Below are 71,943 nucleotides of genomic sequence, written 5' to 3'. Positions count from 1 at the left end.
TAGATATATGATTCTTTTTCACTTGGAATTTTTTTAACTTTTATTTTAGATTCAGGGGTACATGTGCAGGTTTGTTACCTGGGTATATTGTGTGATGCTGAGGTTTGGAATCTAAGTGATCCCATCACCCAGAGACTGAGCATTGTATACCCAATAGGTAGTTTTTCAGCCCTTGCCCTCTGCCTCCCCCACCATCTAGTTGTCCCAGTGTCTATTGTTTCCATCTTTATGTCCATGAGTATCCCATGTTTAGCTGTCACTAATAAGTGAGAACATGTGGTATTTGGTTTTCTATTCTTGCATTAATTCACTTAGGATGAGGGCCTCCAGTCGCATCCCTATTGTGAAAAACGACATGATTTTATTCTTTTGTATGGCTGCATAGTTTTCCATGGTGTGTATGTGCCATATTTTCTTTATACAGTCAGTCCACTGTTGATGGGCACATAGGCTGATTCCATGTCTTTGCTAATGTGAATAGTGCTGCAATCAACATGCAAATACACGTGTCTTTTTGGTAGAATGACTTTTTTTTCTTTTAGATACATCCCCAGTAATGTGATTGCTGGGTCAAATGATAGTAGTTCAGTTTTAAGTTCTTTGATAAATCTTGAAACTGCTTTCCACAGTGGCCGAACTAATCTACATTCCCACCAATAGTGTTACAAAAAATCCTCAACAAAACACTAGCAAACTGAATCCAACAGCAAATCAAAAAGTCACCACAATCAAATAGGTGTCATTCCTAGGATGCAAGGTTTGTTCAACATATGCAAATCAACAAATGTAATTTACTACATAAACAGGATTAAAAACTACATGATTATCTCAACAGACATGGGAAAGCTTTCAATAAAATCCAACATCCCTTGTGATAAAAACCCTCAAGAAACTAGGCATCAAAGGAGCATAATTCAAAATAATAAGAGCCACAGTCAACATCACACTGAACAGGCAAAACTGCAAGTATTCCCCTTGAGAACTGGAACAAGATGAGGATGCCCACTCTCACCACTCCGATTCAACAGTATTGGAAGTACTAGTCAGAGAAACCAGGCAAGATAAAGAAATAAAAGCCATCCAAATAGGAAAAGAAGAAGTCAAACTACCTTTCTTCGTGGATGGTATAATTCTATACCTAGAAAACCCTAAAGATCCTGCCAAAAGGCTCCTGGAACTGATAAATGACTTTAGTAAAGTTTTGGTGTACAAAAATAAATGTACAAAAGCCAGTAGCATTTCTATATACCAATAATATTTAAGCTGAGAACTAAATCAAGAATGCAATTCTATTTACAATGGTCACAAAACATAAAATACTTAGGAATACATTTAACCAACAAGTAAACTATCTCTACAAGGGAAACTACAAAACACTGCTAAAAGGAATCACGGGTGACAAAAACAAATGAAAAAAACATTTCATGCTCACGGATTTGGAAGAATCAATACTGTTAAAATGGCCATACTACCCAAAACAATCTACAGATTCAAGGCTATTCCTATCAAACTACCAATGTTATTTTTTACAGAACTAGAAAAAACTATTCAAAAATTTATATGAAACCAAAAGAGAGTCCAAATAGCCAAAGCAATTGTAAGCAAAAAGAACAAAGCTGAAGGCATCACGCTCCCTGACTTCAAGATATCTATAAAGGTACAGTAACCAAAACAGCATTTTACTGGTACAAAAACAAACCACATAGAGCAACGGATAGTGTAGAGCAATGGAACAACACAGAGAACTCAGAAATAAAGCTGTACACCTACAGCCATCTGATCTTTTAAAAAGCTGACAAAAATAAGCAATGGAAAATGACTCTTCAATAAATGGTGTGGGACAGCTGGCCAGCCATAAGCAGAAAAATAAAACTGGACCCATACCCTTCACCATACACAAAAATTAACTCAACATGAGATGGAAAGGCATAAGAATGATATAATGGACTCTGGGGACTTGGGCGAAGGAGTGGGAGGTGTCAGGGATAAAAGACTACATATTGAGAACAGTGTATACTCTTCACTTTATGTTATGGGTGCATAAAAATCTCAGACATCACCCACTAACGAACTTATTCATGTAACCAAAACCCACCTATACTCTAAAAACTATTGAAATAAAAAAAGTAACTCAAGATGGATTAAAGATTTAGATGTAAGACCCCAAACTCTAACAATACTAGAAGAAAAAGTAGGAAACATCATTCTAGACATGGGCTTTGGGAAAGAATGACTAAGTCCTCAAAAGCAATTGTAACAAAAACAAAAATTAACAAGTGAGACCGAATTAAACTAAAGAGCTTCTGTGCAGCAAAAGAAACTATCAACACAGCAAACAGGCAATCTATGGAATGGGAGAAAATGTTTGCAAAGTATGCATCTGACAAAGGTCCAACATCCAGAATTTAAACAACTGAACACACACACACACACACACACACACACACACACACATCATTAAAAATGGGCAAAAGACATGAACAGACACTCCTCAAAAGAAGAAATACAAGCAGTTAACAAACATAAAAAATGCTTCATATCGCTAATCATTAGAGAAATATAATGAGATACCATGTCACCTAAGTCGGAATGTCTATTATTAAAAAGTCAGCAGGGTATGGCGGTTCATGCCTGTAATCCCAGCACTTTGGTAAGCTGAGGTGGGAGGATCACTTGAGCCCAGGTTTGAGACCATCCTGGGCAAGATGGCAGGACTTCATTTCTACACAAAATAATTTTTAAATTAACTGTGTGCAGGGGCATGCAACTGTAGTCTCAGCTACTTGGGAGGCTAAGGTGGAAGAATCCTTTGAGCCCAGGAAGTCAAGGTAGCAGTGAGCTATGATTGCACCACTGCACTCTAGCTTGGGTTGTGTGGCAAAGCAAGAAAAAAAAAAAGTCAAAAACCAACTGATGCTGGCAAGGCTGCAGAGAAAATGGAAATTTCATGAACTGCAAATACAGATAAAGTATTTTTGATGAAAATACAGTGTTATAAGTATAAGCTATTATAAGTGAGAAATGGACCACTATATATTATACTATATGCATAAAATTCACCATTGTATTTCAAAGTCTTAGTAAAAACAAAAGTGAATTGTCTAAATAATTTTTATACCAATTACATGATAAAATTTGAAATATCTTGGTGTTTGGGTTGAATTGTGTCCTAACCCCCAGTACATCAAAATATGACTGTATTTGAAAATAGAGTCTTTGCAGACGTAATTCATTAAGATAAAGTCATACTGCAGTAGGATGGGTTCTCAATAGAATAGGACTGGTGTGCTTTTTAAAGAATGCCGAAGAGAAAGACACATACAGACAGAGACCATGCGGAGACACCAGGAGAACACCATTTACAAGCCAAAGAATGCTGAAGGCTGCCAGCAAGCCACCAAAAGCTAGGGAGAGGCATGGAGCAGATTCTCCCTCATAGCCCTCAGAAGGAAATACCACCACTTGCATCTTCATCTTGGACTTCCAGCCTCCAGAACTGCAGAACGATACTTTTTTTTGGTTTAAGTCACTCAGTTGGTGGTACTTTGTTATGGTAGCCCTCGCAAACCAATGTGCTTGGGATAAATAAAATGTATTACTAAAGTGAATTTCACCTTTTCTTTTTTTACTTTTAAAAAATGTGGTTAATAGGTTTAAATCGTATATGTAGCATGCACTTTATTTCTATAGAATAGCACTTTTCTAGGGGAAGAGTACAGATGCTATAAGCACCTAAGACAAGGATACCTGGCCTACTTTGGGAATTCAGGAAAATCTTCCCCAAAGACGTGAGGTTTAGATGGAGACTTTGAGATTCGTTGGGGTTTAAGTGATGGAATAAGGTGAGTGAGATGTGGAAGGGCAGAATGCTCCAGACAGACGAAAGGGTTTGTGTGAACACTCAGGCAGGAGGAAGTACGGCCCTTGCTGGAAACCCTCCTTGCCCGAACTCCTCCTTGCCCACAACAACTGGCCAAAAGCTGTCATTCAACTGCTAGGAGGGTAACTACTCCCTGCAATCCTACCCCTGACCGCTGAGGGGCGCGGTAGCACAAAACCGCGGCACGCAGTTGTACAGAAGACTCAAAGACAATCAACAGCTTCTGTGCAACGTCGTGCATAATTGAAAGCTTAGAGTAAATAATCTGTAAATAATTCACTTACACTTGGAAGATAAGATGAGCCTATTACCAAATTGAACAATTTCAAGTTACTAAAGCACTCCCTAGTCATCACTCAAATAACGCATCTCCAGTTTACCCCTTTCGTCGGTGTTGGGTGTGACTTTCAGGGTGTCCTTTTCATGCCAGGCAATAGGACCAGTTTTTACTGGGTTATCAGAGACGACAACTCCAGCAACCCTGCAAGAATTTACCATAGGACCCAGAGGATTCTAATCTTTGTGCCCAGAAGAGGAATCCCCTCTCCACTCTAACACAGGGTGTGAACCCAGCGCTCTCAGCTGATAGCATGGATGAGGCTGTGCTCAAGAAGACGACAGAATGAAAGCAAGGGCAGAGAGAAGGAGATTCGTGTATTCATTTCCAAGCTAAGCCCTGCTGCCTTAAATATATCTGGTTTCTTAACTGGGAAGGAAATTTCCTCTACACTTTGAAAAATGGAAATGTAGTTGGTTAGCACTAGAAGAACATCTTTGAGGCAATCTATTTTTGAATGTAATCTAATTCTTCTCTAGCCCTATGCTCCATTGAAAATTTGAATCATTGGAAGTGTCTATAGCATGAGATTTTCATTCATTCATTCATTCATTCATTCACTTATTAATCCATTTATAGAGCCCAGAGATGTTAGTGATGAATGTTACAGAGGCAATTAGTGGCTGAGCCTATCTTTTTTGGCTGAAGCCTCATTCCCTATGATGAAAGCAGAATTTTTGTGTGTGTGTAACAGACAGGGTCTTGCTATGTGGCCAGTCTGGTCTTGAACTCCTAGGCTCAAGCAATGTTCTCACCTCAGCCTCCCAGCTGGCTGGGACTACATGCATGCTCCACCATGCTCAGCTAAGGAAGCAGAATTTAAGAAGCCAACCTTCAAACTATGACAGGAATAACCTTGGCCTAGACCAGAGATCAGAATGACCTCAGGGGCCTAGAGACCTTTTGATCCTCCCTGGTTTCTCCTTGTACGGCTTGTCCTTCTCATTAATGCTTATCCCAGATGCTCCAGACTCAACGCTGTCTAGGAAACGTCCTCAGTCCCACTATGGGGATGCTGGGATGAACGTGGGTCCTTTCTTTATTCTTTCATTTATTCATCTATTGAATATTTGAGAGATTATGCTCCATCAGGGACTGGGCTGAGCCAGGAAACCATAACGGTAAACCAGGCATCATGAGCTCTGCCCTTGGGCTTCTTCAGGAACATGCCATTTCAATGCCATCCACTCATCATTCTGCAGTAAGAGCTTTTCTAGGCCTTTGGGACTGAGCAGAGAACAAGACAGGCAAGGACTCTGCCTCTGTAGAGGTCACATTCTAATAAGGCAAACAAACATTAAACAAATGTGTGAGCAAGCAATATATACTACACTGAGTAGTGGGAACTGTTTACAAAGAAAAAGCTGTGTGCACAGATGGAAGGTGATGGAGGTACCATTTTGGATGAGGTGGACAGGGAAGCCTTTGCTAAAAATGGGACCTTTAAGGAAAGATACGAATAAACCTAGGGTAAGCTGTTGCTGAGTGAAGATGAGTAATGGGCTCTTATTCCTCCCAAGGGCGAAACTGACAACGGAAGAATCTTGCGGGGTCTCGGTTCCTGCAGCACCTGAGTGGGGGTCTTCCTGGCATCCCCCGTCTGCTCCCGCCAGCCTAATGATGTCGTGTCTGAAGTTGCTCAGTGTCCTCTTCTGCTGACGGCAGTGCAGCCAGGGGACTGTAGAGAGCCAGGTGGAATAGTCAAAGTCAGAGTGACAGGAAGGAGGCTCGCCACACGAGATCACATCCCTCCTACCTCCTGGGAGCTCCTCATCCGTTGAGGAGAGAGGAGTGTCATTTCCCAGAACTGCATGATCAGAATCTAATTATCCTTGGAGCCAGGAGTTTGAGCAGTGGGATTCCTGTCACCTGGCACTGGGAAATGGGTCAGCTGCCAGGACAGAATGTGCTGCTCTCTCGAAGTGGGCAGCCTTGCCAGGCATGTGCCGCAGGGCTGGTCCACTCAACTTTGGTACAGGAACACTTGTAAACAACTCAACACACCTATGCTCAGCACCTTATTATAAAAGAAATCATGGACACCAAATTTCCTACACAGAGAGCAATGACCTGGTTCTATTACTTACTCTCCCAGAGGCACCTGCCCTCACCAAACCCAGCGGGCCCCTCTAAGTCCCCAACCTTCTCAGAGCCAGCGCATGCCAGAACCAGAGGCTGCTTCCATGTCACTCCCCTCTTTGCATCAGGACAATGTCCATCTTCTTTCAACTTCTACCTTCTTGTCCCTCCTGCCCCAAAGCCCACAAGCATTGTGACATGCAAAGCTCTGGGCTCGTGAGGTCTGGAGCTCCCACATGGAGACATGAGACCCAGAGACGTTCAGTTGATTTATCCAAAGCCCGGCACTTGTTTCAGGGCAGAGTCAGGCCCCAGGCTCTTCCTTCTGGTCAAAGGCACCTCCATCCTCTCTCCATTCTGCCCTTTGCTTTCTCTTTCACAGGGTTTGGGCTTTTCTGCAGCTTCTTAAGCGGTGCAGAGTAAGGGAAGTTCCATCTCGGCCTGTTCTTTCTCAGCCAGGGTGCCCTTGCTCCATGAAAACTCAACAGATTTGATTTAAATCACGAGCCTGTGAAAAGCCAGAGCCCTGCCCATAGTTTCTGCAAATTCTGCATGCTTGGGTTTTCAGGGTCCCTCTGCCTGGGCCCCTGTTCCAGGTACACAGTCTGTTTCGCCCAGTGTGGGCCCTAACGTGAAGGCTGCTATGTAGATTTTAACACACACACACACACACACACACACACACACACACACACACACACACTCACATCATTCGTTCAGATCATGTGTGCTTTTGGTAGATTTTCCGAAGGTTGGGGAGTCATGAGAAAGAACTTAAAGCGAGCAGAGCCTTCTTTGTCTCTCTCCACCTCTGCTCTGCCCTCTCTCTTCCTATTTCTCCAGCCCATTTGCACCCAGCAAAACAGATTCTGCTCTTCTGCTACAAGACAGCCTAGACATCTCATGCTCATGGTGTTTTTCCAAATAGACCCACTGCTCTCCCTGAGTGAATAAACAGGTCTCCACCTTTAAAACTAGCAACAATCTCTCCCCTTCTCTCTCCAACACTCCGTTCTAACCCCAGCCTCTTGTCTGCATTTGAATCTCAAATTTCCAACTGGCTTCTGAGCATGTCCACTGAATGTTCGACAGTGCACCCCGGGGTGACCCACCACTCTTCTTCTCCACTCCAGAATGTCTCCCGCTCTTCATCCTCGTCCTGCCGTGTGCCCTCCCTGGCCAGCCGTGTTGTTAGCCTCACATTTACCCATGTCAGCTGACCCTGTAGGGCTGGGAATTGGCTTTCAAGTCAGATTGTCTCCCTTTGAAAACTGAATCTGCCACTGCTTGTGCATCCTTAGGCAAATTACTTCATTTCTTTGAGTCTCAGACCCTTTACTATATATTGGGAATAATAATACCGATATATGGTTTGACTGTGTCCCCACCCAAATCTTATCTCTAAGTGTAGCTCCCATAATTCCCTCATGTTGTGGGAGGGACCCAGTGGGAGACAATTGAATCATGGAGACAGTTTCCCCCATACTGTTCTCGAGGTAGTGAATAAGTCTCACGAGATCCCATGGTTTTATAAGGGGAAACCCCTTTCACTTGGCTCTCATTCTCTTCTCTTGTCTGCCGCCACGTGAGATGTGCCTTTCATCTTCTGCTATGATTGTGAGGCCTCCCCAGCCATGTCAAATCGTGAGTCCATTAAACCTCTTTCTTTTGTAAATTGCCCAGTCTCAGGTATGTCTTTATCAGCAGCATGAAAATGGACTAATACAAATACCTCCTGGGCAGAACTGTTTCAAATCTTAGGTAGGATAAACTTACATAAAGTGTGTGGCACATGATGGGAATTAGAAAAGTGTTAGTGATTATTCCTGCTGTCATTAATCAGTGGCTTTACTCATTCCATTTCATGCAAAATGTCTCTCTCCTGGTATCTGTCTGCTGAAGTCCTAACCATCCTTCATGGCCCAGCTCCAATGCTAACAGTCCCAGAAAGTCAGTCTGACCTTGCAAATTAGAGGCAATCACTACCTCTTCTGCACATTTATAGTCCTCTGTGTTATCAACCCCTGTGAGGCAGCAAACTTATAAGGAAAATGGGTGGACATAGTGGCTTACCCCTGTGATCCCAGCACTTTGGGAGGCTGAGGCAGGAAGATTGCTGAGGCCAGGTGGTCGAGGCTGCAGTGAGCTGTGATTGTGCCGCTGCAGTCCAGCCTGGGCAACAGAGCAAGACCCTATCTCACAAAAAGGAAGAAAAAGAAAGAGAAGGAAAGGAAGAAAGAAAGATGAAAGAAAAAAGGAAGATAGAAAGGGAGAGAATCTCACAAGAAAAGGAAAAAAGAAAAGAAAGAAAGAAGGAAAGAAAGAAAGAAAGAAAGACAAATTAGTGCTACTAGTCTCTTGGGTTCAGCCAGAAAGACCTGAAGAGTTTCTGTGACAACTTTTACTGAGTTTCTCTGTTTTTGTCAACTGATCAAGCCCAAATGTCTTTCTTTTCAGTATCAATTGTCCCAAGCTTTCTTTGCATTTCTTCAGCTATTTGCACACTGTATTTATCTGTTGCAGAAGTGCAAGCCCTCGGAGAGGAGCTCAGAAGCCTCAGGAATCTTTGTAGCTTCAACCCTTTACCCAGGATTTGCCATTTCCAAGGAGCTCAATAGATATAGATTGAAAATGCTCAATAGACGTTTATTGAATTAGCTAGTGAAGTAGGAAAGAGCAAAATTCAATAAGAGGCAGTTATGAACTCCTGTTAAACAGTGAATTTCTAGGGAGAAATCACTGTAAATACTCTTTTGGGTCCAGAAAGCCTGGGATCTGTAACAGCTTTGACTGAGATCCTCTGAGCTCATGTCCCCTGACCAAGCCCAAATGTCCTTCTCACCATTTGTAGCAGACCTGGAGAATCGCAGCTCAGAACTGGCTGCCAGTGCCTGGGAGTGTGCTTAGCTCACCGCCTCGAGCTGTTAGCCCCTCTGGATTCTCCTCAGCTTGCAGGGAGCAAGGGAACCCTGGCCCTGTATGTAACTAAGTGAGGTCACGGTCCAAGGACCCAGCCTCTTCCCCTGGATGTGGGATTCCTCCCACATGCAGTCTGCTTCAGAGTTCCCTGCTGGCTGGTAGGGACTTTATCCAGTCTGTGGTGCTTCTCCTTTTTTTCTTTTATCGGTGTTACTTCCCAATAAGGCTTTTGCATTCTCAATACCAGCTCAACCTCTACTTCCCAAAGATCCCAAAGAGCACACCTCTACAGACTAGTGTCTCCGGGGAGCTTGAAGAGAGCCCGGAGGAAGGCTGACCTCATTTTCCAGGAGCAGTGCTCATTTCCAGCAGGTGAAGAAACATGCAATACTGAGCTGATCTGACAGTGCCAGTCGTGTGGCCATCAGAAGCCTTGTCCAGTGGCCTGGCCTGCCCATATACCAGAAGGACACCAAAAGTCCTTTGGTTTTGCTGGGGGAATCCAGCTCTAATTACATTGTCCAAAATATGATACTGTAGTAAAATCGATCAAAGAAAATGGTGCTCTCGTGGTAAACTTCCTGATTTCCCAAATAAGCTTAAATGCAAGACGTTATTGATGAATCCTATTATTTTTCTCAGAGGATAAAAGACAAAAATAAATAGGGCTGTCTTGGATTGTAGTCCCCAGGGAGCTGCCGCGGCTCATACTAGAATGTGGAGAAATGTACAGAGAGGCTGGGGAGTTTTTCCAGCTGCCACTTTGCTGGTCTGGAGGCTCTAGGCTTCTCCCTGATGTCCAAGGGTGACTATGTCTTTTCCACTCTCTGCCCCTGTCAACTTCAGGGATTCTCTCTTGGATCTTGGGAAGGCTTGTCTCTTGCCAGGTCTCATTTGGATCAAGGAGGAGTTTGCAGAGGGCTTCCATTCTCCACTCCCCCTTTTACACTCAGCTCGTGCCAGAAGGGATATTTGGACAGCTTCATTGTGAAATTTATGTGTGTCTGAAAGTTATCAAGACCCACCCTCAGAAGACCTGAAGAATGGTCATATTTAATATTGCTTGTGAATGATGTTCCAACATCAAAGAGATGTCTTCAAATGATTTGGGGTTCTGCCTTCTAGAACTTTGTGGAAAGCATTGATGCTCTTTTTCCCTCTTTGATATTCTCCAGCAGCTTTGTTGATAGAATAGGACAACTCCATCCAATTCTGCTGTTGACATGTTGACATTGGCTGCCTGATCACATAACCTAGCCAAGCTTCAGTTTCTTCCTCTGAAAACTTCTGTTCTAGGGTTATGTGAGCTGCAAAGGAGATAATGGAGATGAAAAGACACTGTAAGCTACAAAACCTCTATATGAACATCAGATAGTATTATTGTAACCTTAAGAGCTACTTTACTCCTCCTTCCAGGGAAGGTAAGTATCCCAACATAGGGATGCTGGAAATAGGAACTCTCCCAGAAGTTTATGTATAGCAGAGGGCAAGCCTTTGTGTGACATGAGCTAAGACAGCCTGCTGAGGACAGACTTGAGATTTACAACCGTCCTCTCCTTGAAATGACCGCTCCTGTGTGTCAGCATTTGGGCCAACAGACACGCCCCTTTGCCCTTTCTGAAATGATGTATCACCCACTCTCCCACCAAATTAGCAGTCTTCAGGAGCCACATAAATTCTAGGCTCCAATGTCATTGTAATAATCAAGAACGAAGAATCATGAGGTTTGTTTAAGGACTGGAGATTTATCTCAGCACAGTGGCGGGTCTGGCCTTGTCCTCATGGAAGGGCAGTGGTGATTGAGTACGCTGGAGTTTCCCCCATCTCGTCCTTGGGCTGGGCTCCTAAGACACTGCCTCGTGGCCTGGGGGCTGCTAACCCCGGAGTGCAAGAGGCACCCCTGGAGTTGTTGCACGTGCAGGGCAGGCTGAAGCAGCAAGTGCCGCCTTGTTCACCAGTGGACATCCATAGTCTAGCACGGTGCCTGGCCATGGGAGCTGCTCAGGAAATGCTAGTTAAACGATTAAACTAAGCTCCCCAGCTTTCAGAGAAATGCACAGATATTGTCTCTTGGGACTGTGGAAAGTGTTGGGGAAAAACGAAAACACTGTGTGATACCAGGAGGCTGTTTTGACATAGAAGAGTTTTATTTTCTTGGTACATTTTAAGCTTCTTGAGGAGAATATCTCTATCTTCTCTCTATATATATTTACCTATATCTATCTATCTGTGTACTGCCTATCTATCATGTATTTTTTTTTTGGAAACAGTCTTGCTCAGTCGCCCAGGCTGGAGTGCAGTGGTGCGATCTCGGCTCACTGCAACCCCCGCCTCCTGGGTTCAGGCGATTCTCCTGTCTCAGCCTCCCAGTAGCTGGGATTACAGGTGCCTACCACCACACCTGGCTAAGTGTTTCGAATTTTTAGTAGAGATGCGGTTTCACCATGTTGGCCAGGCTGATCTCGAACCCCTGACCTCAAATGATTCTCCTGCCTTGACCTCACAAAATGCTGAGATTACAGGCGTGAGCCACCATGCCCAGCCTCATCTATCTGTCTAATCTGTCTGTCTGTCCATTCATCCATCCATCTATCCACGTCCATATCCATATCTTATCCATATTTATATCTATATCTATAGTGATTTGTGGCTCTCAATAAATAGGTAGAGACCAACTAGTTAGCCACTTAGTTAACTAACTTGTACTGCTTATAAGAATGTTCACATTCTTCAATTGACTTCATCCTTCAAGTAACCCAAGCTGAGGTGCATTGTCCTCTCCTATTTGCAGAAGAGGAAATCAAGGCCTTAGAACTGGTGAAACTGAGATTCAAATCATGCCATGTTCCTTCGCTGCACCACCTTCTCGCTTGGTGAGCTTTGGAAAGGGAGGTGGGGGGTGAATTCTGAAGATGAGCTGTGCCTGCTTGTCTTCTGAGCAATTCTTCCTGTAAGATGTAGGTGAGGTGAAGAGGAGAGACCCACAGCCAAGCCTGTAGGTAGCAGTGGAATCCTTTGTCCATGTTCTGATTTCAGGAACTCTGAAATTCCCTCCGTGGTGATTAGTTTAAGTCTGAGAGCTATGTTCAAACACAAACATCCCTGGGAAGTCTAATCCAATAAACAAGCAGTCATGGGATTAAATGTGGATGCATTTTGGACACTTTTTCCTGAAGACATTTTGATGTGAGCTAGGATGGGTTGAACAGAAGGCGTCAGATCACAGAATAACTCAGATGCTAAAGAACAAAAAAATTATAAATCCCAAATATATTTAATTTAGCCTTAATTAAAATTAAGTTGAGACCAGAGGCCACAGTCTTGAATAGCAAAAATCTTGAGAGGATATAAGACCTTTCAGAATGCAAAGCATTGGATTAACCATGGTTTGTGGATAAGAGAAGAGCTTAGGGAATATTTACAGACCCCTTATTATAAATTTAAGTTAAATCTCTGCTTATTCCACAACTCGTTCGCCTAAAGTAGAATTTCTGCTAAGTCTGTTTGCTAAGAAGAGCAAAGAGATTTCCCATAAAGTTATTATGTTACTTGTAAACTTGAGACTGAAAGTTTGTTATATAGAAAACTGTGCTTGTCGGCCAGGCACGGTGACTCATGCCTGTAATGCCAGCACTTTGGGAGGCTGAGGCTGGCAGATCATGAGATCAGGAGATCAAGACCATCCTGGCTAACATGGTGAACCCTGTCTCTACTAAAAATACAAAAAATTAGCCAGGTGTGGTGGCACATGCTTGTAATCCCAGCTACTCAGGAGGCTGAGGCAGGAGAATCACTTGAACCCGGGAGGCAGAGGTTGCAGTGAGCCAAGATCATGCCACTACACTCTAGCCTGGGTGACAGAGCAAGACTCTGTCTTAAAAAAAAAAAAAAACCACACAAAAAAACCAAAACCAACCAACCAAACGAACAAAAACAGAACCTTGCTTGTCTTAGGGGTTGACTTGACTCACAGACTCTCTCTCTGTGACTGTACAGATGAACTTCTCATCCACTCAACCCAACTAAAAGACTGGACAGGTTCTCCTAGAACTAGGAGCACAGCTAAAGACATTCTATCTTGTAAACATAAATGAAATGTAAAAGAAAGTGACCTGCATAATAAAGTGACTCTGATTAACTTTTTTGCACAGTGCAGAATTTCAGAATAAGTAAAAGAAAACAAGGATGAAAGTAAAAGCATGTAATAATGAAATAGAAAACCAAGAGAGAACACAAAAAAGCAACAGAGGCATAACTTGATTCCTGGAGAAAACTAATCAAATTGACAAAACTCTGGCAGTCTTGATCAAGAAAAGAAGAGATGACATAAAGGGAAGAGGAGCAGAATTTCAAAACCCCCTTCACAAAGAGGATGGAAAGAACGTTACGAAATTGGGGAGAGAGGTAAAGAGCCCTGTCAAGGGGTTTTGTTAGCCCTGGTTGTTCCAGTTGGGTGGTGTGTTTATCTCTAAACCACTCAGTGTGGCTGGGAGAATGGAATATTCTGGAATGCTCTAGTCTAGATGACCTGTGTACTTCTGGGAGATGAAGGTATTCATCAAGTGAGCCACACAAACTGAACGCTGAGGAGGAGTGATTCTCGCCAAAGAAAAGTTGTGTCCCGTTGTCATGAGAAGGAGCAGCTGGTGCAGGGTAACACAGATCCCACAGACGCATTACACCGGTGATGAGGAGAAGGTCACGAAGGTCACCAGAAACCAGTGCCTAGGTCCTGAGGGCCCTTGGGCTGATTTAGGAATCTGAGTAAGATATCCACAGGCAGCTCTTCAAGAACATGATGCAATCTAAGAGGCCAATCAGGGATAGATTCAGAATGAGTTCCAAGCTTGTGACACCAACTGAGTTTATGAAGAAAACAAATGGTGGGAAACCAGAAACAGGATCTACATTTGGTCAGCAGCCAACCACAAGAATAGCACATTGGGGTGATGTGGTCAAGACGGGATTGACATACTCTATGATTTAAACAAAACAAAACGAAAAGGACGGCCAGACGCGATGGCTCATGCCTGTAATCCCAGCACTTTGGGAGGCTGAGGCGGGTAGACCATGAGGTCAGGAGATCGAGACCATCCTGGCCAACATGGTAAAACCTGCCTCTACTAAAAATACAAAAAAATAGCCGGGCGTGGTGGTGCATGCCTGTAATCCCAGCTACTCGGGAGGCTGAGGCAGGAGAATTGCTTGAACCCAGGAGGCAGAGGTTGTAGTTAGCTGAGATCGCACTACTGTACTACAGCCTAGGTGACAAGAGCGAGACTCCATCTCAAAAAAGAAAAATGGACCAATTTTTTTTCTTTTTCACCCCAAGGAATCTAGTTTGTAGCCATTCAAGCCAGGTGCTCTTGATGTTTGGATGAATAATTTTGTTTTAGTTGTTACAGCACGTATCAGAGTTGGAAGTTTTAGACGTTGGTGGAGGCTTTTGAAAGCTTCTAGCTGTGGTGACAAGACCAGGTGGGGGGGCGGGGATGAATTAGACTGAAAAATGGGGGGTAGCAGAAGAGAGAGAGGATAAGCAGCATGATGAGGTATTATCTGAGGTTCTTACAAGATTCACAGTTTGATGTAGAGTTTAAAGCCTATTTTTGGTCCTAAAATGGAATTCCCAAACTGTGATATTCTTAGTCACATTCTTCTGCAAGATTTCGGTTGCTTCTTACTGATTGTACCTGAGAGATATTGTCTCTCTAATGTCTGTGTTTCTGAAATGTCATTCATTCATTCAATCAACCAATGTTACATGGAGGGCTTACCAAGAGGGAATCATGGATAGCTATATGGTCTGAAGATTTCCCATCCACCACCGCCCGTCTCCCTCTTCCCATCCGGACTGGGCTTCTAGCTGCCAGCTCAACATCTGCACATGGAGGCCTCATGGACATTTAAAACTCAACATCCCCCAAACTAATCTCTTGATACTTCTCTTCCAGCCAAATCCTCTCCTCTTCTAGGAGTTCTCATCTTAAGAAACGGCACCTCCATCCACCCACCGGCTCCAGCCAAAACCTGGGATGTGTCCTTGCCATTTCTTTCCACTTCACTCCTAAATTCAACCAGCAGCAAGTCTTGTTGACCCCTCCTTCAAGATACACCTTGAGTCCACATCCACTCCTCCATGCCACCTGTCAAGTCCCAGCTGCCATCATCTCTCCTCAGGACTAGTTCAATGGAACCAGTTTCCATTCTCCACTCAGCAGTCAGAAATAACTGACGTATAAAGGACAGCATGCCGCTTCTCTGACTGACATCTTTCAGTGGCTCCCTCTGGCATTTAGAACAACATGCAGGCTTTTTGCCTTAGCCTGCAAGGTCCTGCACAATTGAGCTTCTTTCTGCCTTTCTGACCTCATTTCATCTCTTCCTCCCCTCACTCTCCATGCTTTGGCCACACAGGCTGGCATTCGGATCCTTACATGCACTCAGCACTTGCTGGTCTTGGTGAGCTCACACACTCCATGCTTCTGCCTGCCCGTCCCTCCCTTTTAGCCTCTGCTTACTGCCCATAGCCCTCCTGCACTTGTCTGTCCTTTCTCATCTCAAAGCACTCAGCTAAGTTCTCAGAAAGGCTTCCATCATCTGATAGGATTTGGTTGTGTCTCCACCCAAATCTCGTCTTTAGTAGCTCCCATAATTCCCACATGTTGTAGGAGGGGTTGGGTGGGAGATAATTGAATCAACAGTGTGGCCGTCTCCCTCGTAGTGTTCTGGTGGTAGTGAATAAGTCTCATAAGATCTGATGATTTTATTAGGGGAAACGTTTTTCACTTGGTCCTTTCATTCTCTCTTGTCTGCCACCATGTAAGACCTGCCTTTCTCCTTCCACTATGATTGAGGCCTCCCCAGCCATGTGGAACTGTGAGTCCATTAAACCTCTCTTTCTTTATAAATTACCCAGTCTCCAGTGTGTCTTTATTAGCAGCATGAAAATAGACTAATACACACCTCAATTAGGTCTCCCCTCTTCTCTTCCTTCATATGCTCTATCAATATTTGCAACTGAATACTGATTTGTGCATTCTTTTTTTGTTGTTGTTTTTTTGAGACGGTGTTACCCAGGCTGGAGTGCAATGGCGCGATCTCGGCTCACCGCAACCTCTGCCTCCTGGGTTCAGGCAATTCTCCTGCCTCAGCCTCCTGAGTAGCTGGGATTACAGGCACGCGCCACCATGCCCAGCTAATTTTTTGTATTTTTAGTAGAGACGGAGTTTCACCATGTTGACCAGGATGGTCTTGATCTCTTGACTTCGTGATCCACCCGCTTCGGCCTCCCAAAGTGCTGGGATTACAGGCGTGAGCCACCACACTCGGCCTGATTTGTGCATTCTTTTAGTTTAAACCTGTCTACAGTGAAGGTGGGGACCATGTCTGTCTTGGTTATTGCTTTATTATTGATACCCAGCACATAGTAGGTTCTCAGTTAATACTGACAGAATGAACTGACAAGTAGCTGAACGTGAGAGTGCATGAATGCATGAATGAATGCCATTTTGAACTTCCAACACACGTAATCATATAAAATAGAACAAGTTTGAGACTTTAAAGAAGGCCACTCCAGCCTGCACCATTTCAGCCACTGTAGGAATGTGTGTTATTCGTGTCACAAAGACATAGCTTGAGTAAGTGTATGTCCAAACAAGGATTTTTACATTTTCAAAAACTCTTGCTATTTCCTGAAACAGATTGTGTCTCTCCGATTGTCTATTAAGTTTTTTTTTAAACTGCTGAGGAACTTGGAACCACACCAAGGTAATCTGCATTTCCATTTTTATATTTTAATTTATAAACTGCGCCTTATAATTTACAAGCACTCACTTACTTAGTGTCTCTAGCAGAGCCGAAACAAATACTAACTCTGCCAGCTCTGCTACTCCAGCCTGCTCTCTGCACCATTCCTATCGGGAAACTTTTGAGTTTTTCGGGTTGGAGAGGGTCGGCTGGAGCTAGTCCTAGCTTGGGGAAGTTAAGGTTGGTAACAATGATGATATGTCACATTTATTTAGGAAAGGGTGAAGAAGGGCTCTTTATTCGCATTTTATAGATGAAAAAATAGACGCTGGAGATGGGAATCACATGACCAAGAAGATTTTCTTGTGACCGATGAACCTGGACGACAGTCTGCATCTCTGGAATTCCTCATGCCAAGGGTCTTTCTGGAACACTAAGCCAGGCTCTCTCAACCTCGGCTCTAGCACCATTTTGGCCTGGATCGTTCTTGCTGAGTATTGCAAGGTGTTTAGCAGCATCCTCAGCCTCTATACATTAGACGCCAGGGGGATCCATTCCAAATGTCTCCAGGCATGGCCAAGCATCCCCTGAATTACCCACAACTGAGAACCACGGTACAAGATGGTGACCCTGACTTTGATTAAAATGGAGGCACAGAAGTCAGGAAAACCCATCTCCCTTCATAGTCCTCTCCCCCCACTTCCCTACAATCTAGCCACATAGAACTCTGCTCCAACACTCAGTGCCTCCTTTGTGGTATTAAACGCTTTACTTTCTTGATCTCATTTAACCCCCCAAAATGGTTACAACAACTTCTTGTTTACAAATGAGGAAATCGAGGTTTAGAAAGATCACAAGTTGCACAGCAGTGAGTAGCAGGCTGGGACTACACAATGATACAGCAGTGAGTGGCAGGCTGGGATGCAAACCCTGCCTGTCTAGTCCTGGGGCCAGTGTTTAGCTACCCCACCCTGCCCCCCGCCGCCCTTCCCACTCTCACAGGTGAGAAATAGATTTTCTTTTTCTGAGTCAGCAGGGAGTGCTGTGTTTCAGAAGCCTCGCTCCTCTGCTCTATAGAGCAGTAGTGCATCTCTCTTAAGGCAAACATTTTTCAGGTGCACAGCACACACATCCATGATTGTGGGTCTGCATGTCTGTCACCCTCCCTAGGCTGTGGTCTGTGTCCTGAGCCCCTAATACTGGGCCTTGATGAGTACAGCATTTGTAAAACGCATTTTCCATACAGCAGCGAGGGTTAGACACAGCAGCCAGTTGTGGAGTATGAGCCCCCTGGTCGTGTCCTCTGTGATCTTGGGCAAGATAAAAACTTCTCTGAGCTCAATATTTCCACCCATAAAATGGAAGGACTCATTTCTCAGGACAGATGGGAGAATTAAATGATGATAAATGCACACTGGTTTGCACTGATGCCAGGCAGGTGCTGGACACATGGTCCCCAGCAGGGAGTGTCTAACTCCCTACATGAAGTTGCCTACACAAAGCTCCCTTTCATTCCTGAACCTCTTTTGGTCAGTCTGTGACCCCCATGTACCCAGTGGAGTTACTCTTCTAGGGTTGTCTGTCCAGCTAGACTGTAAGCTCCCTGAGGACAGGGGCTGTTCCTTTGTTCCCTCCCACAGTGGCCAGGCTGATAAGTGTTCTCATGGATCTTGTCAATGGATCACCAACAATAATTGCTGAAGAAGCAATAGTGTGATTCCTATTTTTGCACTGGATACTGCCTTTTCAGGGTAGGTTTTAGCATCTGTGATGCTTTTCCTCGGTTTGCAGCGGAGCAGTGGTGCTGTGATTCCCTTCTTCGAGAAGTTCAGGCTATTCGCCATTACTCTGCTTCTGCTTTGGTCATTTTCTTTGATTTCCCCAGCCGTACACTACCTGTGTTAAGATTCCAGCTCATTGCTTCAAACTTAAGGAGTTGAAGAGGGGCTCAGGAGGGCCTAGTTAGCTAGCCTTCAAGGCTCAGATCCTCATCCTATCCAGCCAGGAGCTGCTGGACCGCCAGCCAGTCAGGATGCTTTCTGGGCTTCAGCGGCCTCATCAGTAAATTAAGGATATGGATGGGACCTGCCTCAAAGGGTAAGGACATGAAGAGCACAGTGGCTAGAAGGTATCACACCCTCAGTCTCTACTAACCCTCGTCTGACTGGGGCAGTGGGGTGGCCCGTGAGCAGCTGAGCGAGGGGAAACTTTCCCGGGCTTTCCAGCTCTTTAGCAGGCAGCAGGCAGGGCCCAGAGCGCCGGGCGTGCAGGCTGCAGCGGTTTTCCTTCCCCACGTTCCTCCCATCGGGAAGGCTGGCTGGCTTCAGTAACCCCTGGTGCTGTGGGAACGGGAGCCAGACCTCACTGCCCCACCGCAGAAGACAAGCAAAGCCAGCCCCCGACCCCGCTGCATGCACTTCAACATTAACAAAGGCTGCTCAAAAGTCTCTCCTCTTCAAAGCACCCAGGGCTGCCTTCCCCCCGGTAATCAACCCAGTTCTCCACACCCCCCACCCCGCGACTTTATTATCTGCCAGAAAGGAGCCCAGTGCCCTCCCCGGGTTATACCCCTGGAGGGACTGCAGGCATCGGATCCTCCACCGCTCGCCAGGCCCCCAGGGGATCTCCGCCAGGCTCGGCCCCTCCCCCAAGGTCACCCAACTTTTCCCTCCGTCCCCGCGCCCGGGCCAGGGCGGGAGGGGGTGGCGGGATGGGGACCGGGTGGGGCGCCCTAGGGGCGGCGCTGGCCCCCCTCCCCCGCGGGGCGGGCCCCGCCATGCATTATTCATTGGCCAGAGCCGGGCTGCGGGCGCGAGTGCTGATGTCAGGCGGGCGCGAGTGCGGCGGGCGCAGCGGCGGCGGCCGCCCAGCAGCCCGGGCTCGGGTGGGGGGGCGCCGAGTGGGGGTGGCGGCCAGCATGCTGCTCGGCTGCGGCTCGGCCTCCCACACCCGCGGCGCCCTCGTCCTCGCCAGCAGCGGCGGCAGCGGAGCAGCGAGCGGCGCCCGCGTCTGCAGCGGCGCCGGGTCCGAGCGCGCGGCGCGGCGGCGGGGGTCGGGGCCCGGGCGGGGAGCGGGGACCCGGCATGGCGCTGCGGAGAGGCGGCGGCGGGGCGCTCGGGCTGCTGCTACTGCTGCTGGGCGCCGCGTGCCTGATCCCGCGGAGCGCGCAGGTGAGGCGGCTGGCGCGCTGCCCCGCCACTTGCAGCTGTACCAAGGAGTCCATTATCTGCGTGGGCTCTTCCTGGGTGCCTAGGATCGTGCCGGGCGACATCAGCTCCCTGTGAGTGGGACCCCTCCAGCCCCCACCCCGCCCCGCCCCACCCTGCGCCCGCCGCCGCGAGGGAGTTGCCTCTGGCGCTGAGGCAGCGCGACCCTGACCCACTCCCCAGGGCCCTTCTTTGCGTTGGGTGGGGGACGTGGGTGGAGTGTTGGCACCGGGGAGGATGGTGAGAACCTGAGCCCCACAATCTGGGAACCCAGACAGGTCCCTGGGCAGTGTTTCTCACAATGTGGCCCGCGGGCCACCTGCATCAGACTCACCTGGGGAAGCTTGTGCCAATGCAGAATCCGGTTGCTCTGAAGCTGTCTTTGGAGCGGAGCCCTGGAGAGTGCATCTGACGTCCCCGGGCGACTCAGGGGTGCATTAAAGTTTGAGAGGGGGTGTGTGTGTGTATGTGTGTTTGCGGGTTGGGGTTGTGTGATTGTGTAGGAGCAACTGAACACGACCCGATTGAGTGCAAACTGGGAAGAGTGAGGCCTCACCGCCCCACGTCAGGTCTGGGGTTAACGTTCACCCGTGGCCTCCTCCTAACTTCTCCACATCACAGGTTGCACAAAGCCGAGGTCAAGGCAGGCAGGCTCTGGGAGCTGAGGGGCCGCCCCACGTGGCCTGGAAGAGGGGGTCACGGAAGGCTTGGCAGAGGTTTAGGGCATGTTGGGCGCCTAGCCCAGTGACCAAGTGCTTTGAAGCCAGCCTGACTTCTTGCCCTGAGGTCAGGAGGGCTACTTGTCCCCTTTCCCCATCACACAGTTGTGTTGGCTGCATTTTCAGCAGGAGGAACCCATAGGAAAGGGCTTCACATGATTAATCCATCTGCCGAGAGGTGCTTTCACCCTGCCCTCACCTGGCCACTCACGCCAAATGACCAGCTCTCATAAGGGCGGTGGAAGGGGCTGTTGGGCTGGATCTTTGACTGCTAGGACGTTTCCTGCTAAGACCACTCTACTGTTCCAGGCCAAGGTGCCTGGGTGCCCATTCAGCGGTGGAGGCAGGGAATCCCCGGGGTGACGTTGCTTGCACTCAAGATACTTTCCTGTGTCCAGTGCTCCCCCACCATCCACCCAAGGCAAACTGTAGGAGCCTGGACTCAGGATTGAGGGGGTTCCCATTTGCATTGATAGAAAGTCAGAAGAGTTTGGCTGGTGGGAACAGAGGACGTTTTGGATTCTTAATATTGCCAAGTTGGGTGACATGGAGGATTCCAGAAACGAGTTCCCCATATTAAATCCTTCAGACCAGCAGCTGCTTAAGTGATCTGCATGTGAACCGAAAGGAATTCTGAAATAATGTATTCAGATCCTGCTGTGGCCAGAAAGGATAGGGGCCTGGGGGCAGAAATAAAGCCAAGCAGTCTTGCCAGCTAGTTGACCATTTTATCTGGCAGATGGCACTGCCTCTTCCCACATAGGGGAGTTCAGGTGTCTGTGAGTTTTTCCCCAGGGCCTTCATGGTGCATTTAATCAGAAGTGCTCCCACTGTCTTTCAGAGATGGGCTCCGGAGAGGAATGCTTAATCCTACCCCAGGATTCGTAGGCCAACAGTAACGCTATGTCTACACAAACAGAATCAGGGGCGGAGATGAAGCGATTATCCATTTTCAGGCAGGGGCCTCCTGTAGTTAAGAAAAGGAAGTGAGGGGATTGATTGAAACCGACTGAGATAATGTCTGTGGAAGGAGCTGCTGGTAAAGGTTTCTGTTATTCAGACTAGTTTTCATATTGATCTGATTCATTGGGAAGTGGCTTGTCTCTTCTCCTTCCTACCCTGGGAAAGATCCTGGCCAACTGTGAGTCAGGGTTTGAAGTACAGGTTGCAGGCAGAGGTTGATTGCCACCCTGCCTGACTTCCTAATAGAAACCTACGCCTACTTTTACCCATCTTTTGCCCATAGGAGCCTGGTAAATGGGACGTTTTCAGAAATCAAGGACCGAATGTTTTCCCATCTGCCTTCCCTGCAGCTGCTGTGAGTATGGGAAGATTCTGCGCAGTTGGGGGGCCCTGAGGTGCCATCCTTGAAGGGTGGTCTCTCCCTCTTTGATATGAGCCCTTCCTAAAGTACCCCAGCTCCGTGAGTAGACCATGGCTGCCTCTTGGTGTTAATTTACCCTATGGTGCCCCAGCAAAGCACTGATGCTCCCTGCTCAGTTTTCTTTCCTTAGTTTGATATTTGCTTTCTTCAAAGACTTTATTGTAGACCCCCTGCATGTAGATCTAGTAAATGAGGAGGTGATTGCTTTGACTCATGACCTGAACATCACCTAAGTGCACTGTTTCCCAAACATCTCAGTTTAAAAGAAAACTTAATTTTAAAATCTTAATGTTACTCTGGAAATAGGAGTGTTTCTAGTTTATTGAGAACTGAAACCAGTCAGGCAGCATACTATGAACGTATGTGCATAATTTTATCACACCATTCCCACGATGAAGGCACATTGATAATCCCTTTTGATAGATAAGGAAACTGAGGCTCAGGGAAGTTAAGTGACTTGCCCCAAATCAGAGCCAGGATTCTAGCCAGGACCAAAAGCTCTCACTCATACCTATTCCTCATCCCAGCTCCTCTCTGTGAGCAATCCCCAAGGCACTGTGCTGATGCCCACGGTGTGCCCTGTAACCCAGGCTGCGTAATGTTTACTGGTGAAAAGAAATGTCCAAAAAGTAGTTTTCAAAAGCAAATCGGTGACAGGCAAAGTATGAGTACACACCTCATTCTCTTTATCTATGTTGGTTTCTTAAATTTGAGATGAGACTGAAATTAAAACAAGCAATGTGCTATAGAAAATTTGGATAAATGGGCCAGGTGCAGTGGCTCATGCCTCTAACCCCAGCATTTTGGGAGGCCAAGGCAGGCTGATCATGAGGTTGGGAGATTGAGACTCTCCTAGCCAACATGGTGAAACCCCATTTCTACTTAAAATACAAAAATTAGCTGGGCGTGGTGGCGTGCGCCTGTAGTCCCAGCTACTCAGGAGGCTGAGGCAGGAGAATCGCTTGAACTCGGGAGGCGGAGGCTGCAGTGAGCCAAGATCGCGCCACTGCACTCCAGCCTGGGAGACAGAAAGAGACTCTGTCTCAAAAAAAAACAACTTGGATAAATGGAATATAGGAGATCACTATTCATCCTAAATAAACATGGTCTTGATACTTTTGTCCTTGAAATGTTACATGCCTACTTTTAACATTGTACTTAACATTTAAAAATCTGAGGTCTCTTAGGAATTGCAGTGCTATTAAAATACACTTTCCATACAATAGAAATATAATTTAGGTATTCTTTTGCCAGTTGAGTTGGTGATGACTCAAATAGAAAACTATAGCGACAGTCTTCTGAAAGTTTCTTAAACAAACTTTTTTTTTTTTATATTTCTTATGGGAATGTATAATGTAGTAGAAAAGGTTTTTCTGTTTTTTGTTTTTTCTTGGTCCCAGCTGTGTGACTTTGGTCAAGTCGGGCTTATATTTTTCTAAAAACAGATTTGGATGAGATCTTTCTAGATCTCTAATTTTATGATCTCTTGTATGCCATAGGGCATTCACTGACCATTTAGTTGTGCTGAGTATTATAATGTTTTAAAATAACAGGCATCAGGTCATATTTACTGAAACACACAGGGAAGAAAGGAGCAGAGTTCTGGAGATGACAAGACAATCTGGTCAAAAGGAATCCACTTGCCACTGTCTGTAAGAGCAGGCTGTGAGAGGTTTCTGACAACCAAATGGATTCTTCTTAGGCTAACAAGAGCTCATGTTTACCCACAGATCAAAACGTAGCAAAAGAAATAGAAATGGCTTTGCATGTGAGTCAAATTTTACATCTCCGCATTGGAATCTGTCTCTTACTTTCAGATTGCTGAATTCTAACTCATTCACGATCATCCGGGACGACGCTTTCGCTGGACTTTTTCATCTTGAGTATCTGTAAGTTTTGTGCTTTGTCTATTTGCTGAACATCTGGTATCTTGGTAGAATTTCTGGATTGGTTTCTATGCTGGAACAGCATCTCTGCAAGGGTCTAGGGGTGGAGAAAGTGGAGAACACCCCATTCTCTTTTCAGCACTGACCTTTTATAGTTGACTTGCTTACGAACACGCTGGGGCAGGAGGAGGTTGGAGACAAAGAAGGAGAGAGATTCATTCATTCTCTGCTGACATTTAATTTGTCATGTAGTAAGCACAATTGGAAACTGCATCGGATATTTTTACCTCTCATAACTCAGCATGGATTTGCTGATCAGCCAGAAATAGAGTTGTGGGGTTTTGAGGGTTACCGATTTTTAATAAAGCCTCCCTATTTGGGGGTAGAACTTCATGTTGTTCATTCACTGGCCTACATCTCTTTTGCAGTATCCCCTATGAATTGCTGCTGAGGGTCTAATTTTATTTTATTATTTTCCTTAAAAAAAAAAAAAAGGTTATTTTTCCCTTTTGTGATGTGCAGGTCTTTCCGCTCGCAGTGGGCTTTGCCCTTGTTCTGATTTCTGCCTTTTCTTCCTTTCATGTCTTTTTTCCCCTTGAAGTTCTTTCATCCTTGTCTTTGGTAACTTTGTAATAATGTTAATCCTGCTATCAGATGGGATTTCCCCACTTAGCATTCAGAGAGATTTTTAAAGCCTCGTCTCATTTTCTTGTCTGAGTTCAACAGGTGGTATTGGAATTCTAGACACATCTCAGGTATAAGAAAGGTCTCTGCTGACTTTGTGTCTTGAGGAAAGATGTCCCTGAGGAATTTTTTCTCTAGAGTATACATAATATGTGTATTCTCATAATACTGTGATACGATGGTATATATAGTGTGGAAAGTGTAACACGACTGCAATGCTAAATCTGGCTAGGGTCTGTGAAAGCCCATACATAGCCAATGGAGGTCATGGTTGTAAAGCTATGAGTTTTCTCTTACAGGTAGTTCATCTTAAGGTCATGGTTATTGGAGAGGAAGTTAGCTCATCAGTTTATGCTGAAGTCTATTACTGAAGAGACACCTCACTTTTAAAAACCATCAGTGAGTTCTCGTTGCAGGAATCAAGAACTAATTCATTGATGGTGTTGTGTTACAAAGCCCCACCCACGGAGCATCTCATCCAAGACCCTCTTACATTTGACTTCTTGTAATGCTATCAACTAAAATTTAGTCCTCCCTGGGCCTAGAGAATAGTCATAGTGAATTCACATCCGTTCTTTCCCACAAAGACCTAAAAGCATGGCCAGTGTTATTATTGCAAGATCCCATGCGCAAACCCTATGGAGCTTTAGTAGAGAGAAATAAGTTTCGTCCCTACTCAACTTTATTATCCTTCCTACTTCCTCATGGCTTAAAGAGCTTGAGCTTTTCCCTGCCTTGTCACCCATTGGTTTGGTGATTAGATGATGTAGGACATGATATAAACTCAAAGTTGCTGAAAACCAAGCTTGATGGAACTCTCCCTCTGCAAAAAACTTTAATAACAAGATGGAAAACAAGGAACCCTCTCAAGGGACAGTGCTACTAACAGAAGTGTGAATAGACAGACACCGTGCAATGCGGAGTGAGTGGGGAAAATGTCTGGAAGCACTCCAGTCTTGCAGAGATAAGAGAATTTCTCGCCTTGTATACTGTCTTCTTTTTTATTTCCCTCCAAGATTTTTTTTTTTTTTTTGAGACGGTGTCTTGCTCTGTTGCCCAGGCTCGAGTGCATTGGCGTGATCTTGGCTCACTGCAACTTCCATCTCCCGGGTTCAAGTGACTCTCCTGCCTCAGCTTCCAGAGTAGCTGGGCCTACAGGCGCATGCCACCACGCCTGACTAATTTTTGTATTTTAAGTAGACATGGGGTTTCACCGTGTTGCCCAGGCTGGTCTTGAACTCCTGAGCTCAGGCAATCCGCCTGCCTTGGCCTCCCAAAGTGTTAGGATTACAGGTGTGAGCCACTGCACTCAGCACCCCCAAGATGTTTTTACCCATGTTGCTATCTCAGAATTTGAAGACTTCCATGCCACTTCTGGAAGGAGTGCACACCACACACTCACGTGCGTGCCTTTTTGCACACATCCTGCTACCACGTGGAATTTGGTGTAGCTGACCTAGTCTTCAGAGATAAATTCTTATAATTCAGGAATGCTTTTAGATTTTATTCTGAAAGCTTACTAATATAGTTTTTAAAGAGATACTAAGGAGAAAAAGAATCATTCTAATTATACGATTTTTCCTCTTAGGTTCATTGAAGGGAACAAAATAGAAACCATTTCAAGAAACGCCTTTCGTGGCCTCCGTGACCTGACTCACCTGTAAGTCTTATGAAAAGTATTGTAAGTCCTTTAACGTGTGGAGTAAGGTTGATTTCCTGGGGCCTCCCTATTTCTTGACTGTTATTTCCATATTGTAATAGTCCTGGAAGGAAACGAATTTCTAGATTACCCAAGAAGTTTCTATGTTGTCAATCAGACACTAGCTCATTGTGACTACTCACATACTTGTCTTTATTGTCATCTCTAGCAACCTGAATTGCAGTGATAGACCACGTGACTGTGTGTGAATTAAGGAGCAACCTGGGGTGTGAGGGGCTTGTGTCACTTGAGGAGATGGGAAGGCCATGATTTTTTTTTTTAGCCCAGGCTAAAGTGCAATGGCACGATCTCAGCTCACTGCAGCCTCCACCTCCTGGGTTCAAGACATTTTTATGCCTCAGCCTCCCGAGTAGCTGGGATTACAGACGCCTGCTACCACGCCCGGCTAATTTTTGTATTTTTATTAGAGATGGGGAGTCTCACTGTGTTGGTCAGGCTGGTCTCGAACTCCTGATCTCAAGTGATCCACCTGCCTCGGCCTCCCAAAGTGCTGGGATTACAGGCATGAGCCACCGCACCTGGCCAGGAAGGAAATTAATGTGGGTCTTACACCTGCTTGGCACCAGGCACAGGGCTGGGTGCTTAGTGAGCCTTCTTTTCTTTAGCTTTCATAATAATCTGTGAGTTCCCATTTTACAGATTTCAGAATCCAGGCTTAGATGACTAAGTGGAATGTTGGATCAGAATTAGGACAAAGTGAAATAGAGACATTTTCATGGCTCTTCTCATTTGAATGCAGATCACTTTTTCTTTTATGTTGGGTTAATCTGTGGTTTCAGCTAAGCTCTCTGGTTCTTTAAGAGCTTTCTGGAGATAAAATTAAACAAATCGATTTGAAATTGGCTTATCAGAATGAAGCAAGTATACACACTTAGAAAATTTATAAAATTTACAAAACTAGAAAAAATAGTGGCTGTGTTTATGAAAATGTAAAAATACTCATTGTCTTGATAGGAGTAATTCATTAGCCAGGAACCAGGTCCCCTTTGCGTGATGGATATTCTGTATTTGAGTAAGATAACATGTCTCATCTCTGTAGTCAGCCTGCCTGCCATAAGGATAGTGGGGAAAGTTGGAGGATTTCGATGGGAAGTGTCAGGCAGGGATAGTAGTACCTTCAGCGTGTGTAACCATGACTGGTACAGTGTGGACATAGTCATCTAATGAGGTAACCATTCACATCAAGCCCTGATATTTGCAAAGGAGTCTGTCAATAGGCCTAGCAAGCGCTTGATTCTGGAATGCCCACAAGCAGACACTCTGCCTGAGTTAAAGCTTACGGGGTAAGGAGGGAATAGACGTGGGAGGCCCAAGCATCCGTGTCAGCATAGTTGGTACTGGAGAATGTCCGAGTTCTTCATTTCTTCCTAAAAAAGCCTTGATTGTTTTTCAGATTCGAGCTAAGTGTCAAATCCCCAGATTCCTGTAGAGGCTACAGTCGTGGGCTTGGTATTGTATAGGCTCGGGTTCAAATCTCAAGGCAATGATTTATTAATATTGCTTAACTTTGCTGAGACTCAATTTCCTTCTACTTAAAATAGGAATAACTATACCGATTCCATGGGATTGCTGTACATAAAGAGTTAATGCTTGCTTGCAAAGCATCTAGCCCATTATTCATGGTAAACGCTCAAGGCATAGCTGGTGTTATCATCATCATCATCGTCAACATCATTCCTTCCCTCCACGCATTAAGAAGTCCCCATTTCCTTCATGGTCCATCAAGTATCTTTGGCAGTAGCAGTTTGTGGCCAGACAGGGTCTGCTAAGAAGACAGCTGTGGGTGTCTGAAGAGCAACAGCTGTGGCCAGATGAGTCTGGTTCCCGGAAGTCAGGAATTAGGGGCTTTGTATTTGAGCAAAAGCTCTGGGCAGATTATAATCCTAAAGCAAATCCCGTGTGACGGGCTGAGTTAGCTCAGATGACAACTTTCATTTGCTCACATGGCTACAGTTCTTCCATCAGCAGCAGAGTGTGAGCAAGCAGGTATCATGTACGGACATTTGCATGTCTTCATGCAGGTGTACAAAGTGTCCTTGAATGCATGGACTTATATACATAAGCGTCCATAGCTGTGTTCATGTGTGCATGCTTATGCATTTGTTTCATGTGTTCTCATATGTACATGTGTGCAAGAGGCACCTCCTTTTCTGTGGTATGCACAGAGAACACAAACACAGAGGGAGTGAGGGAGTCCTGCCCTTGGGCCCAGAAAGCACAAATGCGTCAGAGAAGAACCAGCTCATCTCAGTGAGTAGGACGACCCTGCAGTCAAGCCCACAAGTCAAGCCTCTTCTCAGCTCTCTAACCTCATCTCTCTGAGTGTCCTCAGAACGTCAAGCTCTCAGTGCTCCCCCATGCTCACCCACCTCATCCCACTGCTTTTCCTCACATCCTCTCCCTTGCCCAGGATGCTGTTTCTCCTGCCCGTGGTCTCTTGAAATCTCTTTTCTTTCAAAGTCCAGATTAAGTTCAATCTCCCTCGTTAAGCCATCTCCATCTTCCTCTTCACTCCTGCCATTGGCTTCATGCAGCCAGCACTTTACTGTCTGCAATGGCCATACTGGTTGGTGCTGCAGCCTGGCTGTTAGTTTTATCTCCTAGCATGTTGGAAGCTCCAGGAAGGCAGGACTTTTAGTGATCTTCCCTTAGCTCTGTTCTTCCACCAGTGTCTAGCGCCGGGCTAAGCCAGCAGGGTGTACTTTCTGATTTGCTAATTGACGGATGACTTCAATGGAGTTGGATTTTCCATATATGCTCTACTTCTGGGCAAGTCAGGTGAGATTTTTTATTTTTTTTTTGAGATGGAGTCTTGCTCTGTCACCCAGGCTGGAGTGCAGTGGTGTGATCTCAGCTCACTGCAATCTCTGCCTCCTGGGTTCAAGCGATTCTCCTGCCTCCACCTCCCGAGTAGCTGGGACTACAGGTGTGTGCCACCATGCCCAGCTAATTTTTTGTATTTTTAGTAGAGACGAGGTTTCACCGTGTTAGCCAGGATGGTCTCGATCTCCTGACCTCATGATTCACCCGTCTTGGCCTCCCAAAGTGCTGGGATTACAGGCATGAGCCACCGCGCCCAGCTGTCAGGCAACTTTTAAAGTTTACTCTTCTAGGTTGGAGATGTATTTAGTAATTCAAGCATTTAATATATTGTTTAAAGAATGAACCAATTCAGCTCCCTCCTTTTTTAAAAACCTCTAAGCGAAGAGAAGATACCAAGTCTCTAAAGTTCACTCCTGTGCTTATAAAAGTTCCTACTTGGAATTTGCTTGATTAAGTTAAGCAGCTGATTTTTATCTTTTATGCTTACAGACTCACATGCCTAGGAAAAGAGACGCAGATCAGGTTTCAAAGCATTGAAGGAGCTCTGCCAATCTGTAACTAAAATCTAGAACATTTGTTTCCAGCAGTTCCGTGAAGCCCAAGGGACATGGAGCTGTTAAATAGTTTTAGAAATAAAATTAAGTGCCATGATTTGTAGGCAAAATGAAGTGGAAAGGCAGGTGTTAAGCACTTAGTGTGAGTGGGGTAAGTAACCCATCTAAATAATTCTGCTTTCTGAAATCTAAATTGAGCACTTGGAACGTTGCTAAACACGCTGCTGTTTTGTTTTGTTTTGTTTTTGGCTTTGATCATTCCATGTATACTTAGCATTTCAATACAATAACTTTCAATTAGCTGAAGTTTTTAGCTAACAATGTTAATTAGCTAAAACATTTTTGTACTTTACTTTCCGGAAAAAGTAGCCATCAACCAGGAAAAAAAAAATCTAAACAAACACCCCCTTCTCTAAATTTCCAAAAGCTCTTTCAGTGTCGCTTCAGTCCGATTACATATTCAGCCTATTTTCCAACACAGTTAAAAATAAACAAATACGTCATTTAGAAAAGGGAGGTAAAAGAGTACACAAAATTTTATTTAAATTCGTTTGTGGTTACCTAGATAGAAAGGGAAAGGGGCACAATTCAGAAACTATGGGTCTTCCCATATCCAGTTGTTGTCTTGAAGAAAGAGTATTTGGGATCCAAGCTTTCTACTCTGCCCAGCTAACCGGCTCTAGGTAGGAACACCCATTTCTTTAATTTATCTTCTTGGGATGGGTCGTTAGGATGATACAAAAGATGCATTTCATATATATCTTAAATAGATTGGTGCTGAATTGCTTACATGTTTATCATTTATATGTTTTGCTGCTGGCATTCATACGTGTAAAAGGAAACAAAAGTAGGCATCGGCTTCTTGGCTGACTCACATTAGAGTGCAGCGCCCGGGGAAATCACAGACTCGATGTACATCATTTCAACACTCAGCGTCTTTCTACATCAACAGCCCTGCACCATGGACATTCATCTTCACAGGATGATGACAGGGCACTGCAAAATCCTGAATCATCAGACAAAGAGTTGATGCTGTGCATTCTAGTCTATTTCCTGGAGGTGGGGAAATGGACTAGGACATCTTAGAATGATCTTCAACACTAAGAACAAAAATGCAAAATGGTTTTGGGTCAACCTTCATTAATGTTAAAATGAAATTGATCATAGTCAATCATTCCCTACACATTCTGATTCATTGAGGTTTTATTACGTTATTCTTAAAGGTTGAGCTGAGTGTCTTTATGTAAAGGGGTGTTTACTGAGTCCTTTCTTAGAGTCACAAGTAATAGAATTCACTTAGATGAACCATTAGGGAACTTCTTGGGACAAGACTGTAAATCTTCTTTTATTACTCTCACTTTGGTGCTTAATACATTAATTCAGTAGCCATACACCGAGTGCCTGCTGTGTGCCAGGCACTGTTCTAGGAACTGGAGATACAGCAGTGGACAGACAGACAGTAACCACTGTCCTCATGTGGCTAATGTAGAGGGAGGATACACAGCCAGTAAACAAACAGATAATTAAAATATGTAGCGTGCCAACTGATGGCGATGCAGGGAAGGGAGATGTGCAGAGGCCTGAGAAGGTGATGATACTTGAGAACAGACCCAAAGGAGGCAATGGAATGCTAAATGGATATCTGAGGGAAGAGCATTCCAGGTGGATGACCAAGTTCAGAGGGCTGGAGGTAGGAGCATGCCTCACCGGTTGGAGGAATAGCAAGGAAGCCAGGGTGGCTGGATCAGAGATCCACTGAGAAGTTGGAGACCGATGAGATGTGGTCTCCTAGGTGAGCAAGAGTACAGGTAATCAGGCAATAAAGGGTCTTGCACGCCACCAAAGGAACTTTGGCTTTGATTCCAAGAAACATGGGAAGCCATCCGAGGTTGAGCAAATATACATAAAGAGCTTAAAAAGTGCTTTTTGTATTAAAAAAAAAAAAGGTAGAATCCAGCAGCTCTGATGTTATCTTTGCATAACTAAGCTCATTTCTCTATCTCAGTATTGATGAGCAAAGCTGCACTTTAAGTCAATAGCTTTACTGGAAGGGAATTGAGAGTGACAGGGTGTGAGGTAATAACCACATTGCAATGTGACTTTCTTGTTCTAGCTCTTTGGCCAATAACCACATAAAAGCATTACCAAGGGATGTCTTCAGTGATTTAGACTCTCTGATTGAACTGTAAGTAATGAAATTAAGTTTATGTGTGCCTGTCATTGTGTCCCAGTTAATCATGTCTTTCAATCCCCTCTCGCCTTTCTTTTATGTGTTTATTTTATGCTGTGGCTAAAAATCTATAATAAAGTAGTGCATCCTGGGAAACAGCATACAGTTCGAGTTGTGTTGGATTTTGCCATTTCATGCTTAACGCTCATGAGGCCAGTGGTAAATCACACTTCCCGGGTGGGAGGTCCCCTCCCTGAGATAGTGCTTTCACCTGCTTTATCTTCCAGCATTTGTTGCTTCTTACTGGACGTAATGTTTTTTGTTTGTTTGTTTGTTTGTTTGTTTGTTTTTTCAGACCGAGTCTCGCGTGTAGCCCAGGTGGAGTGCAGTGGCCTGATCTTGGCTAACTGCAACCTCTGCCTCCCGGGTTCAAGCGATTCTCCTGCCTCATCCTCCTGAGTAGCTAGGATTACAAGCGCCTGCCATTATGCCCAGCTGATTTTTGTATTTTTAGTAGAGACGGGGTTTCGCCATGTTTGCCGGCCTGGTCTTGAACTCTTAACCTCAGGTGATTTGCCCGCCTTGGCCTCCCAAAGTGCTGGGGTTACAGGTGTGAGCCTCCATGCCTGGCCTACAGGACATAGTTTTAACAAGAGCTTGAAGTTCCGATTGTGTTTGTGAAACCCATCTTTTTACAACATCTTCTTTATGTTTATGAGAACCTTTGTTGGGGGATGTTCTTCTGCCATCTGTCTCCCATTTCCAGCATGGTGTGGAGACAGCTTCAAGAGCATTTGGAGAGATGATATGTCCTCGCTGAGAGCTCTCTGGACATTATACAGTTAAATCCCCAGTGCTAAGGAGCATTCAATAAAGTCAGTGATAGATATGAGAAACAGGAGGCATTAAATACAAAATTTTTTAAACTCCATTTTTAGGGGCTCTCAAATATATCAAAATGTTAATAATTTTGGAGTTACGTGTTACACGTCAGACACGTCTATTTCTCTGTGTATGTGTTTGTGTTTTGTTTTGATTTTTAGAGATTTAAGGGGTAATAAATTTGAATGTGACTGCAAAGCCAAGTGGCTGTACCTGTGGTTGAAGATGACGAATTCCACTGTTTCCGATGTGCTGTGTATTGGTCCACCAGAATATCAGGAAAAGAAGCTCAATGATGTGACCAGCTTTGACTATGAATGCACAACTACAGGTATTCAGAACCTCATCAGATGTGGATATTTCAAAGAATCTCTTTGTCTTTCTTTTAGACTGTTAACGGAGAGTGGGGAAAAGTGAATATAGAATTGTTTATCAAAATTGTTTTAGAGAAATTTTAAGCATCCTAAAGAAATGAATTGACGTGGAAGGAAAATATCTCAAAAGTTAGGAAGAATTTTTTGTTAACTGCCCTGGCTTCAATTTTGCTTCTTTACAAAATTCAAATTTCTCTAAGGTTTCATTTTCTTAAGTCAAAGTATGAACTTGTGGGTTTGGCGTGAGAACGTTGTCAAATCAATCTAAGTTTCATAGAAGGCCAGCACAGGGAGGCCTAAGTTACTCGGTTGAGACTGTTCTCTTGCTTTAGTAAGATGAAGTTCACTGGACATTTAACTAACAAACACCAGACTTTTACGCTCTTTTTTTTTGAGATGGAGTTTCACTCTTGTTGCCCAGGCTAGAGTGCAATGGCATGATCTCGGCTCACTGCAGCCTCCGCCTCTTGGGTTCAAGCAATTCTCTTGCCTCAGCCTCCCAAGTAGCTGGGGTTACAGGCACCCACCACTATGCCCAGAAAATTTTTGTATTTTTAGTGAGATGGGGTTTCACCATGTTGGCCAGGCTGGTCTCAAACTCCTGACCTCAGGTGATCCGCCCGCCTCGGCCTCCCAAAGTACTGGAATTACAGGCGTGAGCCACTGCGCCCAGCAAACACCAGACTTTTAAACCTGTGAATGACTTTCAGAGTCCCATGTAAGAAGAGATAACTAGGTAAATTATAACCAATGGCAAAATAGAAAATAAAAGTTAACAATTAGTTATCAAAAGAAAACAACTCACGTTGATGGAAAAACGTAAAGAAAGTTTTATTTTATTTTCCAGGTCCTGACACAAGCTTTCAGTTTATACATTTTTCAGGTTATAAGATAAAATTAAAACACTAACTGCCTCCACTGTCACAGCGTGAGGCCCACGGTATTGGTGACTCTCTCCACTGGAAAGGTTGGGTGGGGTTTCTATGGCTTCTAAAGCCAGAGAGAGGATCAGGCCACTGTATGAAACCTGCTTACCTGATTCATAAAAATACACATTCAGGCTGAGAGCTGATATCTACAAAGCCTCAAGTCATGTCAGGAGAAGCAGCAGGGATGAGAAACAGAAAATAGTTACAGAAACTCAAAAGACACCAAAACTCCAAGAACAAAATATCCCATTTAGGCCAGTCCCGCTCCCACCTTCCAACAAATAAGCAAAAACCCACAAAGTAAAAATCATTTCTAGGTATCTTTGTTTGTAAATAAGTGACCCTACAAGTTCTGTTCTTTTCTGATAAACAACCTGAAATCTCACAGAAATGACTTTTTCTTTCATCATCGAATAGGGGCTTATTCAGCTGTGTAATTGGCAGGTGCCCCATAGTCAGCTGAGGCCACTAGGAGGTTAATTTATTGTATTTTAGAGCCAGGGCAATAAATCAGAGGTCGTAGTCAATAACATTTGCACCAAAAGGTGGCATTCAAGACTCTGGTATTAAATGCTAAATTGAATTAAATTTAATTAAACCACCGCTAAATCAGAGCTCACTGAGACTTCTCTCTACCTTTTCTCTATTTTTTTTCTGGAGAGTTCTAGAAATGCCAAGGTGAAATTTGCAGATTTTCCATTGTTCTCTTCACACCTGGCCATAGCGTGTGGAAACTTTGCCAATCTCTGATAGAAGTAATGGGCTAGAGGGCCGTGGGAATAGAATATAATTTCTACAAGAAAATATATTTTCTGAATTTAGGGCCCTGGGGATGGTTATAAAAATGATCTAGTCTCTGAGAGTTGTTATTGGAATGGAAGTAGCCTGGAACTAAGGAAACCTGTTCTCATCCCAGAATCCATGGAGCAGCAAGAAAGGCCTTAACACATTTGAGGGCCTTCTCTGTCTTATGCAGTATTTGTCTTCACAAACAAGCTTTCTACTAAACTTTACAAAGTCAGCACAAGGCTTTCTGGTGAGAGGGACATGATGATTCTGTCTTTGCCATGGTTTTATCCCTTTAAGACTCATGAACAGATGAGACTCTTGCTGACAGTTTCTTCCATCGGGAAGAAAATGGTACAACAAAGTTGTTACCCACCCCTAAATATAGACCCTGCCGTGTAAGAACTAGGTCAACAAATTGTGTGTTCGGGGTTCATATCTTCTGTTCAGATCAAACCCCAGCCTCTGTGTCTTCATTAAAAGCTAAATGGGGAGTAGGGGCTTGTGGGGGAGGGAATGAATGAGGATGGATGGAAAACGGAAGGCCAAATTCGAGACTTTATGGTACAGTTACCGTATTCTTTCTAAAGGTTTGGAAAGAAGCACATTTTCTGAGTACGGTTGTTTTCCTTTCAACTCAGATTTTCAGAAAAGGGGTAAGTTTTCTTGTGTCTCACTCTGTTTTTTCCCAGAGAGAGAAAGGCCCTGTCACCATTCTGTTCCTTGGCCAAGGGGTTTAATTTGTACCACAGAGCCACCATTGGGCTGTTTCGGGTCTTTAGATTAATAGTCTCTTTTGTAACCCTCCCCTTCAAGTCTATTTTTAACCACCTCAAAAGTCCCTGTTACCTACTGATGATTCCCTGTGTTAGGTGAGTAATTCACTAAATTCCTTAGAGGAAGTGAATTTTGCATCCTAATTGTCCTGTTAGCTTCCCCTTTTCAGGGCTGATGAAAATGCAAGAGAAATAATGCATTAATGTGCAGTTTCTCTCCCAGTAGGATCGGCATCATGTATAATTTATTTTCTGCAAGTGCTATAAATAGCTATGTAAAAATCTGTTGATTCCACTGGGAGAAAGGCCTAAATTGTGAGAGTCCCACTGACATCATGAACTTAATCCAGTGTGAATGGAAGTGGCAGCTCTTTTTGCAGAATGCCATTAATATTTTAACACTAGTAAATTGATGTCATATCAATATGTGTACTTCTGAGATCTTTCCACAAGAATGTGCTTTTGCTGTTTGTGAGAAGTAAATTTAGATGGGGGTGGGAGAAGATATTTAAATTCCTCTGATCCTCTTCTCTGATACCCACAAACATATATGCATCAGTCATTTTCTTTTCATTCTCTCTCTCTCTTTTTTTTTTTTTGTTTTGAGACAAGGTCTTCCTCTGTCATTCAGGCAGGAGTGCAGTGGCACAATTATAGCTCACTGCAACCTCAGCCTCCTGGGCTCAATCGATCCTTCCACCTCAGCCTCCAGAGCGGCTAGGACTACAGGCATGCACCACCACACCCCATTAATTTTTAAAATTTTTAGTAAAGAAAAGGTCTTGGTATGTTAGCTAGGCTGGTCTCAAACTCCTGGCCTCAAGCAGTGCTCCTACCTCAGCCTCCCATGCTGCCAGGATTACAGGCACAAGCTATCTTGGCTATCTTGCCTGGCCCCATTCTTCTTTTTTCCTTCTCTTCCTCTTCTTCCTCCTCCTCCTTTTTTTGGGGGGGGGGTGGGGGGGTTTCTATTAAGAGTTAGATTTGTAATTCAAATGATTTAACAATCTGTATTATGCAAGATAGTCAGTATACAGAAAATATTATGAAACCACTATATGGGAAAAATAGATTAAAATAGAGCCATGAAAGGCTAGATTTGTAAAATGCTCTCTACTGTGACAACTCTTTCTCATCATGGGATTCTTCAGTAAAAACAGAATCTTTCTAGTCTACGCTTTAAACAGTCTGCCTTTTTAAGCGAATGCTCGTGTTTCTGAGAATGCAGAGTGCAGTAGGGAGGCGAACGGGAAGGAGGAGATGAGTGAGTTATGGGCGTCGCGGGAGTGCTTAGAACCTTTGGCAGACTCGGATTAGTCGAATGCAACTGGAGATGTAGGAGAGGAGTTTATAGCCGTCTTGGTTGTAATTAAAAGAACTCATTTGTGCTCTCCAAGTCCTTTATATCCCCGGAAAAGGGAGCACGTGATGACTGCTGCCATTTCCCCTTGCTCTGTCTACATGGGAACACAGAAACCAGCAGAGCCTTGTGCAGTGAACACGCGCTTTCTGGCTTCTTCACTGGTTCTGCCAGTGCCAACAGGAGTGAACACAGGGTCACTTTTTTCTGTTTATCTTTGACCAAGCAACTGTTATTATGGTGGTAGGGGGGATCGGGGGGAGCTGTGACTCTTTGCTAAGTCTTCAAGCAGGCAACTGAATACTATCATTGTTGCATACATGAATGATGGAGTGATCACCCTAGCACTACGGTATGTACTTACATGTAGTCTTGCATTTAGTCTTTACGGTAAGCTTAGGAAATAGACATCACCCTCATTTTACAGATGAAGGAAGAACCTGAGGCTCAATTGTCTTGCCAAAGGTCACATAGCTAAAAGTGGCAGGGCAAGAATTGGAAGCCCAGTGTGTCTTATCTCCCAGCCCCAGCCCTTCCCCAGGATGTTCTGCTCTTGACTTGGGGATGAGAAGGTTCCCCGTCCCCGAGAGTCACTTGTCCACACTCTCCTCCATCACCTCCTGCCTGTTGGGCGGCAGAGGCAGCCTCTTCCTTTCTCCTCCTTTTTTCCACATCTGCGTGCACCACTCAGCCTCCGTTCCCTCTCCTGTAGTCTTTAGAGTCGGCTGAGAAGCAAGGCCAGGCCACTCACTGGTTTCGCCAAACTACTCTGCTCCCAGAGTGAAGGGAGGGGCACCTCTAAAAGGTAACATGTGTTGAGCCTCACTTTGTGCTAAGCTAAGTGAGTAGGAACCATAATAGACTACGCAGAAACTAAGGCAGAGAGAGGTTAAGTCATTTGCCCAGGAAGGAGGTGGCTCAGCTCCTGCATCTTATCTTAGATGCCATTAAAATAGTCACTTCCTGAAAGACAGGCCCAGTGGTAACTAGGACAGAGGAGCTGAACTGTCCTTTCTCGGACCTCAGTTCCATCTTTTTCTTTTTTTTTAAGACAGAGTCTTACTCTGTCACCCAGGCTGTAATGCAGTGACGTGACCTCAGCTCACTGCAACCTCCATCTTCTGGGTTCAAGTGATTCTCCTGCCTCAGCCTCCTGAGTAGCTGGGATTACAGGTGCCTGCCACCACACTCAGCTAATTTTTGTATTTTTAGTAGAGATGGGGTTTTACCATGTTGGCCAGGCTGGTCTTGAACTCCTGATCTCAAGTGATCCGCCCACCTCAATGTCTGAAAGTGCTGGGATTACAGGCATGAGCCACCACACTCAGCCTCAGTTCCATCTTTACAATGTGCCGAGCCCTGAGGTGGGTATTTGGCATTTCCACCATTATCTGATCTGTCCTTGCCGTCAAGCTTGGGAAGTAGGTGTCACTGCCTTCATAGAGTGAATACATAAACTGAGCTCTTGAGAGGAGAGGTGACCATCCCAGGGTCTCAAATGTGGGGAAGTGGCCTCAGCTGTCGGCCTCCAGGCACAGGGCTCAGTTCTGGGCCCCCTGCTGCCCTCCTGCCCTCAATCCCACCCTGCTGTCCTGCCACCTGACTGTCATCTGTTCTTCCCATTTCTCTTCCACACTTCCCCTTTTGACACGTGCTCAGCCCCTCTTACTCCTCTCCTGCCTCTGTTCCTCTTGCACTATCCCCTGTACTGAGGGGCCTTTCATTGACTTTCTCATTTGACATCTTTGATGAGGCTTCCAAATCAGTGGTTGCCTCCCGAGAGGCTGCCACGAACTTGAGCTGTGGGAGGCTTGGAGAGCTTGGATCCAGGCCCTGCCTCAGGGAGCCCTTGGTCTGGGAGATGTGTCATGCTGGCTGCCTGGCCATAGCCAGATGCTTACCCTCTCTGGGCTCTGGAAAATGGCTCGAGAATGTCATATCCCTCCAGTATCTCCCAATCGGACTCTGATGTTATTATCTGGAGTCATCATGAATAATAAGATTTAAGCAATAGTGCCTACTTATGAGTCCAGGGAGTTAGGAAAGTGTCCTGTGGATTGGACTTGTTAGGGGAAGCTTTTCAGAGACTTGAGTGGAATAGGATAAGGATTGGGTGGAATGGAGATGGGCAGAGCCAGGATTTCCTCATGAAAGTGACTTTCCTTAGCCAGGCGTCTACCATGACGCCATGTTTTACTGTGGGTGTGTTTAGCCTACCAAGAAGCAGTGCACATTGAAGCACCTCTGGCCAAAGAAATAACTTAAACCAGGCCCGGCGCAGTGACTCACGCCTGTCATCCCAGCACTTTGGGAGGCTGAGGCGGGTGGATCACCAAGGTCGGAAGTTCAAGACCAGCCTGACCAACATGGAGAAACCCCGTCTCTACTAAAAATACAAAATTAGCTGGCATGGTGGTGCGTGCCTGTGATCCCAGCTACTCGGGAGGCTGAGGCAGGAGAATCGTTTGAACCCAGGAGGCGGAGGTTGCAGTGAGTCAAGACTGCGCCATTGCAACTCTAGCCTGGGAGACAGAGCCAGACTCTGTCTCAAAAAAAAACTTAAACTTTATTTCTTAAACTTTATTCACGTGTGTGTGCACTTTTTGTAGAGGCTCTTTTTTCATTGGATTTCTCTAGTTACCCCACATGCTTCCAGAGGCCATGCTCACTCTGTCTCTTGGAAATTCTCCATTCCCTACCAAGATTTAATAGTGAGTCAGTTGTAGCTCAGGAGAGCAACGTGGATGAAGAACTCTGACTTATCACTAAATGCAAGCGTGGCATGTGTGCTAAAATAGGAGGGGCTTGGTATTGCTTCAGACACAATAGGTCTGTTGTAATCGCTTGCGGAGCTGCAGAGTGCCGCACGGCTGTCACCACTGCATTTACGGGCAACTTCCCAGTAGCCAGTAACCAGTAAGCAGACCTAGGTTAACTGCCCTCCACAGTGGACTTTATAAACCCCTGAGACCGGAGCAGAGGGTCTAGTTTGGTTTCCAGTGTTCAGTGTGCCATTTGGGGAGTGTACCATTTATTCTGAACATGCAGTGGCATTTTCTCACAACGGATAATCCTAGGGGTTCTAAGAACTGGAGATAAAGGGTCAGGTAAGTTTGAGAAGCACCATATCAAACAAAACAAAACAGACGTCTTCCCTACAAGGGCTGTTCTGAGAGGGCTGGAAGTACAGCGTTTTCCAAACTCACTGGACCGTAGTAGCACCCCTGTGTCACAGGGCAATTTGCACGGTGGTTTTGAGCACGTTGCTGTGTGGCGTCCCGTCCATCTTCTCACTTTGAACGCCAGGCCTCACCAAATATGTTTACAACTTTGAGGTCCTTTAGCCAAACTTGGGAAGCTGTTTCTCCACAGGAAGCTGTACTAGAAGCTGTGCATTCCATCTGATAATGCTGTGCAAGCCAGAACTTTTTCTGGAATGTTCCAGAGTCAAATACTCTGTGATGTTTGTGTGGCTTCCCTCCTGCCTCCTCCTTCTTCTCCCCCGTCCTTTTCAGAACTAGTGTGATGATGGAAAGGTGATGGTGCTTGGTCATTCCTGCAAGAGATTTTATGAACCCTTTTCTTTTTAAACACCTGTTCCCAGATTTTGTCGTTCATCAGACTTTACCCTACCAGTCGGTTTCAGTGGATACGTTCAACTCCAAGAACGATGTGTACGTGGCCATCGCGCAGCCCAGCATGGAGAACTGCATGGTGCTGGAGTGGGACCACATCGAAATGAATTTCCGGAGCTACGACAACATTACAGGTGTGTTGTGGCTTTGATTGGACGTGTTGACCCAATTTCAGCATTGCCGCAAGCCGGTGAGGGAAGGAATACCCTGTGTATGGAGGGCAAGCTTGGCTCTGTAGCTTGGTTGAGCTGGGGAGCACGTCGCAGCCTACCCTCTTGATCTCTCCAGTTTTTGTCTTGGTGTGGTCAGTTACTGGGAGAGTGGAAACCTCAGGTCGTGTTGCTGCTTATCAGTGACGATCGTTTTGGAAAGGGAGAGGGTGACGGGTTGCCTGTGGTGGGAGGTGTTTCCTAGTAGTGGTGAGAAGTAACACTGAGAATCCCTTGTGCTGAGCAGTATGGCAGACCAAGACTGCACCAGCTTCGTAGCAGCTAAATGTTGCTTTGACTTCCATTAAGCTGATTGTTAACTAATATGCTAACACACACACACACACACACGCACGTGCACGCGCACACACACACCCTGTAGCTTGTTCCTAGTGCCCTTTGCTAAGTCCTGGTGATTACTGCTTTCTTTTAATAAGTACATACAAGGCCGGGTGCAATGGCTCACGTCTGTAATCCCAACACTTTGAAAGGCCGAGGAGGGCAGATCACGAGGTCAAGAGATCGAGACTATCCTGGCCAACGTATAGTGAAACCCCATCTCTCCTAAAAATACAAACATTAGCTGGGTGTGGTGGTGTGTGCTTGTAGTCCCAGCTACTCAGGAAGCTGAGGCAGGAGAATCACTTGAAACCGGGAGGTGGAAGTTGCAGGGAGCTGAGATTGCGCCACTGCACTCCAGCCTGGTGACAGAGCAAGACTCTGTCTCAAAAAAAAAAAAATAGTACATACAAAATAAGAATAAATGGATCCCTAAATGATGAGGTATGTGGGATATGAATTGGTTAATGCTTCTTTCAGTGCCATCATAGAATCCCAGTGCCTTAGCCCTACTAAATATGGACTGTCTACTTGCTTTTGAAATAATCTTTGGAAGGCTTCTCATTTATCAAAGTGCAATCTGACAATAATTATCACCCAGGAGAGGGTTTCCTTTTGAGGTTCCTGATGCGGCCTTAGAGCAGTTGCAGCAAGAAGCATATTCAGGTAGAATTTCTGGGTTGGGAAGCTCCTAAGAGTCTCTCAGGCACCAAGTGGCTTCACAGCAGGTACAGGGATGTGGGGAGGCAGGGAGAGCTGCTAATGAGCCTTATCTCACCGTGTATCTCAGTGTGGGATGTACATCGGATGCTCCGAGAATGCCATTTCAGATGAGCTGGCCACCGTCGGGCCATCTGGCCTCCCAGTGCTGAGCTCACTTTCCGGAGAGTAGCCCTCTTGGAAGTGCAGACTCAGCACAGAGTGGCACAGGCGAACCTGCTGTGGAAGCCAAGAACAAGGGAGATGAGGCAGTGAGCCCATGTCCACGTGGTTTTGTGCCTCCCTCTTTGTCCTGACATGGAAGGTAGGGGAGGGAAGGATGGCTGGCCTCTCTGCTTTTTCTCCCCTTCCCTAGGGTCGGAGATGGAAGCAGAGTGAAGGTTTGTGGTTTTTTTGTTTTGTTTTGTTTTGTTTTTGAGATAGCCTCTTACTCTATCACCCAGGCCAGAATGCAATGATGCAGTCTTGGCTTATTGCATCCTGGAACTCCTGGGCTCAAGGGATCCTCCTGCCCCAGCCTCCCAAGTAGCTAGGACTACAGGCACACACCACTGCACTCAGCTAATTTTTTTTTTTTTTTGCAGAGACAGGGTCTCACTATGATGCCCAGGCTGGCCTCAAACTCTTGAGCTCAAGGGATCCTCTTGCCTCAGCTTCCCAAAGTGCTGGGATTACAGGCATGAGCCACTGTGCCTGGCTGGGCTTTGTTCTTGGACAAGGAGTTCCAATGCCGATGTTGGCTGTGAGCCTGTGAGGTGCCAGCCTAGCTGGTCCCATTGGAAGCTCACAACAGCCCTTGAAGTTATACCTGCCTCTATATTAGAGGACAAAAGCTCCCTTCTCCAGAGAGAAGAGGCATACAGACTAGAAAGAGCTCAGGTTTTGAAAACTGACGAACACAGATTGTACTCCCAACTCAGCCGTGGACTAGCAAGTACCTGTGACTTGGAGGCTTGGTTTTCTCATCTGGGAAGTGGGGAGTAGATGAGCCTCATACGAATGTTGTGAGGATTTGCTGAGTGCCCAGAGCAGGCGCTTCTCAAAGCCGCCATCCTTTTCACAACCTTACAAGTGATGAGGTCAAGACTCAGGTGCGTCCAGTCACCCAGTGTTTATTCAGGGCAGAGCACGGGGTTTCTCATAGTTGCACCCCACTGGTTTTCTCTCCCGGGTTGACCTTGGTCGGACAGCCCTGCCTTTCACCTACCCTTCTGACATACTGAAGCTGGTGACGTTCTTAAGTTCATTCATTCATTCACAAAGATTTCTTGAACACTTACTCTGAGCCAGGCATATTCCTGGTGCTGGGGACACAGCAGTGAATAAACCAGATAAAACTCTGCCCTCAGGAGTTTCCATTCTAATGGGAGAAAGAGACAATAAGAAAGTATTGTAATAATTATTGCAAAAATAATTGTAGAATTTAAAAAGCACATCAGACAGAAACGTGGTAAGGAGGGGAAACGAAGTGAAGAAGGAAGATGTGGAGTACTGTGTGTGGGAGGATTTGAAGGCTTGGGCAGAGTGTCCAGGAGAGGCCTCATCAAGAAGGTGCTACTTGAATAAGACCTGTGGTATCGGAGGGATTGGTCCCCACCATGGAGAGCTGGGGGAAGAGCATTCCAGGCAGAGGGAAAAGCAGGTGCACAGGTCGAGAGGCAGGAGAGCATCTTTCCTGTTTGAAGAACATCAGGAGGACGGTTTGGCACGAGCAAAATGAGCCAGGGGGCAGTTGCAGTTGGTGAGTCGGAAGTCAGAAGGGCGGAACACGGAGTCTCATAGGTACTAGGAAGGACTTGGCTTTTCCTCTGAGTGTTTTTGTGCAGAGGCAGGAAGATGCAGGTACCTGGCACAGAGGCTGGATTGTGTCCAGCTACAGGGTCAAACATAGCCTTTTGGAGTGAGGGCACAAAGGTGGAAACACAGTGACTGGCTAAGAGGCTATGGCAAGAATCTGGAACCCAGGCAAACGAGCGTGGCCCGGACCCAACGGAGGCCACAGAGCTGGTGGGGTGGAAGTCAGTGCGATCTGAGTGGGTGTGGTTGGGGCCAGAGCCCTGCTGGACCTTGTTAGTTTCCAAGGATTCCTCAGCCTCTCAGTCTCCAAGTCTGAATCATCCCACAGCTCGGTGGCCATGACATGAAGCCCACCCGGCTCCTCTTTTAACCATCAAGCCCAAGAAATGAGTTCCAACATCAGACTGGCTTTTGATCATCTGGCTCCAGCTCTTACTAGCTGGTGGTGGTGGCCAAGTGATTTAATGGGCATGATCCCCTTTCATCTGTAAAGTGAGGATTTGGGGAATTTCCATTTCATCTGTAAAATGGGATCAGCATAGTATTGGACTTCGGGAAATACTATAAGGATTTTTTTTTTTTGAGACAGAGTCTCACTCTTGTTGCCCAGGCTGAAGTGCAGTGTTGCCATCTCAGCTTACTGCAACCTCCACCTCCCAGATTCAAGTGATTTTCCTGCCTCAGCCTCCCGAGTAGCTGGTGTTACAGGCATGCACTGCCACGACTGGATAATTTTTGTATTTTTAGTAGAGGTGAGCTTTCACCATGTTGGCCAGGCTGGTCTCGAACTCCTGACCTCAGGTGATCCACCCTCCTTGGTCTCCCAAAGCATTGGGATTACAGGTGTAACCCAACATGTCTGGCCAATACTATAATTATCTAATGGGGGTAAAATAGGAGCAACCCTCTTCCCCCCCCGCCCCACCCACAGACTCTACCTTTTTGATCTCCATTAAAACTGTTCCACAACTTGCATGAGCAAGGGAATGCAGAGACCGGCAGACTGCCCTGAGGGAGGTAGAAGGCTGTGCTACAGAAGGAAGGGGGATTACTCTGTGGAGGAAGGAGAGGAGCTGTCTCTCAGTAGCTGGCATTGAGCCTGGCATGAGGGAAAGCCCTATAGCACACATGGGTAGGCCAGGGCACTGCCCTAGGCGCCACTGGCCTTGAAGAAGAACGAGGTAAATGTGGACCATTCTCTCTCCCTGGGCCATGGATACCTCATTTGACATCTTGTTTGGCCATGGGGTGGCCCTAGAGTTGGCAAGGGCAGGGCAGGATTTTCTCAATCCATGTACTTCCTCCTTTGCAGCCCTGGTGACCATGTTGCAAAAGGGACAGCTCCAGCTGTCCATGTGCCCCCAAGGGAGAGAGAGAAACCCGTGGTCACTTTCACCCTGAGGCTCCTTCCCCTTGTTCTCTCTACACCTCATCTCAGCTTTCTCAATTTTGGTTTATTTTGCTCGCCTTTTGATTTCTGCAGGCTAAGTATGTTCCAACCTGTAATCCCTCTTCCTACACACACACACACACACACACACACACACACACACACACAATGCTCTGTCTGCTACTGACAACTCCATAGTCTAAAAGTGTCTACCTGGACAGAGTGTGTCACAGAGCACCTCCAGGAAAGGTATTCCTTCCATTTCACGTGGTCCTTTGACTGTGACAGGCAGACCTCTAGGGTGCTTCTGGAGAGCTGTGGCCTCCATAGCCGGGTGCTCAGGCAGGGGACGAGGAGCCTGCACTCTCAATCAGTGTTAGTAGGATGGAAATCAATGCGGCTTTGAAGAGCAGTTTGGCAATTAAAACCCAAAAGCTTAAAAATGTGCACAGCATTTGCCCCAGCAATTCCTACACTGGAGAACACTGCCAGATGGTATCAAAACATGTTACTTAACAATATTTTAAAGGAAATGTTATTTTACAATAAGGAAAAGCTAGAAATAACTGCAATGTCCAACAGTAGGGCATTAATTAAACAAAATGTGGTGCATCCATGGAATGGAATACTGTGTAGTGTCAAACATATCAAGTTGTTGAAGAATCATCAACATGAGGCAATGTTCACAACATGGGCTTCACGTGAAAAAGGTAGATTATAAAATATCTATGGGCCAGGCGCAGTGACTCACACCTGTAATCCCAGCACTTTGGGAGGCCGAGGCAGGTGGATCACAAGGTCAAGAGATCGAGACCATCCTGGCCAACATGGTGAAAGCCCGTCTCTACTAAAAATACAAAAATTAGCTGGGCGTGGTGGCACATGCTTTTAGTCCCAGCTATTCAGGAGGCTGAGGCAGGAGAATTGCTTGAACCTGGGAGGCGGAGGTTGTAGCGAGCTGAGTCTCGCACCAACAGAGCGAGACTCCTTCTCCAAAAAATAAAATAATAAATAAATAAAATATATATGGATAGCATAAGTCCCAATTTTTTAAAAAAGAATATTTGGATATGTGCATAGATTACCAATTAAACAGTGTATCAAACTATTAAGTGTGATTTCACGTTTGTGGTACAACTGGTTTGTATCTTCTTCTCTGTGCTTTTGGTTCCTGGGTGGTAGAGTATAGACTGGGGCCAAACTATCTGGATTGAAATCTCAGGCTCTACCATGTACTAGCTGTGTGACTTTTTAGAAATTACTTAACTCCTCTGTGCCTCAGTTTTACCCTTTGTAAAATGGGGATGACGATGGTGATGATAAGAATAGTACATGCCTCATATAGTTGTTATAAGGATTAACTACTTAAATGCGTGTAAAGCACTTAGAGCAGTGCCTGGTCATACCTACGCACTTTTTAAATTATACCTCTTGTTATTTTCAATATTTGCTTTGGTCAACATTTAACACACGTACCCTCAGGGAAAAAACAGTGCAATAGTTTTAAACAAGGAAAAGGGATTAGGTCCTTGCAGGAAGGCCAGAATGGTGAAAGAGGATCTGAAAACCAGCCAGTGTCTGCCCTTAAAGCCCATCCTTAGGGTAGAAATGGAATAAAATTATTTGTAGAATTTAGGATTCTGGCCAAATTCACTTTGGTCCAAATTACCTAGAAAATTAAAGGAAAGAAATAACCTTTAATGGAATGATCTAGATGGAGGATCAGTGGTCTTGTAGGTGGTCCCTTGCTTAGTGGTTGGTCTTCCGGAATGGGGAGGTCTGGGGGGCATCTGGGCACAGGGTGAGAAAAGATGGTGGGCAGTGAGCCACAGAGGAGAGTCACCACGGAAAATGGTCCCATCTCTGCAAAGTCTTAGTTTTATGACACCTGAGCTAGGTCATTCAGACGATTGCTTCTTCTCTAGATATTTATGCAGTGCCCACTATGGGCAAGCACTAAGGGGCAAGGTCTTGTGATTATCATGACACTTGCTTCAGTTGTTCAATAATGATAGCCACTAATGACCCACCATCTCCTGTGTGCCGGTGCTCCATGCTAAATACACTTGCCATGAACGGCCTCATGTCATCATTATAGTCACGTGTAAGATCAGAGCTGATAGCATCTTTAATCTCATTTTATGAATGAGGAACTGGAGCACAGAGCGCTGGGTTAACCGGCACAGGGTCAGAAAGCTTACAAGGTGCAGGGCTGGGTTTTGAACCCTAGGCCACCTGATCTGTATCATAAGCTTTAACCCCACTCTTTCTGCCTCCACTTGGCTTCCTTTAGCTCTGGAAATCAAAAGAGTCCAAATATCTTCATGAACACTCAGAAATCTTTTTTTCTCCTGCCTCTGAGACCTCACTCCTACCTTTTTACCATCCCTTACCCCCACAACCCGCAGGAGAAGAAGCATGTTTAACTGCCTCCTGCCATATGGAGTCAGGAAATACTTTTTTTTTTCAAGGATACACATTTTTTTAACTGACAAATAAAAATTGTATGTATTTGTTTGTGTATAACATGTTGCTTTGAAATATGTTTTCATTGTGGAATGCCTAAATCAAGCTAATTAATGCAGCTTTATTCAAAAGCATGATGATAATTCCTTTGGTGTATTAGTGAGTTTCCTGAATTGTATGTCTGCCTCTAAAGGCCCTGATGACCTCACTTAGCCATTTTTATGAAAGCACATTTTTGAACAATTGAAATTTTTTTTTAATTGTGGCAAAATACACATAGCAAAAAATGGCTAATTATCTTAGCCATTTTTTAACATGCTGTTCAGTGTGTTAGGTACATTCACATTGCTGTACAACCAACCTTCAGATGCTTTCCATCTTGAAAGACTGAAACTCTGTGCCATTAAATGACAACTCCTCATCTCCCCCATCCCACAGCCCCTGAAATCCACCTTTCTGTCTCTATGCATCTGACTGCTCTAGGTACCTCATATATTTGGAATCATACAGGGTTTGTCTTTTTGTGACTATTTCATTTAGCCTAATGCCCTCAAAATCCATCCATGTTGTAGCTATATGTCAGAATATTCTTCCTTTTTAGGGCTGAATAATATTCCGTTTTATGTATATGCCACATTTTGTCTATCCATTCATCCACTGAAGCAACCTGGGTTGCTTCCACCTTTTGGCTATTGTGAAGGATGACGCTGCGGGTGTCTTAGTCTGTTTGGGCTGCTGTGACAGCATACCACAGACTGAGTGGCTTATAAGCCACAGAAATTTATTTCTCATAGTTCTGGAGCTGAGAAGTCCAAGATCAAGACATTGGCAGATTTGGTGTGTGGCAAGAGCCCACTGTATAGCTGGCCATCTTTTTGCTGTGTCTTTATGTGGTGGAAGGGCAGAGGGAGTTGGAAGGGCACTAATCCCTTTCCTGAGGATTCTGCTTCCATGACCTAATCACCTCCCAAAGGCCCCACCTCCAATTACCGTCACATAGGAGATGAGGTTTCATCATATATTTTTGGAGAGAGCACAGACATTTGGTCTATAGCGTTAGGTGTACAGATTATCTCTTGGAGTCACTGCTGTCAATTATTTCGGGTATATACCAAGAAGTGGAATTGCTGGCTCATAGGGCAATCCCATGTTTAATTTTTCAAGGAAGCACTGTACTGTTTTCCATAGTGGCTGTGCCATTTCACACTCCCAGCAGCAGTGTACAGGAGTACCAGCGGAGGTGCCTTTTTAGCTGGTGTTGCACTAATCTCATGTCCTTTATTTTGGAGCACAGGTCAGTCCATCGTGGGCTGCAAGGCCATTCTCATCGATGATCAGGTCTTTGTGGTGGTAGCCCAGCTCTTCGGCGGCTCTCACATTTACAAATACGACGAGAGCTGGACCAAATTTGTCAAATTCCAAGACATCGAGGTCTCTCGCATTTCTAAGCCCAACGACATCGAGCTGTTTCAGATCGACGACGAGACGTTCTTTGTCATTGCAGACAGCTCAAAGGCTGGTCTGTCCACAGTTTATAAATGGAACAGCAAAGGATTCTACTCTTACCAGTCTCTGCACGAGTGGTTCAGGGACACGGATGCGGAGTTTGTTGACATCGATGGAAAATCGCATCTCATCCTGTCCAGCCGGTCCCAGGTCCCCATCATCCTCCAGTGGAATAAAAGCTCTAAGAAGTTTGTCCCCCATGGTGACATCCCCAACATGGAGGACGTACTGGCCGTGAAGAGCTTCCGCATGCACAATACCCTCTACCTTTCCCTCACCCGCTTCATCGGGGACTCCCGGGTCATGAGGTGGAACAGTAAGCAGTTCGTGGAGATCCAAGCTCTTCCATCCCGGGGAGCCATGACCCTGCAGCCCTTTTCTTTTAAAGATAATCACTACTTGGCCTTGGGGAGTGACTATACATTCTCTCAGATATACCAGTGGGATAAAGAGAAGCAGTTGTTCAAAAAGTTTAAGGAGATTTATGTGCAGGCGCCTCGATCTTTCACAGCTGTCTCCACCGACAGGAGAGATTTCTTTTTCGCGTCCAGTTTCAAAGGGAAAACAAAGATTTTTGAACATATCATTGTTGACTTAAGTCTGTGAAGGTGTTGTGGGTGAAATTAAAAGACATGTAGCATTAGCTCTCGCAAGAGAGGACCAAGAGAAATCAACAAACCAGTCAAAGTCAGGCTCGGAGCTCTGAAATTAAAAAGCACTGAAATAGACATTTTCAAACTTTTAGAACTCACATTTTAATCAGGGATTGCATTTATTGGCTAACTGCATGACATGCCCATTCTACCATTTAAACAAAACATCTTAAAGCCTGTAATTTCTGAGAAAAAAAGTACAGCATTTACTCTTACCATCTAGAAACGTAATATGCTTTTCTTTCCCTTTTTAATGAGGAAGGAGAAAATTGATAAGATGGGACAGCTCTTATAATTAAATAAAAAAACAAACTTTGAGCCCCTCTCATTCCACTTCAGTAATCTTTTTGGTAAGAACTCTTAAAGCCAAAAGTCAGCTGAAAAGATTTGCTGATTATTAGTTTAAAAATCTTCTAACACTCAGCAGTGCTATTTTGAGTATCGCAGTTTCTTGAAAGTAATGCCCGGTCTTCCTGAGTCCTCCTTAATAGCAGAACGTTGGTGATTTTGTTGGCTCATATGAATGCTTGTCATGGATATGTTAACAATTTAATATTTGACATTGCTTCGCCTGCCACAAAGAAAATATTCTGGTGACACATGTCTAGACCCAGCCCAGGCTGTAGGCCCAGGAGCGAGACAAAGGAGTTTTTCCCTCTTTCCTACCGTTCAAAGCTGACCCTAGTGGTGGCCGGAGCAGTAAAGCTTGTGTGATGCTCTTCATGGCTCATCTGCTTCTCTGAACCCGCCCTTTGAGTCTGTGGGTAACCAGCAGACAGGCCAAAGACTGAATGGTGCTTTTCATTTTGTCCTTTAGAGGGATGAAACAGTTATTTCCATCTGATGAGCATTTGGTAGCATTTTTGAAGTGAGATTTTGTGAAGTCAAAGGGGACTTTACACAGATCCTGACATGCTTTGAAACCTAGAGGTGGCCCTTTGATTTGTGCGTGTCCTTGCCCTCTGGACAACTTAATATTTCAAGTCATCGAATACCAACTTCCCTGCCAGCCCGCCTGCCTTCTTCCCCACTTGTGTGACAGTCCCGTTTTGTTGAGTTGCTGCTATTGCTGCTGCCAGCGCAGCCCACACCAAACCACAACCCAAGACACTCAGATAGGAACGCTCCTCCCACTCCCAGTACTTCACCAAAGGAAACGCTCCAGGACCCACGTGCTCACAGGGGGCCGTGTGTTGGCTGTGGAATCAGCCTGTGCAGGCTGGGGGGGCTCGGGCTAATCAGTAGGGACCAGCTTTGGAGCCAGCCAAGCTGAATCCCACACTCTGAGTCTGTGCTCAAGAAACCAGATGGTATATTTCCAAATGGGCCTCTCTGATACAGGCAATAGGGAAGCTCGTGGGGAACAATTGTGTGGAAGGTTCTTAGTGGATGTTCTGCCTGGTTAGCTGGTTCTCTTCAGAGAATCTAAAGTGAATGCCTTTGGGGTAGCTCTGGAAGAGAAACCCAACAACTTCACTCCTAGCCATGAAAGTAGCACGATCATATTGTACTGTATTGTTATTTTTAAATGATTATTTGCCATGTCATGAGTAGGTAGATGTTTTGCCACAAATATGAATGTGTTTGTTGTTTCCTGACTTTAAACAATGCAGACGGAGGCAATAAATAGCACTCAGAGAATGAGGCATTGATGTTACTTCAGCACTCTTGGGTACGTTCTGGGACTACTGTAGGCTGAGGCTTCCAGCCTCAGAAACCACGGATTTTAATGAACGAACTCACCCACACATAGCAGTGTTGTTACTTGAAACGTCTGCAAAATACCAAGCAAACAGGAGAAAAGTGGTTTGTTTTCATATTTAAGTGCAAATTACTTTCTTCTGCTTTTTTTTTTTTTTTTTTTTTTCCTGCTGTCTTGGTTTATTTGAACAGGCTACAAATGCCCAGGTCTCCACCTTGGAGGCTGAAAGGGGAAAAGCCCTGCCATTCCTCCAGCCCTAAAGATGGCAAGCTCTTCTTTCTGTTGCATGGAACCCCTCAGACAAACCTGGGTGGAAAAATGGGTACTTGGCAAACTGTAGGAGATATTTAGACAGTCCTAGCAACTGTGTCAGATCAAAGTGATGTTCCCAATTCCAGCCACCTGTAGGGATGGCAAGGTGGCATCTTTTCACAGTGTTGCCACTGCAGAGAGGTATCACATTCCCAGCTGTACCTCTGAGGGGAAATTGGCCATGACCCCCTGCACTCACTGTTCTGAACATGTCAACAGATTCTGGGAAACCAGGAAACGCCGGGCACCGGGCTTAGGATGGAGAGAGCTGTTGAGTCCAGATGGGGAATGAGGGGGTGAAAGAATGATCTAAACAGGTGATGGGTGAGGGCTGAGAAGTGGGTGACCCATTCAACTGCAGTCAGGTTTTCCTTTTTTATAATTTTATTTTATGCAAGACTAAAGCCTCCAAACTACAGAGCGCCTATTTCTGTGGGAGGAAATATTTGTTCTGGCTAGCTTACTAAAGGAGCATAGATGCTCTTGGCACAGGGCGGCAAAACCTTTGCTTCATTAATCTCACTGCTCCGTCCCAAGAATCTCTGAAGTTTTAAACAATTTCTGCAAGAAAGGTTCTTCCAGTAATAATGTAAAACAAAAAAACCAACCAAGCAACAGCAAAAGTGCAAAGCAGAGAAACATGTGGACTGTCCCCAGTGGAGATCAGCTTGAAGGAGGGGGCAGATCTTTCTTCTGCCTTCCCTCCCATCACCCACTGGGTGGTCGTCTGCTCAGCTTGTTTCTTCGTGAGCTCTGTGGCTAGGTTCCTGGACTGATCCCTCTGTGCAGCTATGTGGCTTTAAGGCCTTTCCTTAAAGGGGGGACTTGTCCCCATACTCCATAGAGTCAGGAATGAGTCTGTTACCAAGACTCTAAGAATAAACCTTAAACGTGAAGAGCACTGTGTTCTTGGACAGTGGATAATGAGGCCACCTTACATTTTAGCAAAGCTTTATATTTTTCCAGTGCACATTGATATTCACCTCGTTTGTTCATAAATAGTTCTGCAGTTTATTGCAGGGCAGGTATTATTCTAATTTCAGAGAGAAGGGAATAGACATGAAAACTGTATAGATTGCCTGCCCACGGTCATCCAATCGGGACTGGCAAAGCTAGGACTTTTCCTCTGATCAGCAGACGTTGAATTTTCTTTCTAAGACACCCTGCTATACTCTCCCAAAGAAAGACCTTCATTTCTATCATGATTTTTAATTTGGCAGCACCTTGAGATAAAGTAAAAAGTGCAGTAAAATATGCATAGCCAGAAGAAAAATCATGCTGAATAGACACCATTCAATCAACCGATCCATTTAACAATGAACAAACACACGATTAAGTGCAAGGCCCCACTCTTGAAAGTCTTCCAGAAATTCTGGATAGTTTTCTGTTGTTCTAAGGAGGATTTCTAGCTGGTCTGGTTGTTTCTCTCCCTGCAGAGCCATGGGAGGGATGTTGAGGTTGAAACACATCTGGTTCTTGTCACAATGTCCACCAGATAAACAAGAAGAGATCTGTGTAGGAAAAATGCAAACCCTGAACGCACGAGCAGTGATGGATTGCTCTCAGCCATCATCACCCTTCGGGGAGCACACTGAAAATGGAAGAGTTGCATTTTTCTTCCCCATGGAGTGAGAGGCTGTGTATTTTTAGGAAAGAAATCAGCGTGGGATGCCGGAGGTTTGGCGGCCAGGAGCGCTCATGATGGAAATTTCTCCGGCCTGAGGTATAATGAAGGGAGGATGAAGTTCTGCAGGAGGGGATATTTGCATGCCACCTAAAGAAAATCTCTTAAGCTGGCTTCCCGATTCTTCCACAGAGGTATCAGCCTCTCCTTCACAGCTGCGGAAGGAAGTTCTTTAATTAGGCAGTGGCCAAAGATTCTGTTCAACAGCTTCCTGGAGTGGAATACAATAATCTAGTTGTATGCAACGATGCAATGAGAAAGTGGTCCAGATTTGGGTGGCAATGGAAAGGGAATGGCAAAGTGGGGCAGATGGCTCCGGAGGAAACTTGGGAAAGTAAAAACAAACTAGAAGAAAGGGGAAGAAGGATAATGATTTCCTTTGCCTCAGCCAGGCAAGCAGAGGGTAGAATGACCAGGAAAATTAACAGCATCTCAGTTATTAATGAAGAGAAGGACTGTAATGCTCATTCAAATAAGAAGTATATTGTAAAGCTACTGAGATCTAAAGCAAGTCATTATTATCCTTACTGTATTCCATTGCCTGTAGCAAAACCTATTATTTTCTAGTAGGAAACATTCCCTATCAATCCCTTTGACTATCAGGAAGGTATAAGAATTGTGATAAAATAGGCCAATATGCTATTTGGTACCATTTTTATGTATTTTAAATGCATAACCTAGGTAAAATAAGAATAGTTTCTATGTGTAAAGAAGCAAGTTTTACAGTATGCAGACTACAATGGATGTATTTTAGGCTGTATATATATTTAGCTCTTTTTGGTAAATAGAGCGTGCAAACAATATGCCTCTTAATGCAATATATTCGGTAAGCCTATGAATAAAAAGTGGTTCATGCCTAATATGGTTTTCATCTCTGGTCTGCTTAATATGAATATGTTCACTTGAGTCACAGATTTGCAGGGACACCCATGGGCCACTGAGGGACAGCAGTATCTCTGCAGCTCACTCTCTGTTTAGATGGAAGGTGACCGCTACAAGGGTCTTTTGCTTCTTCTACTTGGAAACTTAAAAACCACTCAGAAGTCGCTACAGATTCACTGAAGAGCTTCAGGTTACACTCTGCCTGATCTGTGGAATTATAATCCTGATAGGTTGACAAAGAATTCTAGGAATCTTTGGATATCTTCCAATTCTGCCAGGTAAGGAGGAAGTGAGATTGTAAGACTTCATCGGTTGGGTTGAACTGTCATGAACAGCTGAGGACAGAGCTTTTGTCTTGTCCTCTGCATGTCTGGGGTCTACCCTGGCACACAGTAGGCATGCAGTGTTTGCCACATATATCTTCATCTAAGACCCATCTGGTTTAGTTAGCCAAATGAAGCCTCAGAAACCCAAATCACATATGACTGTGTACTCACTGTGTGTCAAGTACTTCCATATGCCATGGGGCTTTTGAAAATCTTCAAGAGCAAAGTTCTTGCCATTAAGTGACTTAAAATCTAGTTAAGAGGGAAAATAATAAATGCATGATGCTATAGTCAACAACACAAGGTTTAGGTAAAATTCTGTATCACAGTCCAGGCACAGTGGCTCACACCTGTAATCCCAGCAATTTGAGAGGCCAAGGTGGGAGGATCACTTGAGCTCAGGAATTGGAGACCGGCTTGGGCCACAAAGAGACTCCATCTCTACAAAAAATAAAAAATAGCTGGATGTGGTGGCATGCACCTCTCGTCCCAGCTACTCAGGAGGCTGAGGCAGGAGGATCCCTTGAGCTCAGGAGTTTGAGGCTGCAGTGAGCTCTGATCATGTCACTGCACTCCAACCTGGATGACAGAATAAGACCCTCATCTCTAAAAAAGAAAAATCTGCATCACAAAAATCACAAAACAGTGTGTGACTAATTATGCAATGAATGAAACAGTTAGCTGTAATAACCAAAGAGCTCATCACCTTTTCTCTATTTTACTGGTTTGAAGCAGGTCAAAGCTTGTGTCCTCAAAGAGAGGAGATTATACAAGAATGTGATTCAGGGGTGCAAGAAGTCACCTGAAGGTGTGTGTCCACCACAGGCACAACCAAACAGTGTGAATGCCTACCTGCTCAGAATAGACACCAGCCGTAAGCAACCATCCACCTGGACCCAAGGCATTCCACTGGAATCTGAGTGCGAATACAGACAATAAATTCATGTGAGGAAAGGTTATGTTAGGTCAGGAGAAGTACCCTTCTAACCATTTGGAAGGGAACAGCCTGGTTTCTTTCCATTATTGTTTTACTGTTGAATCGTTGTTTTGTGTTTGTGGAGAAGTACAGAAAAGGCCTAAAGTTTTTCAGACCCGCAAGTCAAAAACTCATCAAAGCAGAGATCAGTGCATTTCATCTTGGAACTAAAGTGCTCTGTATAAATTGCGCAGAGCTGACCATGTACCCATTAGGGAGGCAAGTACACGTATTTTCTCTGTGTCTTGGAGAGTAAATTGAGGGCTGAGAAGAATTGGAGGCATAAGTAATGTGTCACTTTCATTGATCTCCTGTCCTTGCAATTGGCTTCTGTACCTGCCTCCCAGACAGGACAACACTTTCCTAACCAGGGTCTAATTGGCACAAATGATTTTTTTCCGACAAATTGGTAGCAAAGCTGAGACGGAAGGCCTGGGACAAACCTTACGCTCTTGGCCTCTGCTCCAGGCAGCATCTTGCAGAACATGAGTTTCTCCCACTCCTGCCATTAACCAGACAGCAAACCAAATAATACAGGGGAAAAGAGGCTGGTAGTCACGGAAAGGCTACCCCAGAATCTCCGGCATCTGCTGGAATCTGTATGTGGGCCCCAAAGAGCATGTTTCTGCACACACCTCCAGGTTTCTACCCCGGAAATCCACACAAACAAAGAGAGAAAATCTAGCTAAGTTATATTCCTCTTCCAAGAAACAATTGTTAGGGAAAGAGAAACAATTCTAGATCTCTGCGCTTTATCTCACACCATTCATCACCCACAGAAATGATGCAAGGCTCTGATGAGCACCTCCAGTTTTGGAGCTAAGAGATTCGAGGTGGTGCTGCCAGCCCATCCGTTCTGCCATCTCCCTGTTTTCTTTCAAAGGTGGTGTAGGCTGCAGAGCCTGTGGAAGTAGGGATGGGACCTCAGAGGAAGTGACACTCTTGATATTTGTCCTGGGCATGGGTTCAACTCTGCTCACCCTGGTGTGACTCTCTTTTTGGCTCCTGCTTTTGTTTCTCTTAAACTGTCAAAGAGTTCTGGACACATTGTCACTTAAAAATAGTTTTATTTCTAGTTTACATCATTTTCCTGCCTCTTTGGATTATAGCATCTTGGCTTATACATCACAAGGAAATCCAAATAAACTTTTTGCTTGAGTCTTTCCCACTAATTTTGACTACCTATTACGTGAACAGTGCTGTACTAGTACTGAGAATACAAAGGTCTTAAGATACAAAAGTGTTCAAGAATCTTTTAACATAGTGCTTTCTTGCCAGTTTGCATAAGACGGAAATTCACAAAGGGTGTGAAGGTAACCTGAATAAATGGTATGACCCATGTGATCCAGTCTCTCTACAGTATAACACTTAATGAAACAGACTCCAAACCAAATAGTCATACAATTAATTCTGATTTTTACCATGCCCTTGAAAGAAGAGAAAAGCCTGTTCACAACCATCCAAACACTGCCTCTAAAATCCGGTCTCCACCAAGCCTCTTGCACTCCCACTGCCCACTTCAGTGCCAATCTCTTTCCTCCACTCTTCCACAAAGCTCACCTTTACATCGCCCTCCCATCCACTGGCTGGCTCTCTTCCACATTTCTTCACATCAGTTTTCCTGGGCAGATCATAGAGAGAAAGGAGCTCCAAGTGTTCCAACATTCATATATTTCATTCTTGCTATTATAAATTCATAGGTTTTGATATTCTTCAGCTCTGCTTCTCTCTTTCTGCACCATGTGACCTGCAGTAGTTTTGAAATATACTTGCAAATTATTTGGTGCCCCTCCCTTCAAGAGGTGGAGCCCGGTTTCCCTCCCCTGGAGTGTCAGCTTTGCTTAGTGACTTGCTTCTAAGGAGTAGAATGTGGCAAAAGTGTTGGCGTATGACGTCCCAGAATAGGTCTTGGACTGCTCACTTGGAGGGAGGCCAGCCACCATGCTGTGAACATACTCAAGCAGCCTGTTGAGAGGCCCACGTGGGAGGCACTGAGTTCTTCTGCCAACAGTCTGCACCATGGGAGTGAACCAACATGGAGGTGGACCTGTCGGCCCTGGTCAAGCCTTCGGATGATTGCAGATCTGGCCAATGTCTTAAGTACAACTTCCTGAGAAACTTACGCCACTCCTGGATTCTTGATCCATAGAAACTATGTGAGACAATAAGCGTTTATTGTTTGACGCTGCTGAGTTATGGAGTAATTTGTTTTGTAGTAATGAGTAACACACCACCACTTTTACTGGCTTATAAAAATGAGGTTGCTGCCAAATGGGTCTATTAATTTGAGAAAGAACTAACACATCCACATACCACACTATGACATGGCACCACACATACACACACACACAATGTTTAAGGGAGAGAAGTCATTTCCACAAATAATTTATGCACCCAGGTGAGTAAACAATTGTATTGAAATTAAAAAGAAGAAACAATCAATTTAGCTGAAAAATCAAGGGAAATTTCTTGAAGGGATTTCAACAGAGTCTTGACTGGGGATTGAATGTTGAGGAGGAATGTTGTCACCTTAACTTCCTTAATTACAGCCAAAAAGACTTATTAGTGATGATAAGGTCTCCTAGGCAGTGTTTGGTGAGTTATGGCTGACCAGGAGGAAGATGACAATGCTCCGAAGACTATCATGATACCTCAGAGACATCTTTGTCACCTGCTGGGGTTTGGGATAGCCCTGTCGCAAGCCCCAATTCTCTGCCTGAATACTGCAGCCCTTGAGAAGTAGGAAACATACCAGAATAGCGCCCTTTATGATGGATAAGGTTACACTGGAAACTGCAACTTGTTACCTGCATGCAGATGGGTTTCCTAACACTGACCCCCGAAACACACATTTTGACATACCTGGTCACACATTTGCAGTGTGGAGGAGCATTTGTGCTTGGCAGGCAACCAGAGGGAGAGGGTGAGATCAGTTTTAGCGTGTCCAGTTTCTGGTCCTAATTCAGTAATTTTCTTAGGATAGTGCATCTCATTGAGGCTGGAGAGTGAGACCTGCAGACTAGTGCCAGGAGTACTGTGCTCCTGAGTTCCCTCCACAGGGAAGGAGACATCAGGAGTAGGAATCAAGCCTTTTCTCTAACATCAGCTACTCAAGACAAGGCAATGTTTCTTATCCTTGAGTGGATCTGGGGAGCTCAGGCTCCTTGTTCCCTAACTCTGTTTGCAAGTTATGCACAGAGACCAAGAGAATATATTTTTAACCACTTGGAAAAGATCTTTCTGGTATGAAATAGACCAGAAAAAGGAAATTTGGCAGCACCGAGAGAGGATCTTTCTGCAGTGCAGGTGATGAGAAAGGACTTGGTGTCGTTCAGCAAAGCTCTGTTCTCCACGCACTCCCTTTTAGGTTTTTTATTTGGTATTTTATCAGCTTTTCACATTGAATAGCACTGACTATAGTGAAATATAATGTCATTCTGGGGTCCTGAAAAAAGAAGCAGGTCAGCTTTACATTTCTTTCATTAACATAGAAAGTCAGGAGAATTTTCTGGTGTTTCATATTTTCAGCAAAGTGGAGTATCTGCTCTACTTACTAAAAATGACACTCCACCCCCCCATTTCCATCTGCATTTACGTTCTGCACATACTGCTGAAGTAGCTTTTTCCTCCTTATGTTTACTGCCAATGCATTTGCATTTTCTGTCGCAATAAATAACCCAGTAAAACCCTCCAATGGTAGGTTCTAGCCTGGCTCTTTCTAAGCACGGAATCATAGACAACGATTTATAGTCATGCTGGCCCAGAGGAAGGAAAAAAAATGGACATTTGTAAAGGAAAAGTAAGTGAGTTCAAACAAATGTTCGCTGAGCTCTTAGAAAATTAAAGATGTGAAATTAACATGAAATTTTCTATGACCATCAAAGTCATGGGTTGGGGTGGGAGGCAAGGCAGAGGAAGCTCTCATTTCAGAGGCTCCATCTGTGGGGTCACCATTCTCCCCAGAATGTCTAGCCCCAAAGTGTACCTCAATTAATATTTGCTAAAAGGATACTGATTGAATGATTGGTTGGCATTTGCAGAGTGCCTGGCACCAGAAAAGTGTTACACACCTTAACTCATTTATTCTCAGGACTCTTCACAAAGCAGCACTTTCATATCCCCATTTGACAGAGGTGGTAATGGAGGCACAAAGAAGTGTGAGAGCTTCCCCGGGTCACACAGCTAAACAGTGGCAAAGCCAGGAAAACAGGGCCCAGGATGGTTAGGCAACTCCCTCAAGTTTGCACAGTCAATAAGACTGAAATAGAGAAAACAATAATCATAGCTAACCCTTCTGCAGCCCTAGCCCAGAGTCAGGTGCTGTTCTAAAGGCTTTATAGCTATTATCTCAGTTGGTCCTCACAGATTCTGTGAGACAGATCCAATCATCAGCCCCATTTTATAAATGAATCAACAGAGGCACAGAGAAGTTAAGGAACTTGTCTGGAGTCACACAGCCAGCAGGAAGAGGAGTTTGGGTTTAAACCCAGGAAAATCTGCTACCAGAGGGTGTACCCTTATCCACTGGGCTCCCCTCCCTTTTTAATCCATAAATATGCAAAAACCCTCAGCGTTGTAAGTGCCAAGTGCTGATCCAGTGTTTGACTCCAGAGCCCATGTTTTGTTCTGTAATCCCATTCCAAGGAGAGCATGAACATGTGGCAGTGGGGTGAGGAGTGAGGGACCACAAGAAGGGGGAGGGGGTCTGTTTTGCTGCATGGGTCAGTCATATGAGAAGCTGGATAGGCCATTCTTCATGAAGGGCTCCCTAAGTCCAGCCTTTTCTGCTGACCACCCACTTACCCATGAGCAGCCAGTAGTCACTGATGTGGAGCCCTCTCGTGTGCCACCAGCCAGCCACTCTATCTGGAGATTAAGACGTGGAGGGGCGGGATCAGGTCTGAGTCTGGGAATAGTTCAGGGGCCTGAAATCCTTTGGAGCCTCTCACTCCAACCCCCTCGTGTTCTAGGTAGGAGGCGGAGGCCCAAAGATGACGTGTCTTGCCTAAGGGAGGCAGAGCTAGCACCTTCCTGCTTGTGCTTTGCCTTCACAGTGGAAGATGATGGACATGGTACCACCTTGGAATCTGCAGCTTGAACCATCTGAGTCTCAAGTAATCAAAATTGTAAAAGCCCATGACCTTGTGATTTACAGAAGCACAACTAGGAGACCTGTGAGGCTGTGGCTTCTTGAATGGGGATGGACCAGCCTGTTTGAACACCTCCATCTTCCCTTGGGGCTCTTGTTCTCTACACAGTAGAAACGCTAATGTGAGAGCTGTGCACCTTAGGAAGGTGACACAAAGGTTGAGTTTATGGCAGACTCTGTGTTAGTTGCTATACATGCACTTTCCTGCATTTTTGTATTTTATTGGAGAAATCTCTTCTTCCCTTCCCTTCCTGCCTTCCACAAATATTTGTTAACATCTGGCTATATGTTACACACTGTGCCAAGCAGTGGGTAGTCAGTGTTTTTAAAAAAGATACAGTTCCTGCTCATGTGAAGCTATCTACCATGATACTCAGACATTAAGTGGTTCCTTAAAGCCTTTGGTCATATCTAAATGTGACTGGCCTACACAGTGATTTGTAAGTTTTTGGAGGATCAACTTTTGATAAGCCATGAACTGTCTCAGCAGAAAAAATTAAAAGTGTATTTGCATTTATAAATATGTCTAGATTCTGACCACGTCCACTCTGGCCCATGTCACCATGGTTTCCCACCTTGATTACTGTCAAGGTTGCCACACCGGGCCCCCTGCTGCCTCCCTGACTCCTCCTTGCTTGTTTTCTATTTAGTGGTTGGAGGGATCCTTTTAAAGTGTAAGGCAGATCAGGCAGATCAGGCAGCTCAGGAAAAGTCAAGGCTTTCCATCACTCACAGAGCCAGAGCCAAATTTCTGCAATAGCGTACAAAAACCTAGACTACTCTTTCTGTCTTTGTTTCTCTGACACACACACACACACACACACACACACACATCCTCTCTGACCTCATCTCCTAAACTATTTCCTTTGCTTGCTTGGCTGTAGCCACTCCAGTCTTGTCCTTGCTATTCCTTGAATGTTCCTTAGGCATAAAAGAGCAAAAGATGAAAGAGGAAAAGAACCTGGATCCTGAATGACCACATGGAGTAGAGCTGCCCCACCAGCCTGGACGGTCACCTCTAGACTGTTAACAGGAGAGAGAAATACACTTCTGTCTTATTTAAGGCAATATGTTTTGGGTCTCTTTGTTATTATGTAGTCTATATTCAACCCAAAGGATGGCACACAAAGGCCAAATCTGTTTCTCCGTATGCCTTTATAAATAAAGTTTTATTGGAATTCAACCTCACACATCCACTTATGCATTGTCTGTGGCTGCTTTTGTGCTTCAGTGGCAGAGTTGAGCAGGAGCAATAGAGACTCTATGACTCCAAGGCCTAAGATATTTATTCTCTAGCTTTTCACAGAAAATATTTGCTGGCCTCTCTTCTAAACAATATAAATCTGTTATTTTCATTTTTCATGTGAAGAGAATGAAGCCCTCAAAGGTTAAGGAAGTAAGAGTCAAACAGCGAGTAGTTCAGCTGGCTTCAAACCCAGAACTGTTGGACTTTCCTATTCAGAGCAAATAGTGTCTTAAATACACCAGGCTAAGAAATAAAGTCAAGCCATACATTTAGTCACACTCCACTCAAACATGCAAAAAATTAAGCTGCTGTATTTTTTTGTCTAATAGACCTAATTTTTTACTGGACCCCCTAGCACTGGATAGTAAGTAAACCATGCATAGACCAACCCACTAATGTTAATCTAATCTAAGATTAGATCTCCTGTTAGATCATTCAGGCTGTTATGAGTTAAACACTCAGTTTTTCAGATTTCCACCTTCTTCAGCTTCTTGTGCAAGATAACTTTTAGGGTCCTGGTGGCAGTGGGGACAGGGTGGAGTGGGGAAGGGTCTTCATGTGCGTATAGAATCTTCTGGACACGCTCTGTCTTATGCCCTATTCTGGTTTGGCCTCTGACCTCAGGACCACTGAGATCTGGTTGATCTTGTCTAATCTTGCTGAGTAACTTTGGGCAGTAACTTCTCATCTGAAAAAATAGGGATCACAATAGTGCCTACCTCCCAAGGCTAACTCAAGGATTAAATATGAGATAATAAACGGAAAACACTTAGACAAGCCTCACATTTAATAAGCATTCAATACAGGTCAATATCATTGGTTTTGGCCAGGACCCATCACTGGATCTTGGCCATTTGCCCCCATCTTAGGAAATGACCAGCAGTGGACTCTCTGTCCCCCTCAGGACCCCCTGCCAGCCCTCTCAGCCCCTCCAGGTCTCCTCAGCAGGGCGTGAAAATGAGATCCCATTGTGGCCACAAGTGCCGCGTCTGCCATAGTTGTTGCCCCTACATTGTGTCATGTTGGAAGAGGCCGCTTGGTGGGCTTCTCTCGGACATTCCGCACGTCCATTTGGAACTCACAGGGAAGCATGTCTCTGGCTCTACAGAGTTTCTGGCCCTCCCCTTCCCTCTGGAGCACACTCCCCGCATCCAGAGCCTTGGCCATTCTTTCTCTGCTTCCTCTGCCTGGCTCCTCTTCCTTTCACAAACTCTTGGACTGGAAGAAATAGACTTCTCTTTTCTTTGTCATCATATCATGGCTTGTTCCTGTTCTGTCTTACAGTAAAACTCTATGATCTAGGCAGCTAAGCTCTAACGTAGTAATGAGAGGAAGGGAGTTTAGAAAGTCCTCTGTTGACAGCGCCCAGCTATCAAGACCATCGTCTTGTTAAAGAGGTCAAGGAAGGCAGCCTGGCGACTCCAGCTGATTAATGACCTCTTTCTTCTGGATAGAACCTGCCCTTTCCTTCCCTGGGGCAACTGGGAATGATCATCCCCACTGAAGAAGCACTCTGGCAGATCCACTAGGTGGGGATGTTGTAGAAGGGAACTGAGTAGCAGATGTCTGTTTGGCCTAAATGTCCTCCAAGGTCCTTCCTAGCTGAAGGCACATGAGTTAGCGTCGTGACTTATGGAGAGCCAAGGGTGCTTCTGGCTTTCCAACCTTGGACAGGACTCTGAACTCTGATTTTTCTATTACCCCCAGGAATAGTGCAGATCCAGTCCAGGGGCTTCTAAGTGCAGGTACAGCCTTGAGAAGTGGCTGAATGCCCCTGTTTCAGGGACCACATCACAAGGTGCTGAGATACACACTTCCAGTTGGCTAGTCATGCTTATGCTTTCCCAGGTTGGAACCTGGAACCAGCCAGCAGGTGCAAAGGTGGGGTGAAGAAAAACCTATACAAATAAACAAATGTTTCTATCTATTAAAGCATCATGTAAAAATGCCTAAATGAACAGTCATCAAACACAGAGGGAATATTAGAAAAAGCCTGTTTTATACTCTGTGCTGGTATTGTGCACTTTTGGGGCTCCTCAAAGGGACAGGCAGAGGCAGACATCCTTCAGAGAGGTTCTGAAGCCCAAGTGAAGACCAGTTGGAGGAAACATGCCAAGTTGATTAAGCTGATGTAGATGCAGAAAGCCAGCTGCAGTTTCAAATATGAGCTACAAATTAAAATTCAATTATGCAGGTGTCACAGGCTATATTTTCCAAATTTGGTCCCAGCAACACCTCCCATCCCAGTGCTTAAATCTGGGTGGGCTTGTGGCTCATTTGTAACCAATAAGATGCAACAGAAGTGGTGCTGTGACTTCCTAAGCTGGGTTATTACAGATGAATTAGGTCTTTTTGTGGCACGACAAATGACCACAAACTTAGTGGTTCACCACAACATTTACTATATCACATTCTCTGTGGGTCAGAAGTCTGAATATAGCTTAGCTGCATTCTCTTCTCAGGATCTCCTGAGGATGGAATCCAGGTATGGTCTGGGCTGTGTTCTCATCTAAAGGCTCAACTAGGGAAGAATCTATTTTCAAGTTCCCGCAGGTTTTGGAAAGAATTTATTTCCTTATGACTGTAGAATTGGTGGCCGCTGATTTCTTTAAGACAAGTGTATTATTTTTCTAGGGCTGCCATAACAAGATACCACAGTTGGGTTGGCTTAAACAACAGACATTTATTTTCTCACAGTTCTGGAGGCTAGAAGTCTGAGACCAAGGTGTTGGTAGATTTGGTTCCTTTGGAGACCTGTCTCCCTGCCTTACAGATGGGTGTCGTCTCGCTACATCCTCACGTGGTCTTTCCTCTGTGTGCACACATCCCTGGTGTCTCTTCCCTCCTCTTTGTTATAAGGACACCAGTCAGATTGGATTAGGGTCCACTCTGACAGTCTCCTTTTAACATAATCACCACTTTAAAAGTCCTGTCTCCAAATACAGTCATATTCTGAGGACCCAGAGTTTAGGGCTTCAATATATGAATTTGGTGGTGGTGGTGGGAGCAATCCAGCCCATAATAGCAAGCAATGGAGAGAGAGAGAGAGAGAGAGAGAGAGAGAGAGAGAGACTCTCTGCTGCTTGGATTCTTCCACTACAGGGAAGATCTAGGTCTTCTAGGTCTTCTTTTTTTCTTTTTTGAGATGGAGTTTCACTCTGTCACTGGGCTAGAGTGCAGTGGCGCAATCTTGGCTCGCTACAACTTCTGCCTCCCGGGTTCAAGTGATTCTCCTGCCTGAGCCTCCCAAGTAGCTGGGATTACAGGCACGTGCCACCACACCCAGCTAATTTCTGTAATTTTCATAGAGACATGTTGGCCAGGATGGTCTCAATCTCTTGACCTTGTGATCTGCCCACCTTGGCCTCCCAAAGTTCTGGGATTACAGGTGTGAGCCACTGTGTCTGGCCCATCTAGATCTTCTTTTTGAGGGTCATATGATTAGCTCAGGCCCATTCAGGGTCATCTCCCTTTTGATTAACTCAAAGTCAACTGATTAGGGACCTTAATCACACCTGAGATGCCCTTACACCACTGCCATATCACATAACATAATTACAAGTACGACATCCCATTCCCTTGCCATATTTATTGGTTAGAATCAAGTCACAGTTTCTGCCAACCTCAAGGCCAGGCAGTTATACAGAGTAGATGCTAAGAGGCAGAAATCATGGGGGCCTCCATGGGGAGTGTCCACCACAAAAGATATTGCAACCTCAGTCCGGTTTCCTGGGCCACTCACGTGGAGCTCTCTGTTACCCATGTAAGTGGCCTTACTGTCCTGAGGCCTCCATGTTGAGAGGAAGCCCAAGATAGCCCATATAGAGACCTCAAGGAGAAGGCTTGAGACTGAATGAAGAGAGAGGAAGATTCCTGGGCAGCCTCTACTGCTCCAGCCACGATCTGACCATGGTGCATGAGAGACTTGAAGCCAAGATCACCTGGCCAAGCTCTTTCCGAATTCCTGGCCAATAGAAACAATGAGAGCTAATGAAATCACTATGGTTTTAAGCCACTATATTTGGGGGCCATTCATTATGCAGCAATAGTAACCAGAATAGCAGGCATTCCAAATGGGACATCACTCCTTGTATTGGTAACTCTATGGAATAAGCATCACAGGGAATTTATTTAGCAGCCTCTCCTGCCTCCCACCACCCCCATTCTCTAACCCATTATTTGTTTATTTCTCTCCACCGCACTTACCGCTCTTTGGTGTACTATATGTTTAGTCGCTTGTCTGCTTACTGTTTGTTCTCCATCACCACCACCTTCCAAAATGTGAACTCTACAATGGAGAATTTTGTCTCTTTTTCATCACCTGGCAGGTACAGATCCTCAATAAAAACTTTAGTATTTCAGCTGTTGATGGCTGGCCTAACAGCTGGAAAGAGGCCAGAACAAGATAACAAGTGTCCTGAAAAGGCAGAAGTTCAGAAAACCATAGAGAAATCAATCTGGAAGGGTCCTTAGAGACCATACAGTTCAATGCCACACCATCCTTGAGGAAATGGATGCCTGGAAAACAAGGACTCGAACGATACAGGAGGCTAATGGTAGAGCTGGTTACTCCAACCACGTCCTCTGCTCCTCCTTCTTGGGTTCCTGCCACGAAGTCACTTTCATAGGGATTCCATGCAAGGTGGTCAGTGTCTTGACTGCTCCCTAGGTTTTCTGGTAGAGTTCTGTTGGGACATGTACACATCAAAAGACATTTTAATTGTTCTTAAGATTCTTTCCTTTTTAGTTCTCTATCGAAATTCAGTTATGGCATTACATTGATTTTTTCCAATGTGTGGAGGTAGGCTATGTTATACTGTGAAGGTATTTCATTTCAGAAGATTAGGGGATCATCTTAGCCTGAGATCCCTGGAAAGCAGGGCCTCATGCGAAGTCTTTGTTACCTGGATCGATTACTGGAGAGCAGGATCTGGGGGAGCTGGAGTGAGGAACAGAGGGAGGAACAAGTTGGCCCATGCTACAGGGGCTGCTGCCTGAGCATCCCACTGGGACCTTCTAAGTAGCTGTATTCGATGTATTTTGGAGCTGCATACCACGGGGATGAAAAGGGAAGCATTTATCCATCAGCTTTGTTCATCCCCCATTGGCCAGCGGTGGCCTCACAAGCATTTTCTCTCCTCACTTCTGAGTCAGGCAGGCTGTGGGGGTGCCCCATATGAAGGCATCAGGATGTATGTTCACCCAAGACAGGAGGACAGAGGTGCGTGGTGAATCCCAGTACATATGTCCAGTTGTACCTAAATAAAGCTGGTCAAAGTCAGCCTGGAACTGGTCACTGCAGTAGTGGCTGGGATAAGAGGTGGGGCCCAGAAGATTTTAAAAAGTACTCAGGAAAGATCAGTCTAATCCCCTAAACCTCACAGTGCAGACAAGTGTCAGTGCTTTAGAAGGAAGCGTCTGGGAGCTTCTGCGATGAGCCTGCGGCGTTTCTGGCTGATCACATGACCTGGATTTCTCATCTTAGAGTCCTCTAGGAAATTCCATCTGCAGCATCAAAGTCATAGGGGAAGTTCAAGTGCCTTTATATTTGGAAAGAACTGAAACAAAATCTCACTTCTGGGAATTCTCGGCTCCTTAAGGCCTCCCACTTCCTTGATGCTGCAGTGGGTGTCCAGTGTGTCCTCACATGGGCTCTGAGTACATGGAGGTTAGTAAGGGGGTGCAGGGAGCTTAGCCTGCCAGGGAGGATGCTGCGAGGAAATTAGCTGCGCTGACATAGAGCAGCCATCATTCGCTGAGAATCCACCAGTTCCAGGCACTTGGCAAAGCACATAAAAGACATTTTCTCATTTACTTCTCTGGGAAATAGTATTCTCATTTTATAGAGAAGCAAGACTGGCTACATAACTTACGTGTCCCAGGACACAGTGAAAATGCAGGGTCTCTTGTTAAAAATTATTACAAATTTCAAGATAGTAACAGCAAAGCATGAAACTAAGTAGGGAACCTTTCCAAGTGGAGCAGACCCTGAGCGTCTGCACATTTCACAGACTCTTCAAACCTGCAGAGGAGGAAACCAAAGCTCAGAGTCGTTAAGTGATCTTCCTACGATCACACACAGTGGTAAGTGTTGGTGCCGTGATTTGAATCCAGGTAGACTCACTTCTTCATGAACGTTCTTGGGCTGAAGCAGAGGGGTGCGCTGGGAAGTACACTCCATCCAGAGGCAGACGGCTGGTATTCCAGCAACTCCTCACTCGTTATGTTTCCTGACCCAGGTTTCTTCTACCCAGCTTCCTGGCTCGCAACTTGAATTCAGATAGTGATTGTCAAATCACTCTGTAAGCCTAGCACTGCAGCGGCCTCCAGAGACAGAGGCGAGTGGGGATAATGAGAGTTGTCTTGCATTTTGCCGATGGCACAGATGACAGTGCACTTGCAATGTACGGAACTACCTGATCTCAGAGCAGTGTTTCCTGCTGAGAAGTTAAGGATTCCTGTGTTTTTCCTTGGGAATAGGATTTCAATAAGAGACTATTGAGGAACAGGACCTTAATTAAATCCCAGCTGCAGCCGTCAGTGCTCTAGGCTGCAGGCGACTGATGCTGGCTTGGGCTGGCTAAGCAGAAAAGGAGTTTATGAAAAGGGTGCCGGGGCTAAACGCTAGATCCTCTTCTCTAGTTTCTCTGAATCAGAGCCTCCCTCAGAACACTGACTGTCAGAGCCTCATGCATTGAGGGACTTGGCCACTGGGGGTTTCTAAGTTCTGCCATGTGGAGGCCCAACTCTTAATGTCAGAATTTCCCCAAACTTAGCAAAGGTGCTCAAATGCTTGAGATAGACTGAAAAGCAAAAACATCAGTGCGCTGACTTCAAAATGACACCGTAATGATCAGTGATGCTCATGTTTAACTCATGTCACAGAAATCCAGCTACTGTGGCCTAACCAAAGGAGGGTTTAATCTGCTCACGTGATGAAGAGTCCTGGGTGGGCAGTGATGGGCCTGTGAAGCTGCTTAAGGAACTAGTCTCCCTCCTTTCACCATTCCTATAATGTGACTGTCAACCTCATGGTTCCAAAGAGGCTGCTGTACCTTCAGTTGTGTCTGCATTCCAGGCAGCAAAAGTAGGGAAGGGCAAAGGGCAAAAGGCAGATGTCAGTCAAGTCTTCTTTTTCTCATGCTAACAACAGCTTCCCCAGAGGGTCCACCCAGTTGACTTCTATTTATGCTTTTCGACAAAAACTAAGTTCCATGGAATCTAAGGAGAAGAGTATTTGAACACAAGACCATCACAGATACGATCAGGATTTTGCTAGTATAGAAGAAACAGAAGTGAATATTTGCTGGGCTGGCCGAGCAGTGTCACCCACAGCCACTCTGACACCATTTTGACTCAAAAAGCCTCACTAGCATCCCACTGCCCATTCCAGCGCTGTCTAATAAAAATAGAACACAAACCACAAATGCCAGCTCCAGCTGTCCTTTAACATTGTCTAGTAGCCACATCAAAAAAGCAACAAGAGGCCGGGTGCAGTGGATCATGCCTGTAAGCCCAGCACTTTGGGAGGCCAAGGCAGGCAGATCACCTGAGGTCAGGAGTTCAAGACCAGCCTGGCCAACATGGTGAAACTCATTTCTACAAAAATACAAAATTCAGCCAGGCATGATGATGGGTGCCTGTAATCCCAGTTACTCGAGAGACTGACGCAGGAGAAGCGCTTGGACCCGGGAGGCGGAGGTTACAGGGAGCCAAGATCGTGACATTGCACTCCAGCTTGGGTGACAGAGTGAGACTCCATCTCAAAAAACAAAAAAGCAACAAGAAGCAGGTGAAATGAATTTAAACATATCATTTACCATGATCTATCCAAAGTATTATCATTTCATCATGTTATCAATTTTTTAAAAATATTAATATGATTTTTTTCATACCAAATCTTCAAAACCCACGTTTGTTCTTTTCCACTTGCAGCACATGTCAGACTAAGTTCATCTCAAGCCCTTCACAGTCACCTGTAGCCAGCAGCTTCCATACTGGAGAGTACACGTCTATACTTAGGCAACTGGTTTTCAGCTGGGTGTAAATGCAGGGGAGTTGGGCTGTCTTTCGTCAGCAGAGATGATGAGGGTCCTGAGAGACCTTTGGTAATCACACAGACTTAGGACAGTCCCATGACGATGAAGAATTCTCCCGTCCAAATGCTGATAACGCTTCTACTGAAAACCACTGCCTTCATACATGCAAAGAGCCTAGAACAGTGCCTGGCTCACGATAAGCACTGAATGCAAGTTTATCATTATCATTACTGTGCAGCCAAGTCCAAACTTCATCTTCTAGCATATAAACCCTCCATAATCTCACCCCAATGTTTTTACTAAGAAACTACACACACACGCACACACACACACACACACACACTCCATAATAATATATATGGGTAGTTTCTATATCTTCTATGCATATTATATTTGTGCATGTGTGTGTGTATGAATATATATATATATATATATTTTGGGGTCTTCATATATCTCACTTCATTGCTCTGCAAATCTACCTTGAGAATAAGAGAGTGTATTAGTCCGTTTCTACTCTGCTGATAAAGACATACCTGAGACTGGGCAATTACAAAAAAAGAGGTTTAATGGACTCACAGTTCCAAGTGACTGCGGAGGCCTTACAATCATGGTGGGAGGTGAAAGGCACGTCTCATATGGTGGCAGACAAGAGAACTTATGCAGGGAAACTCCCCTTTATAAAACCATCAGATCTTGTGAGACCTATTCACTATCATGAGAACAGCACAGAAAAGACCTACCCCCATAATTCAATTACCCCCCACCAGACCTCTCCCACAACATGTGAGAATCATAGGAGCTACAATTCAAGATGAGATTTGGGTGGAGACACAGCCAAACCATATCAGAGAGTAGCTATAAGTAGTTTTGTTGTACAGATAAGAAAACTAAGGCCAGAGAAGTTAAGCTGCTTGCTTAAGTTCACACAGCAACTGAGGAAGAGCCACAATTTCCGCCTTCTTTGCTAGAGATTAGAGGTTACTATCCATAAATCTGGGAGCGCTAGTAATGCCAAGCCTATAGGTATCATGACTGAAGCTGGCCCATCTTCCACTGGACTTGCCAAAGACCTGCCAAGACCTTCCTTGGGTGACACACCAGAAGAACAATTCTGCTCGTGCCTGGGCCTGAGGCTCACCATACGGTTTCACTCCTGTCCTAGAAACGAGCCTGGAGCCGGCGACAAAGAGAAACATCCCAGTGCAATTTCAGTCTCAACAATGACAACTGATGATGCACAATAGCAGGATCTGGCCTGTAATCAGTTTCAAGCTATACTTAGCCATTTAGGCGTCCATTCTGCTCACTCCAGAGAGTGTGGGGGAGAGTCACACACCCCTCAGCTTCAGCTTCTGGCTCATCACCGCGGAGCACCATGCGGAAAAAGGACCCCTTTGTGACAGCACCGTAAATTACAGCCCAGGCAATCTGGAGTCTCAGTGAGAGTGGATTTTTCTGTCTCCTAAAAGAAAAATCTGTTTTAGACTTAATTACAGTCTGTCATTACCCGCAATCTTATAATGATCCAAAGTCCCTGGAAAATGATAATAATAATAAAAAAGAGAGAAAATCCATTCAAATATGAATGGAAAAAGGCAGACAAATGGAAAAAGGCAGGGAGGTGCTGGTAGCGTTCTTCAGAAACAATTGTACCATGATATCAGAGCTTTACAATGGTAAATACTTACTCTGGCT

General features: G+C 45.1%; 1 protein-coding gene across 1 annotated transcript; it reads left to right on the top strand.

Moving 5' to 3' along the window:
- The first annotated feature begins 19,795 nt into the window (after positions 1–19,795).
- Positions 19,796–51,578, top strand: LGI2 (leucine rich repeat LGI family member 2). The gene is made up of 8 exons (XM_012472452.3): positions 19,796–20,244; positions 22,136–22,207; positions 24,091–24,162; positions 26,432–26,503; positions 32,054–32,125; positions 33,154–33,323; positions 40,822–40,986; positions 49,068–51,578. The coding sequence occupies exons 1-8, from the start codon at positions 20,048–20,050 to the stop codon at positions 49,883–49,885; spliced, it is 1,638 nt and encodes a 545-aa protein (XP_012327875.2). The 5' UTR covers positions 19,796–20,047; the 3' UTR covers positions 49,886–51,578.
- Positions 51,579–71,943: the final 20,365 nt, after the last annotated feature.

This window comes from Aotus nancymaae, unplaced genomic scaffold (assembly GCF_030222135.1).
Source record: "Aotus nancymaae isolate 86718 unplaced genomic scaffold, 86718_ANA_hifiasm-v0.15.2.pri h1tg000006l, whole genome shotgun sequence".
NCBI classification, from domain to species: Eukaryota; Metazoa; Chordata; class Mammalia; order Primates; family Aotidae; genus Aotus; species Aotus nancymaae.
This window is presented reverse-complemented; position numbering and strand designations above follow the sequence as displayed.

Bases quoted from the DNA above. Each gene is read 5' to 3' on its own strand.
- LGI2 (XM_012472452.3), top strand. From the start codon at position 20,048: ATGGCGCTGCGGAGAGGCGGCGGCGGGGCGCTCGGGCTGCTGCTACTG. The intron at 22,208-24,090 runs GTGAGTATGGGA...TCTTACTTTCAG, and splicing joins CTGCCTTCCCTGCAGCTGCT to ATTGCTGAATTCTAACTCAT. The intron at 40,987-49,067 runs GTGTGTTGTGGC...TTTGGAGCACAG, and splicing joins GAGCTACGACAACATTACAG to GTCAGTCCATCGTGGGCTGC.